Below are 71,090 nucleotides of genomic sequence, written 5' to 3'. Positions count from 1 at the left end.
GCAAAGGCGGGAAATGGGGATGAAGGTGGGAGGGAATCAAAAATGGTGATCTCTCTAACAGGAGTATTGCCATCTTGTGATTTATAGGAAGGAGGATTAGAACTAGGGAATGAAGGAATGTGGTTGAGGGAATATCTCAAGGCAGCATGGCCACTGCCACCCTGAGGAAAGGACAGAAAAGGAGGGGAGATGGCAGACAGCAGATGGCTTGTCTGTGCCTAAAGGCGGGCTCCATCTCCCATCCTGTTCTCAGGGAACCTGGGTTTGGGAACGTGGAGGGCGGGTTGAATAAACTAGGGCAAAGGGTTGGAACCATGAATTCGTTAAATGATCCTATAAATTGAATGAAACAACAGATAAAATTTCTCAACTTTTAAAACCCCTTGTATTTGTAAAATATAAAGCTTATCCCCAACAGCATCCCAAAACGATAACTGATAGATAGAATCAACAGAGATATCAGGAAGCTCGTCAAATAACCATGAACAATACCTTTTAAACTCCCTTCAGAAAATTAACTCCCCTCTAAATTTAAAACTCTTCAAAACTTAACAAAAACATCCTTTTCAGCTTGGGAATGAGTATTTCCCATAGCTGCCCCCAGTGAAAGAGGGAATGCCCACCCACAGGAATAGAAAATTAGAAGCCCAAACCCCTGGGAGCTCTCTGGACTCAGTCACTCACTCTCAGTCTCACAGGCACAATCTCCAGCCAAAGTGGGGCTTATGGGGCTGTCAGAGATTCAGGTCCCATAGATGTTGAGGGGCTTGTCAACTTCTTCTTTAGCGAGATTAGATAAAACTGGAGTCTCACTTCAGTGTTGTGGCTGACCGAAGGGGTACAGCTTCCAGTGACGTCTGGCTGGCAGGATCACTGCTGGAGACGCTCACAGGGACCTTATGGAATCTGGTTCCTCTTCGCGCGCCATGTGTAGCATCATGGCACTACTGAGGCCCTTGGAGCGTCCAGCACTCATAAGCCCAAAACCTCACTGCTACCTTAAAAAGCTGACAGAATGAGCAGGATGGGTCTTCATATGATCTCCAGCAAACTGGGTTTATTGGTACAGGAACAGGCTACACAGCTGAACAGGGTCCAGGGATGAAGACTGGGTGTAGGCTGAGGGATCAGGGTCTTATATGGGGTAGTGAGGGTGGAGCTGAGGGTCAGGGTCCAATTGATATGGGGGAAAATGGTGCAGAGGAGGGGGTCAGATCTCAGGTCAGACAATAGGAAACAAGGGTTGAGGAATACAGCAAACTAGGGCAAATGGAGGGACAGAGAGAGAACATTCTAGGGCCAAACAAATGTGGGCAATAGGAGTTGAACTAGGGTAATTAGGCCAATGGGCCAATGGGGTAACCTAAAGTAACATAAATCAGCATGTGTCTGCAAAGATCAATATGAGAAGAAAGCATCTCACCCTAACCTGAAAGCCTATTCCTCTTATCTAGAACCAGTCCTCCATGACTGGGGGATTGAGATTCTGATGCTAGGCCTCTGGGCCTCCACCCATCCTCACAGCTGGCCCAGGGCAGCTCTGGAGGGGTCTTGGTGGCAGCTTGGGCTTGGCACACACTTGAGGAGGGTGTCTGTTTTCAACAGGGAGCTTAGGAGTTTTAGAGCGCTAAAAGAAAAGAAAAAAACCCCTCTTTGCCTGAGAGCAGCCAGTTCTCCAAGCTAAGCTGATGTCAGGTGACTGAGAAGAGACAGGATGGGGTTTGGAAATGTGGAGCAAGACTCTCCACACTGTGTCAGATCTCAAGACACAGCTTCTCAGAGCAGGCCAGAGCTCCTTAGGAAAGTCCCTGGGTCAATATCAGTCACAGAAGGCTGCTAACATTTCTTCTCTAAATAGAACCATACACCCTTAAAACAGGAATGTGGATTTATTAGAAGCTCTTTGAAATATTTCTCCATAACAATAAAAAAAAACTTCCTAGTGAACTGCACTACAGTAGAGAGAACTCAAGGCAAAACCATGGTTTGTCAGGACTTGCTTGATTCTAATGAGCCCCATGGTGCATTTGGAGCTGAGCCCTTGAATCTCAGGGCCTGAGAGGAGATTGCACAAATCTTTCCAGGAGTCAAAGACAGAAGAAAATCCCAGAGTGTCTCAAAGCATGAATGAGTCCCACTGAGGTCCCTCCCCAAACATGGTCCTCATGACTCCTTGGAGGAGAGAATTGGAGGCCAGATGGCACAAAAACCTCTCAGAAGCCTCAGTGAGGAAAGGAAATTCCAAAGCACCTTAAAAACCGTTATTACCTCAAAGTATTAATGAGTTCCACTGAGTGTCAATACAACGCTCTCAAGGGACTCCTTAAAGCAGATAACTGAGGCCATGATTGCACAAATCTCTCACGGAGTCTCTATCAAAAGGGAGACACCAAGTACCTTAAAATAACTGAAGTACCTTGAAGCATTAATGAGCCCCACTGAGGGTTGTTACAGACAAATCCTCTCCATGGACTAATTACAGCTGATAATTGGAGGCCATGATTGCACAAAGCTCTCAGACACTGCAAGGTCAAAGCAAAACCCAAAGTCCTTTGTAAAACCTGCAGTCCCTGCAGGGAGCATTCAGGAGCCCCCAGCGCCATTGCTGAGCAAGGCTCCCCAGGGACTCCTTCCAGCAGATCCTTGAGGCCGCTGGGATGTGAGCTAGGGGGGGATGCTGAGGGCAGGACAAGGGGCTGACAGTGCCCAGCCTGGATGGGGCTGTGCCAGGAGGCCCCAGTGCCTCAGGACAAGGTGTCTCCTCACAGCCCTTGGTGGCACAGACCCTGCTGTGCCCCTGGGCAGCAAGACTTGGCTTCTCTTTGTCCCCAGCTGTCATCAGTGCCTCCAGTTCTCTGCTCTGCCTGGGGCCTGGGGACACTTTCTCAGTTGTGTCCCTCAGTGGGACCCATTAAAAGTCAAAGAGATTTTGGAGTTGGATTCTGACTCGAAGTTCTTGAGAGGTTTCTTCAGCTCCCTCTCAGGGACTGATGTTCAGGGCATCAGCACAAAGCTCCAGAGGCTCATTATAGTCTTTGTGCTGTGTCTGTGCTGCTGAGCTGGCCTGGGCTCCTGGCTCAGAGGCAGCTCCTGGCAAGGGCAGCACTGCAGAGAGACAGCTCTGCCCAGGAGCAGCACCTGTGCACAGCCCAGCAGGGCTGGGGCACTGCCTGCAGCCACCCCAGGCACAGCACAGAGGCACAGAGAGCTTCAATCAGGCAGGGCTGGGAAGGGGCTGAGAAGTGCCTTGGGCAGAATCACTGCCAGCCTTGGCACAGGAACCTCTGGCTGCAGGAAAATGCAGCTGCAACTCCTGCAGTTATCTCCTAAAGCTGCAACATCCCAATGTCTGCTTACTCTGTGAGTAGAACTCTGGGTATTTCTGGTGCAGGGGAGGTGAAATGCTTATGAAGCTCTGATGTACTGAGGGGTTCTGATCAGTCACAGAATATTCCAAGACATAGATTTTTATAAAAATGAGGCAATTTCCTAAGACTTTGTGCTCAGATTCCTACTACTGGAGAGTGTCAGGGAGGGCGGATAAATATTAAAGGATGAATATTAATTATTAGTTATGAATTTTGGTAAGTGGGGCCTGAGACAACCAAACTGTTCCTTTTAGTGACCAGTAGGTTCACAGGAGATCCCTAATGTGCCTTCAGCCACTCTGTCCATGGTCAGCAGCAGCAGCAGCACCTTTGCTGGAGCCATTAGGCTCAGTCTGAGCTGTCCTTTCTCCAAGCTGCAAACAGAACCTGCCCCCAGCCAGTGCCCTGCAAACAGGCAGGGTTCTGTCAGGCCAGGGAGAGTGCAGAGATTTGGGGTCTGTGAGTGCTTGCAGGGACAGATCAGGCAGAGGGAAACCCCTGCAGGAGGAAAATCTCCAGCAAGCAGAGAGAAGATCAGGCAATGAGAGAAAACAAAACCCAGCAATGCTGTGGCAGGGAGAGTTTAGAGATGTCCACAGGAGCCCCTCCAGTGCAGCCCCTCCCTCTGAACAAGCCCCCTCCCTCCTGTGCCCCAGCCAAGCCTCTGCCCTCAGGGCTGGGGCTCCAAGGCGTGCAGCCCCTCCTGTGCAGGCAGAGCTGCAGCAGAGCCGTGGGGCAGCTCTGCAGCCCCGGGCCCAGTTCCCTCTGCAGAGCACAGGGCTGGGAGAAGCTGTCTGGCCCTGGGGGCTCTGGAGGGGGCACCGCTGGCTCAGGGTGACGCTGACGCCAGTGCCCGGCTCTGGACAATGCTGTCAGTGCAGCCAGGGAAGGAGCTGCATCTTCCTTCATCCAATGCCATCATAAGGACACTTGGAAGTCCCTCTGAGATTTCAGTCCAAGCCGGGAGCTTCAACCCAGCTTGCAAACCTGTCCTAGATCATCTCTGAGTGATAAGATCCATGGGGAAAGGCAGAGGTGTTGTGACAGTGAAAATGCTGCTGGGTTGTTGGAATGAGTGACGTTAGTCCTTGGCTACAAATGTGGAGCTGGGCTGTGGTGGATCCATCTGCTCTCAGCAGTGCCTGGTCATATTTTAGGGGAAATGTGGGAAGGTGATCACCCTCCACCTGAGAAGGGTTCAAGTCCAGAGAAACACTGAACAGGTCAGAACAACAGATCATCTCCCCTCACTCTCCACTCATCACTTGGCCTCAGAGAACTTGCTTAGTTCTCCCTGGGGGCACAGAAATGCTGAGAGTTTCTGATATCCAAGAATACCAGCAGAGATATGGGGGAGCTGATAAAAAATTTCTGCAACTCTTGCACACAAAAGGGTGTCTCTGTGTGTTCCAGGGCAGGGTGTGTGGGAAATGGCTTTGATTTTGGTTACAGGTATCTCCTCTAATCCTTCACTGTCCTTTTCTCCATGAACAGGTACCCAAGTGCAGCCACAGCAGATGTCCAACAGCAGCTCCATCAACCACTTCCTCCTGCTGCCATTGGCAGGCACGGGGTAGCTGCAGCTCCTGCACTTCTGCCTCTTGCTGGGCATCTCCCTGGCTGCCCTCCTGGGCAACGGCCTCATCATCAGCGCCGTAGCCTGCGGCCACCACCTGCACATGCCCATGTTCTTCTTCCTGCTCAACCTTGAAGCCCCAAAACGGATAGCCTTCAAGAAATAATGAGTTAAAACATGGAATGAGAAACATTCGAAGAGAACATAGCACTTAGGAAACATATAGAGCAATAAATCAGTTAAAGCATGGAACACAATGACAGGAAAGAGAGATAGGGATAGGGGAATTGATGGGCTAAGCATGTTCAGAGCCAACAAAGTCAAACTAACCCTGAGAGCCTTGCCAAGCCATGGGACCAAGCCAAGTACACCGGGAATTGGCCATATTAGGGTAGGAGTTCAAAAGTTTAAGGAGGAAGACTCATCAGGTGACCCCTGCCCACGATGAAGGCAACCAGAACGACCACCAAAATGATCCTCAAAAGAGATGTCTCCGCCCACGCTCCGCCCACACCACGCCTCTTATGAATATGTATGCAAAAACATGATTATGCATGTGATATGATGTAACTTCATAATCAAAACTGTATAAAAGGCTTGCTTCGGTTACGAGATACTCAGAAATCCCTTTTGTGATTTCTCCGACATGTCGCAATAAAATACCTCCTGTCTATGCTGACTTAAATTGAGTCTCTTAGGCAGTTATTCTCGCCTTTTGGGGCAAAATTCGGCATCAACCTGGCCCTTACTGACCTGGGCTTCATCTGCACCACTGTCCCCAAAGCCATGCGAAATTCCCTCTGGGACACCAGCACCATCTCCTACAAAGGATGTGCAGTCCAACTAATTTGTTTTATCTTTTTCATTTCAGCAGAGTTTTCCCTCCTGACCATCATGTGCTGTGACCACTACGTGTCCATCTGCAAACCCCTGCACTACGGGACCCTCCTGGGCAGCAGAGCTTGTGCCCACATGGCAGCAGCTGCCTGGGCCAGTGCCTTTCTCCATGCTCTCATGCACACAGCCAATACATTTTCCCTGCCCCTGGGGCAGGCCAATGCCCTGGGCCAGTTCTTCTGTGAAATCCCTCAGATCCTCAAGGTCTACTGCTCACACTAAAACCACAGGGAACTTGGGCTCATTGAAGTTTGTGCCTGTTTAGGACTTGGCTGGTTTGTGTTCATTGTTTTCTCCTATGTGCAGATCTTTAGGGCCGTGCTGAGGATCCCCTCTGAGCAGGGACAGCACAAAGCCTTTTCCACCTGCCTCCCTCCCCTGGCTGTGCTCTCCCTGTTCCTCAGCACTGTCATGTTTGCTCACCTGAAGGCCCCCTCGATCTCCTCCCCATCCCTGGATCTGACCCTGTCAGTTTTGTACTCAGTGGGGCCTCCAGCCCTAAACCCCCTCATCTACAGCCTGAGGAATCAGGAGCTCAAGGCTGCAGTGTGGACGCTGATGATTGGATGGTTTCTGGAACATTAAACTGCTAGCCAGTTTCTGCAAATCACTTGTAATAACCTTTGATACTTTTTGATAGTTTCATTTTGGAGGTTCTTTTTCTTTGTTTTAGTTTTTTCATATTGTCCACAAAGAAAAGCCACTCCTTGTGCCATTTCTCATTTTGTTTCTCTCCACCTTCCCTGTGGCCAGCGACTGTGTCAATCAGAGGCTGCGCTCTCGGTGGCATGAAAGGAACTAAATGATCTCCCAGCAAAGTATTCACTGAAGATCCCCCTTTTGTTGCCTTCTCTGGAGCTGCAGCAGCAATGTCTGTGTGCAGAGCTGGGGGCAGATCAGTGCTGGCCCAGCAGCTGTGCCCAGCAGCAGCAGCAGCACTTGGTGTTGCCAGTGCTGCTGCTGTGGCCCTGCCCTGCTGCCCTGGTGGCCCTGGTGTTGCTGCAGGGCCTGAGTGCTCTCGGGGCCGGGCGCAGCCCTGGGGTGGCAGTGCCGGGGCTGCAGCAGGGACAGGCCATGGGCACTGCTGGGGCAGCGCTGATGCCTCTGGCCAGGCCCTGGGGGCTCCAGGCTCCTTGCCCAGGCTCTCTCAAAACACACCCAGGCCAATGCTCAGCACAGAAAAACCCCGTGAGCAGCCCCAGTCTGGCTCTGGGCAGGCTGGGGGCAAACAGCATGGCTGGGGCTCTGCAAGGGCCCTGGGGCAGATGGGAAGGAGCAGCAGAGCAGGGGCTGATCCATCCCCAGTGCACTGGACAGTCCAGGGCAGCGTCCCAGAGCATCCTGATGGAGCTGCCAACAACATCCCCCCTCTGCAGCCCTGGCCTCTCCCCCAACTCACACAGGTGCCCCATCCTTGCAGGCACAGACACAGCAGCAGTGGCTCAGGAGCCCCTATTTGCATTGTACAGAGCAGGGGGAGCACCCCCATGCTGTTGGTGTGGGGACATGAACCTGAGGGAGCACAAATGCCATCAGCCCCTGGGGCCAGCAAGGGCTGGGGGACACCAGGGAAACCACTCAGCTTTGTCCTGGCCTCTGCAGTCAGCCAGAAAGTTTGTTCCCATCAGCTGGGACTTTCCCGTCCCACTGCAGATGCTGTTACTCAGAGCCAGGACTGCCTGGCAGCCAGCCCCAAACTGCCTATAGCATTTCCTTTGTTTCACCTTTGCTTTCTTTACTCTTCCCTGGTACAAATTTCTTCCTATTGCCCACCCCTGTTCCTTCCCCTGCAAACAGCCCATCCCTGTTTGCCCTTTCCTCTCTGGCCACACTCCCCATTGCAGTTCCTGACTTGGCCCCATGGGAATGTCCCTTGGGCAGCAGGATCATCCTACAAGTGCTGCAGGAATTGTCTGCAGGCTCCTGTAGTGCCTGGTGCTGCTCCCTTGCCAGAGGCACCCCAGGCCAGGGGGGCACATCTGGGCTGCTGTGTCTGGCTTTGGGGCTCCCTGTTCTGGGCAGTGAGGAGGAGCTGCAGAGGCTCTGCAGGACTGACAGGATGGGCTTTGGGGCTGGCAGGACTAGCTGAGGGACCTGAGCTGCTGGAGCTTCTGAAGAGGAGTCCCAGGGCTCATCCTGCAACTGCTCCAAGGGTGCTTTCAGAGAATCACAGAATCAGCAAGGTTGGAAAAGACCTTGGAGATCATCAAGTCCAACCTGTGCCCTGACACTGCCTTGTCTCCCCTGAGCCTCCTCATCTCCAGGATAAACCCCAGCTCTCTCAGCCACTCTTCACAGGACTTGTGTTCCAGACCCCTCCCCAGCCTTGTTGCCCTTCTCTGGACATGCTCCAGCCCTTCCATGTCCTTCCTAAATTGGGGGACCCAGAACTACAAACAGCACTCGAGGTGCTGCCCAAGCAGTGCCAAGCACAGGGGAAGAATGCCTGCCCTACTCCTGCTGGCCACACCATTCCTGATCCATAGGGGTGCCAAGGGTTGGATGAGGGAAATGCTGGGGATGGGGACAAAGGGATATTGTTTGTCAGCCTTGATTTTCATATCTGTTCAGGCTGAATTTGAAGGTGCTGGTGGTCAGTATCAATTAGACATGGCTGATGCAATCTATAAACAGGAAACGAAAGCAGGCAAAACAATTCTGTCTTTTTTGAGTTTTTGAGGGTTCCCAGGATGAGGTGGGAGATGAGAATCTGACTCCATGTTCTCAGAAGGCTGATACATTATATTATATTATATTATATTATATTATATTATATTATATTATATTACATTACATATACTGAAAGTATACTAAAGAATAAGAAAGGATACAGACAGAAGGCTTAACAAGAATGATAATGAAAACTCATGACTGATTCCTCAGAGTCCGACAGAGCTGATGATGATTGTTCATTAAGTAAAAACAATTCACCGGAAACCAATCAAATATGCACCTGTTGTTAAACAATCTCCAGACCACATTCCAAAGCAGCAAACACAGGAGAAGCAATCAGATAATTATTTGTTTTCATTCTTTTCTGATGCTTCTCAGCTTCCCAGGGGAAGAAATCCTGACAAAGGGATTTTTCAGAAAATATGATAGTGGAATGTCTACATTGTTCTCAAAATTTGAATACATTTCTGAAATACTCCTGATTAACCACAGAAGAATTGAAAATTTAAGATATTCCCAGGGCCTTTTGAACAAATGCTTATGAGCCTTTTTCAGTGAATTCCTGAACTGTAGAGCTCAAGAAAGAAGAGGCCTCTGGAGTAATAAAATTCATCAGCAACATCCAAGAGGCTGACGATCCATCCCCATGACAGCAGCAATGAACAGAAATGGGCACAGCTTTGTGGCTGCCCCAGCTTTGGCATGGGCCCTGGGCATGGAGCAGGAGCAGCTCTTGAGGGCCCCAAGGCCAGGGCTCTTGTGCTGCCCTGGGCAGATGGGATGGCAGCAGGGGCTGCAGAGCTCTTAGCACCTCAGCCCGAGGGGAGCAGGGCAGCCAGGGAGCCTCCTTTGGCCTTGGCCAAGCGCCTTCCCCCATGGTGGGGCTGCGTCCTGTGGCAGCTGCAGCTGCTGCTGCGGCCTTGCCAGGCGCTGGGTGGGGCAATGCCCAGAGCAGCCTGGCCTGAGCAGAGCTGTGGGGGCAGATCCGGCCGGGCTGGGCTGAGGAGAGGCCCTTGGTGCTGCCCAGAGCTCAGGGCAGCTGGCAGAACTTGCAGGGAGCTGGGCTGTGCTCCGAGAACCTGGCCCAGAAACCATCAGTATCCATCTCAGCCTGGCTGAGCGTGCAGGGGCCAAGAAGAGCAGCCAGGGTGTGCACATTCTCTGTGTGGGAGCTGAGCTTGTGAGCCCTTGAGCCTTCCCAAGTGCTGAGGCTGCACCTCCAGCTTGAGAGGAGATGGGACAGATGGGAGCAGACACAAATAATTCCTGCTGGATTTTTTATTGTGTTTGCTTATACAGGTGACCTGGATCCATTAACAGAGGAGGAATTTTGTGCCAGATAACACTGGTAGAATGGTAAGAGTAATATTTTTTTAGCTGAAAATAATATTTCATGTATAATACACAATGAGAAAAAAACCCCACATATGATTAGAAGAGCATCTGAGTTTTTCAGAGGAACAGAGACTCACTGATGTTCCAACATTCAAACCTGTTCAAATACTTTCCTCAGGGCTTCCATGAGATGAGAGGTGACCACCAGAGGCCAAGGCCAGCCAGAGTTCTCTGTCCTGGCAGGTTTTGTCTGGGACAACCCTTGCATATAGGGAATTTTTCAGAGGGAGTGTCAATGTTAGCTGTGGGCACCTGGAATGACGAACGGTTCTTTTTCATAGGAAGGAAAGCATGGAGCCCCAGTTCTCCAGGGGCTGATAAGAGGCAACCCTCAACATTCCAAGATCAGCTGGACCTGTCACCTGGCTGGCCAAGCCAGCAAGATCTGTTCCATGTTCTCTTCGGTTTCACAGTGATCTGCAGTGTCCCAATGTTCTCCTTGCTTCTCAAGTGTCACAATGGCCCTGTGCTTCCATGGGGCCCCGCAGTGTCACAATGGTCTCCATGATTCCATGGGGCCTTGCAATGCCACAATGATCTCCATGGATCCACGGTGCCTCTCAGGATCACAGCAGCCCTTTGGTTCCACGAGGCCCTGAAATGCAGCAATGGCCTCTTGGTTCCACAAAGCCCTGCTGCTTCACACTGGCCCTGTGGGACCATACGGCCCAACAGAGCCACAAAGATGTTGTTGGTTCCATGAGGCCCCACAGTGTCACCAATATCTCCACAGAAAGGAAAGCACAGAGCCCCTGTGTTTGAGGGGCTGATGAACTGCAGTCACCAGAGGCCACAGCCAGGCCTGTCTGTCTGTCCTGGCAAGTTTTTCCTGGAGCAATCCTTGGATATTTGAAGCTTTGAATGTTGAATCCCAATTTCAGCCCTTTTTGCCTGGAGGAGAAGGCCAGTTCTTTTCCATAGGAAGGAAAGCATGGAGCCCCTGTGTTTGGAAGGCAGATGAGAGCTGGCCCTAAGGAGGCCAAGGCCAGACAGACCGGTCTGTAATGGCACCTTTTGTGTAGGAGCAATCTTTGGATATAGGACTTTTGGAGGTGGAATCCCAATTTTGGCCATGGGCACCTGAAGAAGGATGGTTCTTTTCCATGGGAAGGAAAGGGCCACAGTGTTTCAGGGCAGAACAGAGGTGACCACCAGAGGCCAAGGCCAGCTAGAGCAGTCTGTTCTGGCAGCTTTTGTCTGAGTGAAACCCTTGCATATAGGGAATTTTGGAGGAAAAGTACTCATTTTGGCCAGGGGTGCCTGTGCAGGAGGGAGGGCTCTTTTCCATATGAAGGAAAGCACTGAGCCTTACACTGTTAGAAGGCAAGTGAAAGACAGCTCTCAGGAAGTAAAGGTCAGACAGACTTTTTGGTAATGGCAGCTTTATCTGGGAGCAATCCCTGGATATTGAGAATTTTGAAGGGGAAATCCCATTTTAGCCATGGATGTTGAATGAGAAGGATAGTTCTTTTCTATCTGAAGGAAAGTCCAGAGCCCCAGTGTCTCAGGGGTACAGGAGAAGAGAGCCTCAACATACCAAGGGCAGTTGGACCAGTCAGGCCAAGCCAACCAGAGCTCTTACCTGTTCCCTTGGATCCATGGGGCCCTGCAGTGTCACAATGGTCCCTTGCTTCCATGAGGCCTTGCAGTGTCACTGGGGTCTCCTTGATTCCATGGTGTCACAATGGACCCTTGGTTCCATGGGGACTCACAGTGTCAGAAGGGTGTCCTTGGTTCCATGAGGCCCTGCAAAGCCCCTTGATTCAGTGAGGCCTCCAAGTGTCATCATGGCCCCCAGGATTCCATGAGGCCCCACAATGTCACAATGGACCTTTGGTCCCATGGGGTCCCACACTGTTCCATGAATCCTTAGTTCCATGGGGCCCTGTAGTGTCACAATGGACTCCTTGGTTCCATAGTGCCACACAGTGTGACAACTTCCCCTTGGCCTGCCAGCACTCCATAGTGTCACAATGGTTCCTTGCTTCCATGAGGTCTTGTAGTGTCACAATGGCCCCTTGGTTCAATGATGCCTTCGGTGTCACAATGGTCTCCATGATTCCCTAAGGCACTGCAGTGTCACCACAGGCCATTGGTTTCACTGAGCCCCACAGTGTCACTGTGGTCCCCTTGGCTCCACAAGGCTCTGGAGTGTTCTGCGATCACACAGTCGCGAGCTTCTTGCAGCTCCTGTCGTGTTGATGCTGCAATGAGCAAATCATCCATGTAATGAATGATCTTCGCCTTCGGAAATTTCTTCCGTGCTGGTGCCAAAGCTCGTGCCACGTACCATTGACAGATCGTCGGAGAATTTTTGAGGCCTTGTGGAAGGACGACCCAATGGTACCGCTGCAGAGGCGTTTCCCTGTTGATACTCGGAACAGAAAAGGCAAATCTCGGAGCATCATCTGGATGGAGTGGGATACTGAAAAAACAATCCTTGAGGTCAATGACCACAAGCTGCCAATCTCTGGGAATCATCGAGACAGATGGAAGTCCCAACTGAAGTGGCCCCATGTCTTCTATGACTTCGTTGATCTTCCTGAGATCGTGTAACAACCTCCATTTGCCCGATAGCTTTTTCTTGATGACAAACACCGGAGAATTCCAAGGGCTGTCTGTTGGCTTGATGTGTCCCTTCTGCAATTGTTCTTGGACCAGGTCTTTCAAAGCACTCAACTTTTTCCGCTCAAGGGGCCACTGATCCACCCAAACTGGATCATCTGTTTTCCATGTCAGCTACAGTGTGGCGAGTGCTGCAGTGACCCCTATTAAAAATCCACTTCGATCTTCGTGCCCCATTGTGCCAAAAGGTCCCAACCCCAGACTGTGATTGGCTTTTGGACGACAAAAGGATGAATGATCGCCGTCTTATCTCCTGGTCCCGTGACAACGACGGAATTCTCACTTTGCAGACACAGAGATGCTCCCCCGATGCCTGAGAGAGAGCCCAATGGCGCGACCAAGCTCCAATTGCGTGGCCAAAAGATGTACGATATTACCGTTACATCCGCCCCTGTGTCGAGCATACCTCTGATCGATATTGTCCTGTCCCCACATGTCAATTGGCACGTGAGCGTGGGTCGGTCTCGACCTATGTGCTTCACCCATGTTGTATGTACTTCATCATGCTCTTTCATAGGGAGATCTTCTTTGTCGAAGATTGACATGACCTCTCCAACTGCGTGTGGCGGCAATGCGAAGGCTCTCACAACCACAGTATTTTCCGGCACAGTCAATGGTGGACGAAGCACTCTCGCCAAAACTGTTAACTCTGTATTTTTGTCCGCTGAGACAACTGTTGGATAAACAATGAGTCCAAGAATACTGCACTTGTCTTGTCCAATTATCAAGAAATCTTGTTTCTTGTATGAATCCCCGCGGATTCCTGTTGGTATCTCCGCATGACTTTCATCTAGAAAGCATACTAGTTTTGAAGCTGCCAATGCACACTGTGCCCCTGGTGGGAGGAGGTCCGGGTCACTGTGGAATCGACTGAGGGTTTTGCTGAGGGTATCTGCTTGTCGCTCACTGATGACTGCCCTGTCTGTTCTTGTGACACCGCCAGTACTTGTGTCTGAGCGTGCTGGCGATTTCCCGCGCTGCATTTCTTGTTTCCTGGATGCGGTAACGGATTTCCTTCCACATCTGTCTGGGAATAACATTCTTTCACAGAGTGTCTTCCTCTTCTGCACCGTGCACAAATTGGCCTTTCTGCTTTCTGGGCTGGCGTTGGTATATGTGTCCGTGGGCAATTCCTTTTCATGTGCCCAGACTCCCCGCATCTGTAGCACTGTCCTCCTTGGGGTTTGTTCTTTTTCTGCATTGTCGCAAGAACCTTGTTGACGTTTTTGTCCTGTTGATGGAGTAATTTCTCGAACATCTTCTCCAATGTCTTGTCCTCTGATTGCCCTTCTGAGCGTTCCTTTAGCTGTTTTTCCCATTCCTCTCTTAATTCATTCTTCACAATCGCTGCGACGTGCTGAGGTGTCCCCACCTTGCTGCATGCCTCCACCATCTCTGCCAAGGATGGCCGTCCTGGCATGGTGCTAATCACCCGTTGACAATCCTGGTTGGCATTGCCAAAAGCTAAGCTCTCCAAGAGAGGCCTCTTCGCTTCTTCTGTCGTCACCTGTCGATCCACGGCTTGCGTGAGTCGGTCGATGAACGACATGAATGGCTCTGTGGGACCTTGCCTGATGCAAGAGAACGGAACATCCGGAGCTCCTGTCGGTGTAATTTGTATGATTGCCAATCGCGCCGCTTCTTTGATGTCGTTTAACACTCTTCGTGGAAGCCGCGCTGCTTGTTCCCCTGGGTTGTCATCTGGAGGATCCCCTGCTAATTGCCCTTCTGTGAGGTTCGCATTTGGCCCACCTTGATATCTATTCCGCAACTCAGCAAGATATTTTCTCCACCTTTTTTCCCAGATAAGATTCTGTGTGTCAGTGAGGATCATTGCCACAATACTTCGAATATCATATGGTGTGAGATCATACATAGTAAATGTCCCTCTTAGTAGCTGTTTGAAGTATTGTGAGTTCAGCCCAAAAGTTTGAGCCGCCTTCCCTAAGTCCTTGAGTGTCTCATGACCCATCCTTTCCCACCTTGGATTCTGTCCCTGGGCATCATATGTCACTGGCATTGTCAAATCTCCTGATCCCGGGAATAAATGCTTTTCCTTTGCCAACGCTTTTTTGATTCACTTCCAATCCATCGTCTTCACCGGCTCTTGAAATTCCTCTTCTTGAGACTCCATTGGGATTTGCATGAATAATGGTGTTGTGGATGTCATCGGTGATTCATGGTGTCTCATTTTTCGCCTTGAGGTTTTTGGCCTTGCTCCTAAATCCGAAAAGGAAACTTGAGGATCCTGTTGATATTTCTTTTTTGCTGTATCAAATGAATGCAAGAAGCTTTTTGCTGCTTCTGCTGCTGACAGCATCCATGTTGGGACACCTTCCGATGCTGTGATCCTTATGACATCTTCTCCTTGTAGCTGTTCTTCATCTGAGCTTTCATCATCTTCATGAAATCCCGAAGTCGACGGATAATCCCTTTGTTGTGTTAACATTGTCTTCTTTAAAATGCTTTTCTTTTTGTATAATGTTGGAAAAAATTGCTGCATTGTTGAAGTCTCGCCACGAGATGGCGCTGTGGCTCCGCCAAACCGATCCGGCATGTTGTGCACTTCTGTCCTCCTGCCACTAGGTGGCGCTGTCACCGGCCTCCCTGGCTCAGATGACGGAGTGAGCTCGACTGCCCCATTTCCTCTTCCGGTTGACTGCTGTGTCGGCGATCTCATTTGAGACCGTGTTTGCTTGGCTTTTAATTCAGCTAAAAATGGGGCTTGAACACCAAAGCGTTTCCCCTGAAGGGAAGAGACTGGGACTCCGAGGGTTTCAACCAGAGGCACCGAGTCCGGAGAGGGTGTGGGGCCCCTAACACGGTCCCTCCTCGCCGAGACGTCACAGGGGATCGGGCCCGCCGCCGCCCGCGCTCCACTCTCTGCGCATGCGTGCTCTCCGAGCCGCTCCCTGTCTCTCCCAAGCTGACGTCACCCTCTCCTCCTCGTTCCACCCCCAAGGCCTCCTCCCCTCCGTCTGTCCCTGACTCTGTCTCCTCCTCCTCTGACGCTGTGTTGACTCCTCCCTCCGGTGTGTCCAGCCCGCCTCCCGCCGGCATTCCGGCCCACCCCGCGATTCTGGCCGACCTCCGCACCGGGTCTGACGTCACAACCACGCGCCTCCTGCGTCTCGCTACGGTGGCCCGCTGGAGCTGTGCGGCTTCCCCCAATTTGCCGCCCGTGTTTACCGCCTCCGCGCTGGTATGTGACTCCCCCCTTCGGGTTCTTGCGAGTTTTGCCTGCCGCACGCATCTCCTCATTTTCATCCGCGCTGCCCGTTTGCACCGCCGCTCCCATGCTGCCACCTTGCTCTTCGTGAGAAAGCGCTCCCCCCAATCACTTGTCTTCCTCCTGCTCCCCCCCTTCCGTTCCTGACTCCTCTATACTCTCTGGGGTTTCAGGACGCTTTTGGGGTTTCTTGCGTTCTTTGACCGGGGGGTTTAATATTATTTCCTGCTCTCTTTTTTCAAGAGCCCTTTCCCCCTGGCTTTTTGAAGCCAGAGCTAATTTTTTCCCGGAGCTTTGCTCCACCCCCTCCTCTGAGGGTGCCACAGTTTTTCGCTGCTTTTCCAGTCTTTTTGACTGCACTGAAATACCTTATAGCATAATTCTTGCCGGCGAGAGCAGCTTTAACGCTGTCTCATCTTTTTTCATTGCTAAGAAATATAAATGCCTATTAATTTCTTGCCAAAACCTCACTTCGAATAGCAGGCATGTTTCTGCAAGGGGGTAGTTGAGCCTTGCCCACAACAATAACTGTTTTAATTCTTTCTTTGGGATCCCTTCTGTATATAATTCAGCCACGCCTTGTAAGGCGGACAAGATTTCCCGTTGTTCCTGGGAGAGTGTGGCCCCCATATTCTTATTTTTGGCCTTCTTACCGAATCTGTCGTCAGAGTGGTCTGAAGGCTCCCGATCTCCGTCCAGCAGGTCACGAGAGATGGATCCAGAGGCGCCTTTCTGGTCCCAGTCCAGGCCGCTCTGCTACGAACTGTCTTCGGCAGAAGCTGAGAGATGGAATTCTCAGTGACTGCTGATTTTTGCAGATTCTCCTGGCCGTTTTTTTTTTTCTTCTTTCTTTCTTCAGGCTTCTCTCCTCAGGAGTTATCAGTGCTGTCCTCTTGGCTCTTCAGCTCTTCAGCTCTTCAGGGCTTTTTCCCCCCCCGAAAGGTTTGGTGAGAGGTAGCCCACGCAGCGGACGCCACTTGCTGGATTTTCGGCTGTTTAGATGGTCTGGGAAGGCCCAAGGTGGCCTTGGGCAGCCCGCGCTCCAAAGGACGAGAAGGGACTTCAGATCTTTTCTCAGTCTCGGTGTTTATTAAATGCTTATCTAAAAGATTTTCTCTTGGCCTGACAGAGTTCTGCTCAGCAGTCAGCCATGGGCACACGCTCACTGAGAGTCCCCGGGGCGGCCACTTATCTTTATACTCGGAGTTAAGTATACAATATTTATCATTTTTTTCCAATACCCTTTACCCTTATTAACCAGTGCACTTTTGGTAAGGACCAATCCCAAAGTGCCAACATCACCACAGAAGATGGAGGCCAAGAAGAAGAAGAAGAAGGAGAAGGGCACGCCCCAATTCCTCCATCTTACTTCTTTAGACCCCCCTGTACAGAAATCTTAAACCCTGTATCTCAGCCCTGAGAGGCTGAGATCCCACAGAGTGTCACAATGGCCCTTTGGTTTCACAAGGCCTCAAAGCGTAAAAATGGCCTCCATGATTTCATGAGGCCTTGCTGTGTCACAATGGACCTTTGGTTCCATGATGCCCTGGTGTGTCACAACGACCTCCTTGGTTCTGTTGGAACCTTCATCCCATGGAAACCCATGGTGTTCACTGGAGTCCCCTTGATTCCATGAGGCCCTGCCATGCTATAATGGCCCCTTGGTTCCAGTGGGTCCCAAAGTGTCAGAACAGTCTCCATTGTTCCATGAGGCCCCATAATGTCACTATCATCCCCTTGATTCCACAGGGCCCCACAGTGGAGCAATGGACTCTTGGTTCCATGAAGCTCCTGAGTCATAATGGTCTCCTTGGATCCGCAGTGTCACAGTGGCCCCTTGGCTCCGTGTGGCCACGCTGTGTCGCAATGGCTCATGGTTCCATGAGGCCACACAGTTTAACAACAGACCCTTAGTTCCACAGGGCCTTGCTGTGTCACAATGGACTTCTGGTTCCATGAGCTCTCACACTGCCAGCAGCACTCTCCTTGGTTCTGCAGTGTCAGCACGGCCGCTTTGTTCCAGGAGGTTCCATAGTAGAATACGGTCACCTTGGTTCCGTGAGGTTCTGCAGTGTCACAATGGACACATGGTTCCACCAGGCCTTGCTGTGTCAGAATGGGCCCCTTTTTTCCAAGAGGTTTCTCAGAGTCACAATGGTCTCCTTGGAGCCGCAGTATCACATTGGTTCAATGTGGCTCCAATGTGCCAGAATGGATTTTGGTTCCATGGAGTTCTGCTGTGTCACCATGGACCCTTTGTTCCATGAGTTTGCACTGTGTCACAGCTGAGTCCTTGGTTCTGTGAGGCCTCGCCAACACCAAATCTCAAAAACATCAGAATAAGACTCATTAACACTAATTTGCATGTTGCCTCCGCTTGAGGCGTGATGACCTGATTCAGGAATGGCACGGTGACAATCCCCCTGCTGCTCAGGCCACACAGACACCAATGTGATAGATGGCAAATGGCGTTTATTAATGGTTACGCGGGGTTATATAATGGCGGTTAACGGTCAACAAAACGGGGGGCTAAGTAACTTTAACAGTAAAGGGGAGGGGTTCTGTCTACCCATAACATTGCGAGATCTTCTGATCGGTCCCTAATCTCCCAGATTTGCCTCCCCCCCTTTATGATTAATTAAAACCACAGAAAGTGTAAAGGTTATAAAAATACAAAGGCTATCACACTGATACATGGCAAAACTGACAACTGGTAAAAAACAATACAACATGTCTGCAACTAACGCGCTTCAAAGCAACTGTTGGTGGTCAACAAATAAAATGTTAACTTTTTCTTACTGGTTTTTAACAAACAATACTAACTTGTTTAAAATGCAAGGTCTAAAAATCAATGTGAGGAGTATCATAGCAACTGGGCCTAATAAGGAGGAAACAACGGTGGTCAGCTATGAGGACTAGTCAAACTATGACTCAAACTGTCTTTGCTGGGCTTTTCTCTCAGTCTTTCTCTGTGCTAGCCTTTCTTTCAGTTTGCCTATGGAGTCTCTTACGACTTCGGTATGGTCTGCGTAAAAACATTGTTCTTTCAAGGCAGCACACAGGCTTCTCTGTTGCATGAACAGGAGGTTCAATTCTTGTCTCTTCTGCAGGATGGTCACAAGCTTTTTGCAGCTCTTGTTGTGTTGGTACTTTTGTAGAGGCTTTTCTTTGTTGATGTTTGGGACGTAGAATGCAACAGGAGGAGCATCATCTGGATGGAGGAGGAAGCTGAAGAAACTGTTTTTGAGATCAATGATCACAAGTGGCTAATCATTGAGAGTGAAGGAAGTCTTTGCTGAAGCAGTTCTATGTCCTCAATGACTTCATTGATCTTCTTGAGGTTGTGCAGCAGTCTCTATGAGCCTGAAGTTTTCTCCTGAATGACGAACACTGGAGAATTCTATGGACGTGGTCTCTAGAGGGAAAGTCTTGCTGATCAAACACTAGCATGACTTGTTCTGCTGCATGTGGTGGCAAAGCGATAGCTTTGGCTACTGGGATGTTCTCTGGAACAGTCAGTAGTGGTTGAAGAGCTTTGGCTAAGTCTGTCAGCTCTTCATTCTGATTTGCTGAAACAATCGAAGGATAAATGACAAGTCTAAGGATGCTGCTTCTGTCTTTACTAATTATTAAAAAGTCTTGTCTTTTGGGCAAAGTTCTAGTGACACTAGTAGGTATCACTACGTGGCTCTCATCTGTGAAGAAATGTAAAGTCTACAATCTTCTGTGGGTGAAGCACAAGGGCTGGAATCTCTGCGCAGTCATGCAGTCAACATCTGTGCTTCTTCTTTTTTTTTTTCTTTTTTTTTTTTTGCTTGTGGAATGGTCAGCATTTTCTTGCCCATGCTTCCTGTGAGCATTCTCATGCACTTGATCAAGTTTCGCATTATTTACTGAGGTCTACCTGGACTTTTGCACCTGCTAAAACACAAAAAAATCCATGTCCCCGCAGGGACTGGAGAATTATCTGAAAATCTTGGAGGTGATGAATGGGTCCTGATGTGAAAATAAAACATTGATCTGTTCTGTTTCAGTCCCTATGCAATATTGCATAGGGAAATGTAAGATAACAGCAATTAGAAATCAATCAGATAATACACATAACTAATAACACATCTGAAATAATACAATTATCAGTCACTACAACACTGAACTGTCATCCCAGAGTCTGCAACATCTGATGAACCTTGAAAAAACAGAGAACTGGAGAACTCATGTCCGGATTCATGTTTCTCCAAACTCCCTTTGAAATCAGGCTCAGCTATCATACATGGTCAAATTGCCAAGCCAAAAGGACTTGAATACTTTTTGTTGCAGAAAACATCTGGGCTGATTCTCAATCATTCCATTACAAGTAGAGCTAGAACTTGGCCAGAGTTCAAACTCTAATTGATGGACATTACTTAATATATTTTAAAACAAGACTCTTAAAAACAGCAGTTATGAATTGGAAACCTTACGATTAAAGATCAATCAAACCATTAAAGAATTGAATCCCTCCGAAACTTCTGTCAGGACAGAAATTCTTCAAACACAGCAAACCTCTTGAATTCTCGGCTGAGGTACTGTATAATAACTGAAGAAATAATAACTGAAGAAAACCACAAAACTGGCAACCTGGATTTAAAAGAAACCTAAAAAAATATGAGTAGTTAAGAAACAAAAAGACAAGATTCTGAGGAGACACATGTCTTGTAGATGATCACACAAAGAGATAGTGAAACACATGAAAGCTGGCTGTTGGGGTTGGCTGCGTGCCCGCTGCCGCGGGACCGGAGCAGGGCCGGTACCTCGGGCACCCTCTGCACCTCGACCATGCCTCGCCTCTGCCTGTGCCGTCACGGGAGTGCAGGCGCTTCCGCCCTGACCACGACTCCCCTGTGCTCCTCTCGGCGCAGGCGCGGTCTCGGGAACGTCCTCTCTGCCTGTGACCCACACCTGCGCTGTCCCAATCCCGATCTGGCTCCGTTCCCACTTGTCGGTGTCCGTGCCGTGTCTGAGAACTGGGGAAAAACCCTCCCCTCTTTCCTGCCAGCATGTGCGGTGTCCTGCAAACCTTCTCTGTTCCTGCCGACCACGTCCGCGTCCCTCCACCCCGGGTATTGAAGTGAAGGGGAGAACGACCATCCTGGTAATGCATCGAACTCCAACTGTATTGATCAATCAATCACCTTAAATAACAGTGCTAACGAACGCCATGAATATTCTGTAATCCAATGTCATGATAGGCTAACAGAGAAACTTCTAACCACTCCCTTTGTTTTAGAATACCTACAATTGTTTATTAAAAACAGAAACCAAAACAGAAACCAGAAACTAAAACAGAAACCAGTGTTCCCAAAACTTTTACATCTGCTCTCAGGATGGCAGGCCTTCCCAGAGACAGTGTTCTACTTGTTATGGGCAGACAATCTGAGAACTCCATTGTTTATAAAGAGAGTCTAATTGTTTATAGAAATCAGAAGGCTGAGAACTGTTAGAAACTGCTTTTACTTTTCCCCTATACTTTTCTCTCAATTTTATGTCTCATGGCCTTTTCTTTAAGTCATTCTCCGACATTTCCCCCGTTTTTTCTTTTTAAGAAAGGAGGTTAGTTTGCAGGTTTTTTCTATTATCTTACTGACTATTTTTTGAATGCAACAAGGTAAGATAATGGTGAAGTTTTTCCTCACAGAAACTCTTGTGGAGGAGACATTACCTCCACAACAGGTGGTAATTGGACTAAGAAAAGAAAGCTGTTAACTGTTTTCATTCATGCAACCTGGAGAGAAGGTGAAAAAGTCTGAAAATGATTCTTTCTGTCCTTGAATTTATCACATCCACCTTTTTTCATGAGCTTCCCAGAAATGTTCAAAGTCAGTTTTCAGTTTGTAATCCTTTAGTCATTTGGCTCAAATGGCATCAACTGGGCAATTCTCAGTCCTTTGTTAATTTGGAGTGGTGAAAAGTAGTATGCATTTAAAGCACTTAAAATATTTGACTTAACAGACTTATTTGTAAGTCATGTAAAATCACTTAAATCTAATGCAAACTTAACAAAATCTAACTTAACTTACTTAATAATACTTAACAAAATTTAATTTTCTTTAAATCTCACACAACTCAAACCTATATATAATTTAAACTTAGCAGACCTCGAACCCAACCGAAAACAAGCTCAACAATTTTAACCTTAACATTTAATGGCACTTAATGGATAACTTAACTTAAACTACTTAATAACAGATAAAACCTACTATAGAAATAAAATATAGCATTTACTATAACTTACTTACAGGCCTGATTCTAAAATATTAAGCTAAAATAACTTTCTTCACGTGTTTGCTATAGCATTTTTATACCAAAAACACACTCACAACATCTCACTCATACAATCAATCCAACACATCTCAACATTTTTAAACTTTTCAAAACACAGCTTTAAAGTCTAATGTTCCACCGGCCCAGCCATCCGGGTTTCTGATGTTCAAAGTCTCTGGTAATACAGATGTTTCCAAGACAGCATAACCAATGCCGAGCCAAATCGGCCGAAATATGACTCCTGCATTCATTTACGCTGATCTGCTTTACAGTCTGTGCTGGGGAGAACAAAAGATCTCTCTAACTTAGGTGAAAAACATCCTGACAGCAACAGTCCTTGGTGTCGCTTGTTTAGTTTCACTAATCTTTTAATTGCAATAGGAATCTTTTCTTTTGTTGACAAGAGTCACAGTTATTACGGCTGTTAGATCTTAAACTGTAGCTCCTGCCAGCTACGGGGCGGAGGGAGAAGCGCTACCGCTCAAAAAAGCACTCTGAAGTCGGAATCCGCTAAGGAGTGTGCAGGACGAAAACTATCAATGCACAGCATGATTGCTCCTCCATCACCTGCTCTCTGATGTCCAGTCACTGTTCCCAAGCAGCAACTGGCCGCCCGTGGACATCTGGCCCCCAGTTCACACATGAGGGCGATGCGGCTCCGGTCGCTCCCCCCGCGGCGCTCTTTGTTCACTTCCGGCGCGGCGCGGCTTGGTTTCTGCGGCGGCGGCTCCGCTCTCGGGGTGGCGCGGCCGCTCCCGCGCGGCGGCTCCTGCGGCGGCGGCTTTTGATCTTCCCGCCGCTGCCTCCGGTGCGCCCGTGCCGAGTTCGGAGTAGCACAGCACTGCAATTCTACCATAAATCACTGAATTCACACATTTCCGTTAATCCGTAAACCATATGGAAAATCCCTTTACCGTAACTATAAGTCCAAAGTCCTGTTGAATCCTTCTGCTAATTCATCTCTGCTTTGCGCTGCGGGTCACTCCCTTCGCGGCGGTTTAGCTTCGCCCGCGGTGGCTCCCTGTGGTGTCGGGTTAGGGGCAGGAAAGAGCACCGATGATGCAGCGATGACTTCTGTTGGTGCTTGGCATTCCCGGCGCAAGCGGCCCTTGCCTTCGCATGGACAGCATTTCGTGCGGCCCTCTTTATTAGATGCTGCAAACGCAGCTGACGCTTGAAGAGGTGCAAAAGCGGCTAACACTTGACTCTGAGAGGACTTTGCCTGTTCTTGCAAACCTATTCCTATCTGTTTGAGTACATCCGCCACAAAAGCCTGCTGCCTGGTAGGAATAAGAGCCATCCTCTCTAATGCTTCCTCTACAGTCCAATCCGCACCTAAAGCATTAAGTAGGTTTCTAGTAGCAGAATTACAATTTTGAAGGACACACTGCCTGAGTAGGACCCTGCGCAAATATTCTGGCACGCCAGCTCTCTTAATTGCAGCCGCAGCTTTATCAACAAAAGCGCCAAATGTCTCATCTTTGCCTTGCTTAATTCCCATATACACTGGTATCCCTCCTGGTTCCTTTACCATATCTATCGCGAGTCTGACTAACTGCATTGCCTCCCGGCACTTTTCCGGACCTATTAAAACTTGTGCATCAGTACGAAGAAAAGGTCCCAGCCCCATAAGCTCATTAATAGTGATACCATGCAAGGGATCCCCCGGCTGTCTTTGAACTACCACACACTCACTAACAAGTATCCGCCAATGATCATTAAACAGCAATTGTTGATGGTGGGTAAAGATTAATTTAACTATGCCAAGACAATCATTAACGAGGAGGATACTGGTGTTAAAAATACAATCAAGCATTTGCTTAGCTGGTTCGCTTTTAAAGCCAAACTGACTAACAGCAGCTTGCAATTGAGATAACAGCTTCCAGTCAAGAGTGCTAATTGTGGCTTGAAAACCTCCTCCAGGCTGGGGGTTAAAGACAACCAGACAAACCAGTTCTCGAGCCGAACTTATCAGCTCTTGATCTCCCCTGTCAATTGCATCTTTGGCCAGGGCAGCCCACGCGTCCCGTCTTTCCCTTGCAATCGCCGCCGCCAAGCCAATTTCCGACCCAGGGACCGGCTGATTGCTTGTCGGGAACGGAGTACACGTATTGGGCCCCAGCTGCTGAGACGCAGCAGGTACGGGAGAGTCAGAGGTGCTCTGTGTAGCCTGCGGCAAAGCAGACAACAAGGCACCCCGCGGAGCTTGGCTGGTTAGGGGGGGCTGCGAAGCGGGTACTAAAGCAGTCTGCGTAGCCTGGTTTGTAGGCTGGCTCGTAGCCGGGCTTGTAGCCTGGCCCGTTAAGGGGGGCTGCTCGGCAGGCAGTGAGGCGGTCTGCGACTGGCTCATAGTGTGACTCATAGCCTGGCTTTCCGAGGGAGGCGGCGAAGCAGGTAATAAAACTGTCCGCGTCGTGGGGCCAAGAGGAATTCCCGCGTTCTTATCAAATTCCCTATCTTGATCGCATTCTTTGTTACGATCGTAAGCGGCAGTAGCCTGGTGAGCAGCCCTTTTTTCAGCTTGAATTTGCAAAAGCTCGGTGTTAACGACCCGCCATAATTTACCCCACTTCTTAGCAGTTTTATCATCATCTAACGTAGCCTGCCACAATAAATCACCAAATCTACGCCACTCCAACAATTCGTGAACTGTGTGAGGATTTATAAAGATCCCCCTTTCTAGGCCATAAACTAAAAGACGCGGTAATTCTTTCTGTAAATCTATTCCCTTAATTTGCCTTTTTTGCAAAAGGGTAATAAAAAGTTCATATGCGGCTTGCCTTTCCATACCTATGTGCGCATGTTGCAGCTCTTCAAATCAAGGTCGCGGCCGCATGTCTCGGACGAGCCTATCTGTATAGTCACTCGCAGAGCGGCGCGGGCCGGCGGGTTACCCTCCGCTTTGTCTTCCGCGCTTCTACGCCGTTCCGGCTGCAGTTTCGATCTTACGGAACCCGAACCTGGCTTCACTTCGCGTGGCGTTCGCTTCCCTGTGGTGTTCACTATCACGGTCGGAGGTCACCATATATTGAAGTGAAGGGAGACACGACCATCCGATTGATGCATCGAACTCCAACTGTATTGATCAATCAATCACCTTAAATAACAGTGCTAACGAACGCCATGAATATTCTGTAATCCAATGTCATGATAGGCTAACAGAGAAACTTCTAACCACTCCCTTTGTTTTAGAATGCCTACAATTGTTTATTAAAAACAGAAACCAAAACAGAAACCAGAAACTAAAACAGAAACCAGTGTTCCCAAAACTTTTACATCTGCTCTCAGGATGGCAGGCCTTCCCAGAGACGGTGTTCTACTTGTTATGGGAAGACAATCTGAGAACTCCATTGTTTATAAAGAGAGTCTAATTGTTTATAGAAATCAGAAGGCTGAGAACTGTTAGAAACTGCTTTTACTTTTCCCCTATACTTTTCTCTCAATTTTATGTCTCATGGCCTTTTCTTTAAGTCATTCTCCGACACCTGGGGTTCGCCACCCTGCGGCGCAGAAGGCGGAGGCTCCACCCAGGCTCTCAGACTCTGAGTTAATGACGGTGCCTCGCGCCTCCGAGTTAACAGTGGTGCCTTGCACTTCCTCTAACAGCCTGTCCCAAAATGACTGCGCCTGCTCTTTTCCGTCAGCCGGCGCGCCTGGGCTTGGGAGCCACGAAGAGCATCCCCGCGGCTGCGAATCCCTGCACTCAGCAAAATCGCAATCACCCACAGTCTGCGTAGCCGCCCCAGCACCCAGCCAGGGCACCACCAGCAAACAGTCCTGCGCGGTTTTCCACGTTTCTTGCTCCTGCCGTGTTTTCCGTAGAGCCCACACGACTCTCCCCCATAATTTGAGATTCCGCCCCGAGCCTGAGGATATGGCCTCCTCGGCTAGGGCCTTGCTACACCTATACCACATTTCTGTGTGGAGAATATCCACCGGCTGCAAATAACCCCAATCCGCAGTAGCCTCGATACTACGAGGGCAAAATCCCCTGGCTTGCAGTCAATATCCCACTGCCTGTGAACCTGAAAAATGACCTTTGCGAGGGTCTCCATTCCTCTCGCTGGTCCGGGAGTATCCTCCCCACTGAGCTGGGCCAGCTGCTGCGGCCGTTGTTCACCCGACCAGTCGATCCCCATCTCCCGGGAAAAGTCCCAGGTTTTGGCACCGCTTTGTTGCCTCCACTTGAGGTGTGACGACCTGATTCAGGAATGGCACAGCAACAATCCCCCTGCCGCTCGGGCCACGTACTCGCAGACACCAATGTGGTGGATGGCAAATGGCATTTATTAACGGTTACACGGGGTTATAAATAATGGGGGTTAACGGCCAACAAAACGGGGGGCTAAGTAACTTTAACAGTAAAGGGGAGGGGTTCTGTCTACCCATAACATTGCGAGATCTTCCGATCGGTCCCTAATCTCCCACATTTGCAGTTTAAGAGGGCATCATTTATTCAGGCCTGAGGTCTAGCAAGGGATAACTCCTAACATTATGTGAACATGTAATTCTACCAATGTCAACAAATGTGTATTACAATTTATCCAATATCGTAAAACCCACTCCAAGTTCCCAGATTTAGTCCTTTTTTCTATCACTGCATTCTTGAGCCAGATGTCTTCTTGTCTTCCAACCATTCCTGCTGGGAAGGCAGCCCCTGCATGCCTTGTTCCTGTACTAAAAGCTCACAGGCACAGCAAAAATTAATTAACCCTTTTGATAATGAGCCAAAGGCTTTGTGTGGGCAGGCAGAGGGAGGCAGGAGGAAGGGCTGTCAGCAAAGGAAGGGCCCAGCCAGGTGGGGCAGCTAGGAGATGCCGACAGCCTGCAGGGACAGAGGCACAGGGCAGGGACTCCATGGGACAGCCTGGGCTGCACAGGGCATAGGGATGGGCAGCAGCTGCAAGACAGCCCTGCCAGAGCCAACTTGGGCAGCACTTTGGCCATGGCTGCTGGCCCTGGGGCCAGAAGGGGACAAGTGACCCTTGCAGGCCTGGGGCCTCGTTGCCTCCTTGTCCCTGCTCAGCAGCCTGGCAGGGGCCGCCCCATGCTCCTGCCCCAGGCATTGAACATCCCCACATGCCAGTGCCCATCCTGGGAAGAGCCCTGAGCAAGGAGGGAGGGACAGGATCTGCCTGGCCAGGGGCTGGGGCTCAGGCCTTGGCCCTTTGCATTCCTCAAACACATCCAGATTTGCTCAGCACCAGAGACACCTTTCCCTTGCTTGTCCCCACCAGATATCACTGCCTCCAATGTTCTGCTCTGCCTGGAGAACTTTCTCAGTTGTGTCCCTCAGTGGGACGCATTAAAACTTGTAGAAACTTTGGAGTTTAAATTTAATTTTTAGTTCCTGAGAAGTTCTTTGAACACTCTCTAGGACTGAGTCTTATGTAAACAGCAGCATAGCCCTGAGAGGGTCATTAAAGTCCTTGTGCTGTGTCTGTGCTGCTGAGCTGGGCTGGGCTTCTGCCACAGGAGCTCTTGGAAACCAAGAAGAACACAAAAAGTCATTTCTCCTGATAAGCAGCTTTTGTCTCAGTCCAGCAGGGCTGAGGGCACTGCTTGCAGGTACCTGAGAGCAGTGAAGCAGAGAGAGACTTAAAGGAACTGGAAGGACAATATTGAGCTCATTCATGGAGAAATCTTCCCAGTTTTTGACACAGTCAGTTTCTGGCTGCAGGGATCTCCTAAAGCTGGAGATGGCAGGACTGATGTGACTGTAAGGATGGCTCTGCTGCCGCCCTTTCTGCTTTGGGGGAGGATGTGCTGCAGAGCGGGGTTGCCCTGGGCACCGTCAGAGGGACAGGGCAGGATGGCTCCTGCTGCCAGGGACGGCTGCAGGGGGTGAAGCTGGGGCTGCAGCCAGGGCTGCCCAGGGCTGTCCTGCAGAGCAGCTCCTGCAGCCCTCAGGGCTCTTGGCCAGCCCAGGGCATGTGCCACCTGCCAGGGGCAGCTCTCAGCCTGCCTGGCAGCTCCCCATGGACGCTGCAGGTGAGCTGTGGGTGCACGGAGTGACTACTGACAGGGCAGGTCCTGCTGCTGTGGAGAGGGTGCTGTGCGGGCCAGGGCTGCTCAGAGCTGCAGCTCATGCCCAGCTCATTCCTGAGGGGACTTTTCATTGGGTCATTCAGGGCAGGGGTTTCCTGCTTGGGTCTCTGCTTTCCTGAATCTGTGCTCCCACTTTTCCCTGGCTCAGCTTGGTGGCAATGGAAACTCAGCTGTGCAGGGCAGAGCAGGGGCTGAGGCTCTTCAGCCATCACACTGAGTTTTCCTGGGAACCTCAGCAAGAGCCCACACCTGCCCAGCTCCAGATCCATGCAGCATCACCTTTCCCTGGTGCCCAGGCTGGGGGAGCTGTTCTTTAATCCCTGCAAGGCCGAGCAGCTGCAGGGCAGCGGTGGCCCAGGGGCTGGGCTGGGCTCTGGCAGCTCTGGCAGGGAAGGAGCCCCGGCCCACAGGAGCAGCTCGGGCTGGGACAGCTCCAGCAGACGAGCCGTGGGCAGGGAAGGAGGGAGGCAGTGCCGAGGGCAGCCCTGCTGCAGGGCAGATGTGGCACCTGCTGCGCCTGCCCTGAAGGGCAGACACTGCCCTGAGCAGCACAGCTCTTGTGTCCCCTCGCAGCCAGCACAGCCCTCAGCCCGGGGGCTCAGGGCCCTCAGTCCCTCCTGGGCTGGCAGAGGAGCCCCAGAGATGAAGGGCATCTCTGTGGCCATGTGCCCATTCCCTGCTGACCAGGGCCTGAGGGCCACTGTCCTGCCCTGCTGCTGCCTGGCAGGGGCTGGGCAGGGCTGGCCAGGGGAAGGCTTTTCCTCAGGCCCGGCTCTCTCTCTCTCCTTGCCTTGCCCAGGTGCTGCTGGCATTGCTGAGAGGCTCTCTGCAGTTGTAGCTCCAGCTGCAGGGCCAGGCCCAGCCCTTGGGCTCCTCCTGTGCAGGCTGAGCACAGCAATGGGGTGTCCCAGCTCCCTGTGCCCGGGGAGCTCTGGGCAGGGCAGCCTGGGGCCCTGGCAATGAGCCCACTCTCCTCAAGCAGTGCCATGGACAGGACCCTTGGTGTGTCCTCAGGATGCCATCCAAGCTGTCAGCTGCCTCCAGGGGACACTGGCGGACAGGAGTGTCCTTGGCCAGAGTGGGGCTGGGACTCTGAGAAAGGCTAAACCAGTTTGCTCTGCTGTGGGTCCTTCTGCTCTCAGTTGTGTCAGGCTGATTTCCAGGGGAACACAGGGACTGCCCTGGATCACAGAAAAGGGCAGCTGGGGACAGACGGAGTGACAGAGCAGCTCCCCTAGCCCTTCGCTGAGTTCCAGCCACTGCTCTTGCCTTGCACAGCTGTCTCTGCTCTCCCTGGGCACAGCAGGAAACCCTCTCAAACTGCCTTTGGCCATCATCCTCCCTTAGTCCTGGGACAGGAGATGCTGCTGAGCTCCTCAGCCTCAGAAGCTGCTTGAGCTGATGGAATCCTACCCCAGGACTTGCCCCGTCCCCATTCCATGACCCCACTGCTGCAGAGCAGAGCTGACCCCTTGGTGTCCATGGGCAGAGCCCCTGCTCATCACAGCAATGGGGCCAGATCCCAGCAAAATTCCAGGCACGGGGCTGAAGGAAGAGCTCTGAGAAAAGGAAAACTGGGGGGCACAGAGCAACAGGGGCAGGGCTGGGAGAAAGGGCTTGGACGGAGCTCAGCAAAGTCTGCCCTGACTTGTCACTGTCTCCCCTTTGAACAGCTCCCCATGACCCACTGTCTCTCAGCCGGTATCGGCATTAATTGTTGCAATAAAGGTGGTGTATTGGGATGGCCCCAGATTTGCCAGGCTCCACAACATTTGCCCTGTGCACCTGACCTTGTTGGGGTCATTATCATGCTGTCCATCCCTCCCAAAGAGTACCTCCAATACCGTCACTTCTCTCAGCTGTTGGATCCCATCCTCAAGAGTCTTCCAGTGCATTTTATGGTGCTGCTCCTGCATTCTCTCCCTGTGAACAAACCTCTCTCTGACACTTATTAAAAGCCGCTCCCAGAGGGAAAAGGACCCTGGCTCCCTTACAAAAATCTGATTGATACCTGAGTGCTGGGTCAAGCGTCCCAAATTCCTTGCCTCACCACCATCCAACTGGACACCTGTACCCATAAGATCCCAGACCCAGAGTAACCAGGTTGTATAAGCCTCACGTCCCTGTCGTACAATGTCTTTGTGCAGATTACAGAGACTTCTGTACATCAGGGACTCAGTGATGATCTCAACCATTGGCTCCCCTGTGAGTTGTGAGGGCCCTCCATTCTTATCCTTGTCTGGGTGCTCTGATTTCATCTTAGACCTCCTCGTTTCCACAGGGGCAACTGCTTCTGGCTGTGACTGCCTTTGCAGTTCAGCTGGAACCAGGACAGTTGTAACATCTGTGGGTTCCGCTGCTGCACCATCAGACTCTCCCTCTTTGAGGCAGGAGGAGGTTTTCTCACCAGCTGGGGAAGTGTATTCCTTCAGCATCCAGCCCATCTCACACATCTCCTTCACCAGACCCCCCACCCAATCTGCGTGGTTCATTTCTGAGGTGGGCTGTGGGGCATGGTCAGGCTCTGGGGTGTTGAGGATTTTTTGCAGGTTGAGGAGCTCTTGCTAGACAATGGCCATATTCAGCCGATGCACAATCCAGCCTGCTTGTACTAGTGGACAATGAACACATTCACAAATAATGGATAATGGACATATTAAGAAATGGGGTCAGTATATCCTTGAGAAAGATACAAGAAGAAGAGTCATCAGGAATCAGCAAATTTGTCAGCAAGCTTGGGAGAGTGAGAAAAAAGAGAAAGCAATGGGTGGGCCAGACAACCACAGCAAGATGCACAAAAAATTAGATGATCTAATCAGCATTTTAATTCAGATGTGTAAACAGCTAGGATTAACCAATCATGTATTAGCTAGAGATGTGTGGGCAGTAGAAAATTATTATAAATCTAGTCTTTTTAGGGATAATAAATTTGGCTTCACTGGATCATACTGGTCATGGTGTGATGTCCCTGAACCTCCACACCCCACAACTGGGCTCCTGGAAGTCTTCATCTATGTCACATTCCGTGGGTTTTTATTTACTCCTTATTTGTCCATCCTGTAGAAAAGGATTGGTGTCAGTGGGAAACTGACATTGCTTGTTTGAAGGGGAGCCCACCCATCCTGCCTGAGGATGATGAACTCCTCTGTTTTAAAGCCTCTTTTTGAGGGTCTCTTCTTGGGTCTTCTACAGGTTGGTTTTTTGTTTCCTCTCCCCCAGGCTGTCCTGGCCTGTGCTGGGAAAAGCCCAGTGCAGGGACATCTGTGCACCCTGGGATCCCAGGGTCCCGGGCATCTGCATGGGGATTGGCAACATAACAAAGGACTGTCTGGAGGCCTTTGGAAATGGGAATTTATGGACAGGTGGGACTGCTCAATCTGACTGCACCACGCCCTTACCTCTGGATCTCCTTCCTGCTTGGCAGGGTTCAGTTTCCAGGTAGTGTGGGCAAGGAGTGGCACTCACCTGCACAGAAAGGCTTCTGCCTTTTGTCCCTGTAGCTAAACCCAGGGTGAGAGTCCTCCTTTAGTGCTCAAAGAAAGGAAAGGAAATCCCAGAAGGGATGTGCTCTGTCTTTGAAACCATTACCAATTGTGAGGAACATCCCTCACTAGAGTAGGATGTGTCCCTGATCAAAGAAGGTCACCCTTCTGACCAAACTGATCCCAGCCCAAAAGCCAGGCCTTATGCTGGGCTCTGGAAGGGGTTCTGCAGGCAATGTGCTCAGGGGAGAGACCTCCATTGGCCTCACTTCTCTCAGGGACAACACATCCCATCCCATCCCATCCCATCCCAAGGGTTCCCAAGGATGGCCACAGACAAGAGGAATGGGATCCAGCACACTTAACGACTGCGTCGAATATCAGGTTTAGGACTTTCCCAACCAGACAGTCATGAACCACATATCCTGAATTTGAAGTACATTTGAAAATAAAATAAAAAATAAAACCAGGATATTTAACAAGGACCTTTCCCCAAGGAACTCCAGGGCTGCACTGAGCAGGTTCTGGGGCAGAACACATTCCACAGCTGGCCCAGGAGCCCCACAGCAGTGCTGGGGGGTCCCTGACCCTCAGGCCCACTGAGGCTCTCCTGGGCCAGGGAGCTGCCTCAGCTGCCACAGCACTCAGGCACCACACAGGTGCCTCAGTCCCACCAGAGCACAGCCACCCACGAGAGGGTGAGACTCTTCTGCCACACACCAGGAGTGGAGAGGAACCTCCCAGGCCCCTTCACTGTCCCTTGGCACATTCATTTCAGCCTGACCCTCAAAGCCCTGCTCAGCAACATCCCCCACTAGAGTAGGATGTGTCCCTGGTCAAAGGAGGTCACCCCTCTGACCAAACTGATCCCAGCCCAAAGGACAGGCCTTCTGCTGTGCTCTGGAAGGGGTTCTGCAGGCAACGTGCTCAGGGGCGAGATCTCCATTGGCCTCACTTCTCTAAGGGATAACACATCCCATCCTATCCCAAGGGTTCCCAGGATTACTACTGCAACAACACATCGTCAGAAGGGTAAAACTAACCTGTCTCATGACGGTCTAAACCAAGCTCAGATTCCCTATTAGTGGGTGAACAATCCAACGCTTGGTGAATTCTGCTTCACAATGATAGGAAGAGCCGACATCGAAGGATCAAAAAGCGATGTCGCTATGAACGCTTGGCCGCCACAAGCCAGTTATCCCTGTGGTAACTTTTCTGACACCTACTGCTTAAAACCCAAAAAGCCAGAAGGATCGTGAGGCCCCGCTTTCACGGTCTGTATTCATACTGAAAATCAAGACCAAGCGAGCTTTTGCCCTTCTGCTCCACCGGAGGTTTCCGTCCTCCCTGAGCTTGCCTTAGGACACCTGCGTTATGCTTTGACAGGTGTACCAACCCAGTCAAACTCCCCACCTGCCACTGTCCCTTGAGCAGGTCGCGGCCGCCACGTGCCGGCCGCTTGGCGCCAGAAGCGAGAGCCCCCCTCGGGGCTCGCCCACCCTGCCTCACCAGGTAAGTGATCAGAGTAGTGAAAACGATCAGAGTAGTGTTATTTCACTGACGGCCGGGACACCGGCGGGCGGGTCGCCCCGCACCGCCGAGCGCACGCCTGGCTTCCCACTTATTCTACACCTCTCATGTCTCTTCACAGCGCCAGACTAGAGTCAAACTCAACAGGGTCTTCTTTCCCCGCTGATTCCGCCGAGCCCGTTCCCTTGGCTGTGGTTTCACTGGATAGTAGGCACGGACAGTGGGAATCTTGTTCATCCATTCATGCATGTCGCTAATTACATGACGAGGCATTTGGCTATTTAATAAACACATACAAATTGTATATGTTCCTTTTCCGGGTTAAGTAAGGTGGCCCGTCCACCTGAATGACCAAATTGGAATTTATAGCCCAAAATGGGCCAGACGCGGTTATGACGGATGAACCCCTCCCACCCAAAAACCGATTCCACTGTCCAGCGAACCTGTCGAGAGGAGAGGCCTAGTTTATTTACCAAGTATTTACACAGATACAATTGATCTAGCTTTGCTAACGAATATATATACAATGTCAACGGAGGTGAAGAGTACTTTGGATGCTAGGGCCCACATGGTTCTCTCTAGCCTCGTTTTAGAGAGACCAAGGGCGGTCAGCAACTCAGTATTATTGCCAAACCATTTGGTACGGGCTCCCATGGGGAAACCAACATATTCAATGTCATCAGCATTGGTCAGTTGTTGAATTTGTGTATGAAGGCGCTGATATTTTTGGCCTTCTCCAAGGCGGCCTCACTCAATGAGACACCAGAGTACTCATACCTCACAGTCACATTGACCACAACCGCCTTAGAACCTTTGACAAAGATTAAAACCAATTTAAATAGTTCATTTACATAATCCCTCAGGTGTGGCTCCTCAAAAACTGTCCAACACTCCCTCTTAGCCTCCTCGCTAAGGGTCTCACAGATGGCGTTGTGTCTCTTAATCCTGGCATCTTGAGTGATGGCACAGTTTCTGACAATGTGGGCTGCGGTCTCAAATCTAGCTCCACAATATCTACATGATTGAACAACATTCTCTTGCTTACCCCTAGCCAGGAATTCTCTTGTTGGGTAGACATGCGCTCTGAGTTGTAGGGCCGTAATTAGTTTACAGTGAGGTATGCCCTTAAACTGCCTTATCCAGGCATTACTGATCTCATCATTCTCGAAATGCTCAATCCCATGGCCCTGGGCAACCAGATGGGTCCATTTATGAAATTCTCGTTTCCTCCAGTTACAAGGTCTTGGGTAACGAATCTTAGGGATGGGTGCTTCCCATTCCAGCCAGGCTCCATCATCGCCCCCCAACTCTACCAATGGTAAAGGCTCCCAAATTGATGGGATGGACTCTTGTGTCCCCCCTGCTTTCAACCACAATTTTTCAAATAACCGTTCCAGATATACTTCCTTTAGATACTTCACAAGAGTCTCATCCGAATCTATGGAGTCTTCGCGCCTGAATACTTGGAATGAGCAACGCCAACTTGATGAGGTCTAAACCGCCATCTTTAAAACTCGAATACAAGATCGCATCACATGTACTTGGGGGAAGATGAAGCCATTCCTTAACCGTGTTACGAATTAATTGGTCAAGGGATTCAAGTAGGCCCACCTTGACTTCAGTATGGTCAGCCAGATATATCAGTCTCGGGATGGTATAGGTCCTGAGTATATTGACTTTCTGAAGAGGTTTTAAGGGCGAACGACCAATCCGATGAAGCCCATCCATGAGCTTCTCTGATAGTCTAGGATCTGCAAAGCCAGTCCAGGGGTCAACCCATGTGCTGAAGTACCTTTCTGAGCTCCCTGGGTCGATCATGTTAAGGGGGGATCCATTAATCACCCACGTGGGACAATCATTGATAGTATACGAGTCCCTTGTAGGCTTGATGTAAAAGCCATGACATTTTCCCCCCTGCGTACTGAGGCCAGTAAGATTGCAAAAGGCCTCCAAAATTTTGATGTTATGACACATGCCTTCCCAAGAGTCACTCAGCAGCACCAAGTCATCGGCAAATGCCATGGCCGTAAATTTCCAGCCCCCATGATGGAAAACCTCACCTTCATTCTCGAGTTTATATAGAAGGTGGTGCATCACTAAAATTGAGCAGCAAAGGTGACATGGGGTCGCCTTGCTTGACACCTGAACGAATGTATATGGGGTCTGTCCTTTCTCTTCCCATGGAAATGCACGTCTTAACATCCCGATACATTTCCCTCACCAACTCTATCATGTGTGGATCCACCCCTCTCTGGACCAGACCCTCAAATACATGTTGATGACAGACGGTGTCAAATGCCTTAGCAATGTTCACGAACAGAACCCCCAGATGTTTATGCTCTCACTTAGCTGTTCCACCACAAGCTGTAACAACTTGAGGTTTTCGGCACAACCTGATGCGCAAATGAAACCCTGTTGCCGGGGGTTGATGAGACATGCTTTGGACAGCCTCGCAGTAGCGATCCTGGAAAACAGCCTAATCACCATTGAACCAATAGTAATAGGCCTCCAGTTATTGATATCACCAAGCTTCTCTGCATCTGAAGACTTGGGTATCAAGACTGTCCTGCAGTCCCGCAGTCCCGCAGCGCATCTGGAACAGTACCGGTGATAAGCCAGAGGTTGAAGATCTCAGTCAACCGGGAAAACTTTGGGCCTTTTGCAAAAATCTGACCAAAGTGATCCCATCTGGCCCAGGAGCAGAGGTTTTACACATCTCTCTCATGTTCTTATCAATCTCTTTTCCAGTAATTAGGGCCTCGAATGTGGTGTTAGCCGCCTCCTTATATGGAGGGAAATTCAGTAGGCCACCAAATATACCAGATGTATCCCACCTTCTTTTAAATTGATCGTGGAGAACACTTGATGGTAATTGGCACTGAGAGGCTTCCGTGCTGTCCAGGATGACGCATGAGGCGCCTTCTACGTAACTCGTACAGCAGTTGGAACCTCAAGAATTATCCCCTCTTAATAGCTCTTTTGCGTATCCAATTTGATGGAGTTTTGGATGCTTTTTGGCCATGGGAGGCCTGCGTCTTTTGACCCTTGATAGATTTAGTTTGGCTAGGCACACCCAGAATACCAAGAAACTCCTTATAAACATCCTTCACCACCCGACCTGGATCTTGCCCATCAAGAACTTTCTTGAAGGCTTCCCGATACATGGTCAATTTGCCAAACGATAATCCCGCTTTGATGACTTTCTGGAATTGGAGCTTTAACTGTCCCTCCTTGGGCAACTTAGCAGACCTGGCAGGATGTTCAATTCCAGTGGCACCTACTAGTCCTTCATGACCTTTCACGGAGAGACGCCTTTTATCACTAATCTGCTTTGCCATTTTAGTTGGAATATGCTCCGCTATAAGCTGGTTGATATTTCTCTTACTGGCAAACTCGTCCACCAATTGTACCAGAAGAGCCTCTTCCTCCTCAGTCCATACCTGTTTGTGGGCCCCTCAGGCCGATGACTCTTTGGGATGAGAAGCAACAATCCGCTCCACATTTCGCACAAGAGGATGTCTTATCCTCTTGTGCTGACCCAGGCCAATCTTAGTAGCGAACCCATGTTGGCACACCTCACAGACCCATTCCCCAGTGGGAGCCACACACACCACCCCCTTGCAGCGCGGGATGTGACAGGAGATACTGTGGTATTTTAGATTTTGTTTACCACATTTTGAACACCTGAAAATGATCTTTCTCTGCCCGTGTGTCCTTTTGAGATGGTCAATCAGCCCAAACATCCTAGTAAACCGGGTCCCACAACGAGGACAAGATGGTTGTTTGTCAGGCATGGACACGACAGGTGTTCTTGGCGTTGTACCATCACCTTCAGACCCGTGAGGAGCCTCGGGTGTTTTGGGCTCTTTGGTACCTCCCACCGCACTCTCAGCCTCATCCTGGGCTATCCCCATAGGGGAGATCTTATAGGGCTCAGGGAGTTGCCCCAAACCCTACCAAACATCCACATGACGTACACCATTTTCTTTAACAATTTTGGAGTTAAAAAACACCAAACTTGCAAGATCGAATCCCTCTTCCCTGGGCACAGAGGGCATAGATGGTAATTTGGCATCAATGACCCTTAGATGTAATGGGTCAGTCTGAGTGGTAGTCGAGATATAATGCAAAGCCATTTTGTCAGTCCGGTAAGCAATAAAGTGACAAGTCCAAGTGAGGGTAGAAGCATATAGTAGCCGACCCTCTCTCAAACTACCAACTGTGTCAACAACAGCCCATGGACAAGGCTCTGTGCAACAGCGAACTAACTGTGCCAACCTTTTTGTTTCAGCGATTCGTGAAACTATTGTTGGGTGGTGAGTCCAACGATAGGGAGGGCTGATATGCGCCCTCTCCCACACTGGGGCAGAAGTTGACTCAGTTACCACAAGGGTATCCGGCAGGGCCACGAGGAGGTGCAACTTCCGCGGCTATGCCCAGTTAGTAAATATAGTTACTCCCGCTGTTTACCCGCGCTTCATTGAATTTCTTCACTTTGACATTCAGAGCACTGGGCAGAAATCACATTGCGTCAACACCCGCCTCAGGCCTTCACAATGCTTTGTTTTAATTAAGCAGTCGGATTCCCCTGGTCCGCACCAGTTCAAAGCCAGCTGCTAGGCACCGACTGAGGCGGGGCGCTGGCCCGGGGACCGTCCCCCACACAAACTGCTGAGCCAACGCCGGCTGCGGCTGCACGCGTGCTGGCCACACACCGCGGGAACCCCACCTGCGGGAACCACTGGGGCGGCAGTGAGCAATGATGACGGCCGCCGCTGGGGCGCTGGCCGCGGCAAGGCGGAGGGCGGGCGGAGCGGGGGGAAGGTGGCGCCTGCCACAGCCGGGGCAATCCACAGGAAGGGCCCGGCGTGTGTCCAGAGTCGCCACTGTGCACGTGCACGCCCCAGCGCCCGGGCGGGCCACGTGGAGCGCGCTCACCCATGTGCGGCACCTCATCCAGCTGTGGCACGTGCCCAGCCCCACTTCGCGCCCCAGCCCAACCAACCCAGCCCTTAGAGCCAATCCTTATCCCAAAGTTACGGATCCGGCTTGCCGACTTCCCTTACCTACATTGTTCCAACATGCCAGAGGCTGTTCACCTTGGAGACCTGCTGCGGATATGGGTACGGCCCGGCGTGAGACTTACACCCTCTCCCCCGGATTTTCACGGGCCAGCGAGAGCTCACCGGACGCCGCTGGAACCGCGACGCTTTCCAAGGTGAGGGCCCCTCTCTCGGGACAAATCCATTCCAAGGCGCCCGGCCCTTCACAAAGAAAAGAGAACTCTCCTCGAGGCTCCCACCAGCTTCTCTGGGATCGGTTGCGTCACCGCACTGAGTGCCTTGCGGCGCCCGTCTCCGCCACTCTGGATTCGGGGATCTGAACCCGACTCCCTTTCGATTGGCTGAGGGCAACAAAGGCCATCGCCCGCCCTTTCGGAATGGCGCTCACCTATCGCTTAGGACCGACTGACCCATGTTCAACTGCTGTTCACATGGAACCCTGCTCCACTTCGGCCTTTAAAGCTCTCATTTGAATATTTGCTACTACCACTAAGATCTGCACCTGCAGCAGCTCCACCTGGGCCCACGCCCCTGGCTTCGAGGTGCACCGCAGTGGCCCTCCTACTCATCACGGCCTAGCCCCCGCAGGCCTCGCATTGCCAGCGACGGCTGAGTATGGGCCCAATGCTCCAGCGCCATCCATTTTCAGGGCTAGTTCATTCAGCAGGTGAGTTGTTACACGCTCCTTAGCGGATTCCGACTTCCATGGCCACCGTTCTGCTGTCTAGATCAACCAACACCTTTTCTGGGCTCTGATGAGCGTCGGCATCGGGCGCCTTAACCCAGTGTTTGGTTCATCCCGCAGCACCAGTTCTGCTTACCAGAAGGGGCCCACTGAGCACTCACATTCCACGGCGCGGCTCCACGCCAGCGAGCCGGCCCCCTTACCCATTGAAGGTTTGAGAATAGGTTGAGATCGTTTTGGCCCCAAGACCTCTAATCATTTGCTTTACTGGGTAAAACTGCCCATTGCCGAGTGCCAGCTATCGTGAGGGAAACTTCGGAGGGAACCAGCTACTAGATGGCTTGATTAGTCTTTTGCCCCTAGACCCGGGTCGGACGACCGATTTGCATGTCAGGACTGCTACGGACCTCAACCAGAGTTTCCTCTGGCTTTGCCCTGCCCAGGCATAGTTCACCATCTTTCGGATCCTAGCATGGACGCTCACGCTCCACCTCCCCGGCCCCGCGAGGAGGCGGCGGGCAAGACGGTCCGGTGGTGCGCCCGGGGCTGCCAGGGGCAACACGTGCCCCGGGATCCCACCTCAGCCGGCGCGCGCCGGCCCTCACCTTCATTGCGCTGCGGTCTTTCGACAACGGTCCCTGACTCGTGCACGTGCTAGACTCCTTGGTCCGTGTTTCAAGATGGGTCGAGTGGGTAGCCAAAATCGCTGTGGATCCCGGGCACCCCAGCGCGGCCCGTGAGCCTAGCCTGGTGGTGCCGCGCGGTCAAAGCGCACTGAGGACAGTCCAGGCCAGTTGACAGCAGCGCCAGAGACTGGCAGGCCCAGCCCCCACACCCCTGCGCGAAACGCCGTGCTGCGAGGATGCCACCCCCCGCCCCCCCCCCGTGAGAGGCGGGGAAACGATGCCCCCCACCACGGCGCTGCTGATGTGGGGGGAGGAGGGCGCAGCGGCAGTCCTTTTCCTCGGCCCTGGGATTCGGCGAGACCTGCTGCCCGAGGGCTGTAACACCCACCGCTGCTCACGCGGCACTGGACCACCTGCCCGTCGGACCACCTGCCCGTCGGAGGCCTTCCCAGTCGACCTGGAGCCGGTCGTGGCGCACCATCACAGAGGAAATGTGCCCGGACAGGGCCAGCTGCCGGCTGGGCGGCAGTCCCCGCACCGGCCTGCACCCCCCAGCCTGCCTCCGTGGATGGGGTTCGCCCAGGGGACAGAAGGGAGGCAGAGGCGAGGTTCCGCTGAACCTGTGCCGACCACAACTCACCAGGTTGAATCCTCTGGGCGGACTGCATGGGCCCCACCCGTTTACCTCTTAATGGCTTCACGTCCTCTTGAACTCTCTCTTCAAAGTTCTTTTCAACTTTCCCTTACGGTACTTGTTGGCTATTGGTCTCATGCCAGTATTTAGCCTTAGATGGAGTTTACCACCCGCTTTGGGCTGCACTCCAAAGCAACCCAACTCCGAGAAGGCCCGGGCCCAGCGTGCCAGGGGCCGCTACCGGCCTCACACCGTCCACGGACTGCGGCCTCGATCACAAGGACTTGGGTCCCCCGAGAGCGCCGCCAGGGATTGGGACTTCCGTATGTCACATGTCCCGCACCCCACTGCGGGGCAGGGATTCGGCGCTGGGCTTTTCCCGCTTCACTCACCATTACTGAGGGAATCCTCGTTAGTTTCTTTTCCTTGGCTGACTAATATGCTTAAATTCAGCGAGTTGCCACGTCTGATCTGAGGTCGCAAGGCCAAAGCTTGGCCGCACCTCCTGGCCCATGCAGCTCCTAAAGAAGCAGCATGCCAACAGGCCAACTGCCAGCCAGCTTCTCCCACCTATTACCCTCACCTTCCTCCCCACTGGCACCCACGCGCCAGGGGAAAATAAAGCCAGAGGGAGAGAAGCGGAGACAGAGTGCCCCATCCCGGAGATGAGAACCGAAAAGGGAGTGTGGCAGAGACAGCCCTGATGGGGGACCAGGCGGCACGTGATGGCCTTGGTGGAGAGAGAGAGAAAAGCCATGGTGCTATTTGCGCCCTGAGACCACGACAGAAGAGGAGGAGGGCAGGCGAAAGGAGGAGGGGGTCGGAACATCTGTCCCCAGCGCTCTCGCCTCACGCGCACATGCAGTGGCACAGTACCCCCGCAGTATCCACCTGCAGACAGCCGCCCACGTGGGGCGGAGGCTGGGGGCGAGGCTTGCGCCTTATCTCCCTCTTGCCCTCTCCCTTCTCTTGGCCCACGGCGGTGCTTTCAATGCTGTCTCTTACTCTCCTCAGCTGCCACCACCACCGTACCGCGGTACGGGCCCTGCAAGGACAAACTCTGCCCCAGTGGCTCACTCCCGGAGTGGGGAACTACGGAGCAGTCCCTGAGCCTGCATATAGGGGGATGAAAGCCCTGCACGGCAACAATGACGATGACGGCCATGACGATGATGATGCCTGCTGGGTCACAGGGAAAAAATTGAGGCCGCCGAGGGAAACGCATCCCTTGCCAAACCCCTGACCGCCTTTCCCTCCGGGCACCGGTGAGCCACCATCACCACCGCTGCTGACCACAGTCAACTGGCCTGTGAGGCAACCCCAGCTGAACCACCGTGGTGGTCGCTGGACGGCGACTGATCGTCAAGCAACACTCAGACGGGCGTAGCCCTGGGAGGAACATGGGGCCGCAAGTGTGTTTAAAGTGTGGATGACCAATGTGTCCTGCAATTCACATTAATTCTTGCAGCTAGCTGCATTCTTCATTAATGCACGAGCCGAGTGATCCACCACTAAGAGTTGTCTGGCTTTCGGCACCAATCCCACACCTGTGGAGGGGCTGGGACCGCTCACATGGGGCGCCCCTTTCTCTTGTGCTGAGGACGTGCGGGCGCGTGCCTGGCTTTGACCGTCCTTACTTGATAGTCAGGAGTGCAGATATAGGAGATCCAGCCACACTGAACTGGAATTCTTCCTCAAACCTCCCCACTATGGTGGCACTGAAGGAGATCTGAGCAGTCTGGGTCCCACCTGGTGCAATGATGCCCTCCTCAGGCGCAAACTTGAAGCAGAAGCCCACGTTTGCAGTTGAAGGGCTATAGGTGAAGGGAGCATCAATAGCTCCTAGGTTTATCAGTTCCACCTGCAGCAGCAAGAAAGCAAAATGGAAATATATGTGGAATCTTCCCTTCTTGTGAGTTATTGTCTAATGACACAATTAATGCCCAGAAATAGCAGACGATGCTATGAATGGCAAAAAAATACAACAGGACAAGTTCTGCCCTTGGGTTTTCATGCAAAGCAGTGGCAACTCCACAGAACTGGAGTCCACAACCCTGGGGTTATCCCATGGACACAGAGCAGTGCACCTCTGCTCAGCACCACCAAGTTCGTTCAGACCTGGCCCTGAGAGCAACGTGGGCTGATTGCAGCTGCGTAGGGAATCACCCCAGAGCTGCTGCTGCCCCACTGAGCACAGCTCCAACAGCACCATCTACTCATTCACCTTTTCCCATGTCATGAAAACAATACATTGATTATGAGGCATCAGCATCAAAATGTATAGACAGCATCATCTTTTGGTAAGAAAACTCAGCATGTCTTTGCATCCCACAGCCAAGCTTTTGGAAGTGTCTGGCATGATGTAGTGCCTCATTTTCTACCTCTTTCAGCTGCTCCCTCTTTGGTTTTTTTTGCAAACTTGACACTATTGAGGAGGAGGCAAATAGGTAGAAAAATGCTTTGCTTTATTCTCAGGAACACTTTTCTCTTTCTAGAGCCAGAGATGCACCAAGGCTGAAGTGTGGTGAGGGACTGGTCAGCAAGGGAAAGAACTCCCAAGCCCTGTGCAAGGGCCAGCACTGAGCCAGGAGGCTGGATGGCTTTCCTGTGACTTGCAGCAATAAGCAGGAGACACTTGACTGGAAGCTGTCTGCAGTGGACTGAAGCTCAAAGGCAGCCAGTTTCTTCCAGCTGCTTCTGAACAGCCCAGTCCAAAGGTGCCTTGTGTCTGGCACTGCCACAAAAGCCTCTGAACATCCCTTTTTGACCCAGGCTTCGTTTCATGTGTCAAGGGGTTGTTTTGCAGCAAGCCTCCCAGCTGATTCCCAAGGAAGGAACTGGGGCTTCATGAACAACAGACACACCTTTCAGACCCTCCCAGATTTCACCAGTAGATCAAATATTCCCTGCTCACAACTGCCCAGGTTGGCAGCAATTCCACACTTCCACCAGGCTTGCTCCTGCCTCAGGAGCCATCAGGATCCACCCCAAGCCCTGCTGCTCACCTCATAGATGTGGGGGCGTTGATAGAAATGTTCCCAAGGTTCAGAGTAGGAGAGCTGAATTCTTCCAAGGGTCCTTGGCCTTCTCCTGAGAGGTGCAGGGGCAGCCTGCTCTCACAGCCTGGGGAGAGATGTCCATTGCAGTACAATCATTCCCTCTGTTATACTCTATTTTCCAGGCTGCCTCAGTGCTAGTCCCTGACTCTGAGCTGGATGCAACCAGCTCCTGATGCTGCAGGAGAGGATATGGACCCTCCTCTTCCCTCAGCCTTGGGGTTGACTTCTAATTACTAACCCATTCCTTGGGCTGCTTTCCAATTTCAGCCACCAGTCTGCTGAGTTTAAAACATCTCTGCTGCCTTGTAGTGACAGGCCAAGGAGTTACAGGTCTAAATTGAAAGAAAGGAAATTTAGCTTAGATATTAGGAAATTTTTTACTCTGAGGGTGGTGAGACACTGGAGCAGGTTCCCCAGGGCTGTTGTGGAGGTTCCAGCCCTGAAAGTGTTCCAAGCAAGGCTGGATGGGGCATGGAGCTACCTGTTCTAGGGGGAGGTGTTCCTGCCCAGAGGCTTTTAAGGTCCATTCCATCCTTAACATACTCTGGTTCTATGCTGTCCTTCCCATGCACTTAGTGGAGCTTTGAAATCATTCAGTGAAGGCACAAAGCTCCTTCTGAGTTTGGCAATTCCCAAACTACCTGGCCCAGGAGCACAGGACTTTGTTGCCAAAGTCCCCAACTCCTGACACTCAGCACTGTGTTCTATTTCCACAGACAGAGCTGCAAGGGCTCAATTCCCACAAAGAGAGAGAGGCAGGTGCTGGCCAAGGCTGCTCCTTCTACCAACACCCTGGGCTCAGGGGGGCTCAGTCACCTCTGCTCTGCTGCTGTCTGGGCACTGGGAGGTGATCCAGGCTCAGGGAACACATTTCTAACTCAGTGCCTGCTGCCTGATGATGGATCCATGTCAAATGGATGCATCATCCTGGAGGCCAGGGGCCTGCAGGGGCTGAGTGCTCGTTCACTAAAGCTGTTCTGCTCTGCAGCTCTCTGGCCTTTGAGGGATTGCTGGCAAAGCCATGGCATGAAAACCTCTCCCTGCACTGCCTGGGCTGTTCTGGGATCAGTCAGGCACACACAGCATTCTGAGCCCTGGCCTGGCACAGGAGACTCCCTGGGACCTGCAGGGCCAGGGGGGAAGTGCCAGCACTGCCCTGCTGACCAGGGACTCTTCCCAGCACTTCCATGGGAGCCCAGTGGGCTCAGGCTTGCACCATGGCTTCACTGAGGGGGAGAGAAGCAGGGCAAAGGAGCTGTACCTGAGATGCTGCAGTAAGCCACACTGCCATTCTCCAGTGCTTCCAGGGGTTTGAAGGTCATCTTGATTTTGGCCAAACAATTCAGCCCGATTTCTCCCTCCTACAGCAGAAAGAGACAGCAAAACACTTCTCTTCAAACTTCACATTTCTTGTTTTCAACCACACCTGTAAGCCTCTGTTTAGAGCATTAGTAATGAGTGAAAAACACAAGAAGCCCAAGGAAACACTCAAAACCCAGCTCAACACAGCACTAGAAGCTCTCAATGCTCAGCTGTTCAGCTCCCACTCTCCACAATACTCCTGCTACTCTGACAAAGGCTCTTGGTCACATCATGCTGCTGTCAGCTACAGTGGGATGCAACTGCCACTGTGCACTGGTGGCTCTTCACAAGAAGAGAACATGACCCCTGTCCTGGGTTGACTATATGCTGCTTTTATCCCAAATCGTCTTATTCTGTTTATGCTGAATAATAAGTGTTGCACCTTTAAGACTTGTTGCAGAGAGTGAAGGGGGGAGAGAAAAAGCAGCAGTTTGTTTTCAGACACTGCACTCACTCCTCCACACTCCTGCTCCTGGACTGCATTGTCTGCGGCTGGACAGACAGCGGGACAGAGCTCTCCTCTGCTTTTAGTTAATTTAGCTTGCTGAGGCAAAGAAGTTCCCTGGACTGTGGAGTTTTTTTCCCTTTTCTTTGGACCTGTTCAAAACTGCTCTGGACTGAACACCAGAAGAGCATTGGCAGCTCCAGCTGCGGCCACCGGGCCGGGCCTGGCCTGCGACATTTCCAGGACCAGAGGGACTGATCAGAGACTGAGTGAGCTGAGCTGCAACCCAGGGAGGGACTTTCTGAGTTTGTCATCTCTTTTGGAGCAGCAAGGGGTTTTATTGATTAATACTGTTTAGGGTTTATTGTTTAATAAACAGGTTTTTTCCCCTTCAAGGAGGTCTTTTCTCCAGGACCAGCTGGGGGAGGGGCCGATTGAATCTGCTTTCCTAGAGGAGCCCCTTTGGGGGTTCTCTCCCAAATTTGCCTGGAACCAGAACCTTGGAAATAAAAATATTAGTTTAACCTGCTTTAAAAGAAGGCAGAGGCTGGCATTATTCTAGGGTTTACTCCAAGATGAGAAGGGATGTTGCACTGTGCAGACACCAGGCCTTCATTGCCTCTCACAATGCCAGTACTCAGAATCAGGGCTCTGGTTGATATGAGGACGTGGTGGTTTGCTTGCAGAAACAGAAAAGGAAAAGGTTTTCTGTCCCTGTGTGCAGGACAACTCCAAAGGCCCATTTCAACCTTCCACCCTTGTGTCCAGGCTCACAGAGGACACTGGAAGGGACACTCAGAAATAGTGCAAGGCGTGGTTACAGGAGGGGATTGGCATTTCTATGATTAGCCTTAGGCTGAATTTGGCCTCACTTTCCCAGCAAAACATTGCAAGCTTCAGGTCAGTGTGTGAGCTGGCAGTGCTCCAACAGCCTCTGCTGAACCTCACGTGTGGGGGGAGCCCCTACCTACAAGAACTGCTCCCTGTGGACACTGCAAGGACACGCACAGAGTGCCCTTGAGCTCAGGCCCTGGCAGCACAGCTTGGCCTTGTCAGGCTCCCAGCCCTGCCTTGAGCCTCCAGGGCAGAAATGCTTTTAGCATTTGGCATTTTTAGGCGAGCTCTGCAGGTGCACCAGAAACTCAATGTCTTCCCTCCCAGCACATCGAGCCAGCTGAGGATCTGCCCAGTGACCACAGCTGGGGGTAGAGTGGATGGGAGGAGGAAGAGGGGGAGGAGGATGAGGAGGAAGAAGAGGAGGAAAATGAGGTCTCAGCTATCACTTACCATTGGCTCAATGAAAAAAATGTCATCAGAGAACAGCATGGGGTCTTGGTGCAACTTTGCCTTCTCCCCCAGGAGCCTCAGGAGGGCAGTGTGATCTTCACCAGAGCCCTTCTCCTTCCCTGTTTCTTTCCCCTCCATTAATTTTTCCAGCCACAGCTCTCTCCGTGTCCACAGGAATTGATGCTGCCTGCAGCCACAGGAGAGACAAAGCCAGCAGACTGTTTAATAAGCCACAGATTGGCAGAGAGAAGTGTGAGTGCAGGAGAGCAAAGCACTTGGGGAGGAGCAGCAGTGTGAGAGATGAGTAATGTGATGATTTATCAAAAAGCAGGATGCCCCAACACAGAGAACGATTGGCAGCTGACTCCGTTGATTCACAAGGCTGAACAGTTGCTTTATTAAACTATATTATATTACATTGTACTACACTATATTAAAGATGCATACTACAAAGAATACTAAAGAATACTAAAGAATACTAAAGAAAACTTGTGACTGTCTCCAGACAGCCAAGACAAAGCTTTTTCCAATTGGCCAAGGAAACAAAACAATCCTCAGCAGAATCCAACTGACAAATCATTTCAGGTAAAGAATCTTCCTAACACATTCCACATGATAGAGATAAGAATTGTTTTCTTTCTTTTCTCTGTGATTCTCCAGGAAAAAAAAAAACCTTGAGAGAGAGAATTATGTGTTTCTGTTCAGAGAATGTGAATGCCACAATGATTGACTCTCACAATTAACAGACAAATACCATGTACAGAGGTTAAGAAAAATTTTTTTTACCCCCACAGTTGGTATCAAGGGACAGCCAGGGTTGGGATATTTGGGAGGGTCAGCTTGTCACTACGGTGACATCTGACCTCCAATCAAGATTTGAGGAAGTAAACTCCACCACTGGACAGTGAAGAAGGGGTCAATGGACAGAATTTTGGGAGGGGCTAAAGGGTTAAAAGGCAAAACCTCCATTGTGTGGGTGAGCACATAGTGTGGAAAATCCTTTGCTCCTGGCGCCATAACATTTTCTCTATTCAGTCTTCTGTTGTATTTTGATAAGGTTTAATAAACCTTTCTAAACTTATGAAAAGGGAGTGGCTATTTCTCCCAAGCAGCAGCTCCCCAGCAAGGACTGACCCCAAGCCATGGGGGTCCCAGATGGATCAGAGGATAACTTGTTCACTGGTCCAGCAGGGAGTTTTACTCCACACCTGCAAGCTCAGGAGAGGTTTCCAAAGCCAGCATCCCTCCAGAGAACCTCCTGGCTCAAAGCCTCTGCCAAAAAACCGAGGGAGAATCCACCAGCCACTTCAAGTGGCTTTTCCTACCACTGAGCTGCTGGGGAGGCAGATAAAGGTCATGGAGCAGGACTTCCCTGGGAAGGGGAGACAAAGCTGCGTTGCAGCTACGTGCTACCACCACTGTGAAAAATGTGCATTATATGATTGGCTTTTTGCATATATGAAAATAAAACATTGGTCTGTTCTGTTTCAGTCTCTATGCAATACTGCATAGGGAAATGTAAGATAACAGCAATTAGAAATCAATCAGATAATACACATAACCAATAACACATCTGCAGTCATACAGTTATCAATCACTGCAACACTGAACTGTCATCCCAGAGTCTGCGATACCTGATGAACCTTAAAACAACAGAGAACTGGAGAACTCATGTCTGGATTCATGTTTCTCAAACTCCCTTTGAAATCAGGCTCAGCTATCATACATGGTCAAATTGCCAAGCCAAAAGGACTTGAATACTTTTTGATGCAGAAAACATCTGGGTTGATTGTCAAACATTCCATTCAAGAAGAGCTAGACCTTGGCCAGAGTTCAAACTCTAATTGATGGACATCACTTAATATATTTTAAAACAAGACTCTTAAAAACAGCAATTATGAATAGGAAACCTTAGGATTAAAGATCAATCAAACCATTAAAGAATTGAATCCCTCCGCAACTTCCGTCAGGAGAGAAATTCTTCAAACACAGCAAACCTCTTGAATTCTCGGCTGAGGTACTGTATAATAACTGAAGAAATAATAACTGAAGAAAACCACAAAACTGGCAATCTGGATTTAAAAGAAACCTAAAAAACATGAGTAGTTAAAAAACAAAAAGACAAGATTCTGAAGAGATACGTGTCTTGCAGATGATCACTCAAAGAGACAGTGAAACACATGAAAGCTGGCTGTAAATATTACAACAATACCTTGATCATAATTCTTATCATAAATTCTGAGAATTCTCATTATATAATCAACTTATCAACAAGAAGTGTTTGAAGGAGTTATGACAACTTTTCTAAAGTATTCATATAGCATTAATAACAATCCTTATTTATCAGTATCACCTATAAAATCCAAAAATAACAAAGGTTACAAACTCAATACCAACAAAATTCTGAATCATTGGAGAATCAGCTGGTGACCCCACAGATAGGATCTGATTGATATTTCTCAAATACTCTGTCTTCAGAGACATTTCAGGTAATTGAATCACTACTAATACTTCTATCTTTCTATGGTGGTTTACCTCCCTGAGAGGCATTTTTCACAACAGAAGATTTCCATCTACCTCATATTTGGAATACCACTGATTTGCACTGGTTTCCCCTTTTTTCTGTATCTTGGGAAAAAGCCTGTGTGCTTTCTCACTTTACACTGATTTTGGACAGCTTTTTTACATGTCCATCTTTTGCATCTGAAGCCTGATCATCTGGTAAATGCTGTTTCCGTCACTCCTGTGGGACCGGGCTGTTGAGGAGTTCGGTGCGCCTCACACAACATGCGCTGCAGCCGCGAAAAATCTCCCGCTTGAGATTCTGATGGAGGCTGAAACTGTGCGCTGGCTGCCGGGGCTGGCTGCGTGACCGCGGCACGCAGACCGCGCCCGGTCTCTGCCGCTGCCCTCACGGGAGTGCGGATGCCCCCGCCCCGACCGCGCCTCCCCGGCGCTTCTCTCGGCGCAGGCGCGGTCTGGGGAACGCCCTCTGTGCCCGTGACCGACACCGGCGCTGCCCCGCTCCCGTTCTGGCTCCGGTCCCCGCTCGGCCGTGTCCGTGCCGCGTCTGCGCACTGGGGAAAAACCCGCCCCGCTCCGGCTGCCGGGTTTGTGCGTCATCACCGGGCGCCTGCCGCGCTCCGTGGCGGTCGCAGGGACGCTGCAGCCGTCCCGTCCCGTCCGCCTCAGTCCCGCCCGGCGCGGCTGCCGCGGCCCGTGCGCGTTCCCTGGGTACCGCCGCCCGCCGCCATCGCAGTCGCGCGGGTTCTGCCCTTCGCGCGCGGCTTTGGCACCACCTGCGTGAAACCGCCGCCGCCGCCATCGCGCATGCGCCCGCCGCTGCCGCCAGCCCCGCGCCTCCCGCTCCCGCGCTCCGCCCGGCCCGGCCCCGCTCGGCGCTGTCCCCGCAGCCGCCGGCCGTGCCCTGCACGCTGCCGACCGCCCGCTGCTGCGATCGCGGGCACCGCCGTGCGAGCTATCGCCTCCGCCGCTGCTGTGCCTGCGACTGCCCCGCTGCCCCCGTGGGCCCCCGCCGGCCTCCGCGGCCCCCACGGCCGCCTCTGCGGCCCCCCCAGGCTGCTCCCGGCCGGCGCCGCCGTGGCACGGGTTCGCCAGTCGCCGAGAAGCGGCTCTGCCCCGGGTTCCCCGACCCCCTCCGCCCTCCTCTACCTGAGAGTTCTGGGGTTTCTGGGCGTTCTGGGGACCCATGGGACCCTGGGCACTCTGGAGATGATGCCAATTCCTCCCACACCTGTTTGCTAGGGATTACCTTTGCCCCTCCCTGGTCGGTAAGGGCAACTGCCGCCTGCTGATGGCAGGATGACTTCCCCCATCCTCGAGAGAATACTGCTGCCTGTTGATAGCTGACAGCCCCCGCGGAATTCTACGAAATTGCCTCTAACATTACCTTTGCTGGGGATAAAAGCTTCAAGGCCGTTTTATCTTTTTTCAGAGATTTTCACAGGGTATGTGGCTACCACGCCCTGTAGGGCTAACAAGATGCTGGGTTGTTCCTGGGAGCATGTCCCCTCCATGTTCTCGATTTTGACTTTTCTTACCAAAAGCTGAATCATCTGCAAGGTCAGTCCGGAGCTTGCCCTGGTCACCATCCAGCAGCTCGCAGGTGAGGGTTTCCAGGCATGCTTCTGGTCCTCCTCTTTCCGGGTCGAGCTTGAAACGAATCTTCTCAGCAGAGGTCGAGATGCTCTTTCTGGATTTTTCCCTTGAGAGTGCCTGTTTCCTTTCCTTCTCGGGCTGGGTTTCAGCGGCTGATGGCTGTGGCGTGGCTGCTTGCCAAGAGCCCACCTGGGTGCCCTCTTGGAGCCCACCAGGGATGCCAGTGTCTCAACGTCTCTTGCTGCTCAGAGTGACCCCAAGAAAAGTTCAAAATCTCTTTTCCCAGCCTGACGCTTGAAGAAGGAGTCAGGGCTCTTCATTTCTCAGTCTCAAGGTTGTTTATTTTATCTTATCTATAAAAAATTTTCTCCTGCCCTGCCGAGGTCAGCTCAGCAGGACAGTCTGAGGCACTCTGCCTGCCCCCGGGGCGGTGTTATGTCTTTATACTAAAAACTACGTGTACAATGTTTACAATTACTTTCCAATACCTATCACCTATGTTAGACAGTGAGCTTCTACTCTAAACCAATCAGTAAGTGCCAACATCACAGCAGAAGATGGAGGCCAAGAAGAAGAAGGAGAAAGGCTGGACACACCCAGTTCCCTCCATCTTGCCTCCAGAACCCCCATACCAAAAACCCCAAAAATCTACTTTTCCATCGTGTGATAACTTCACTAATATTCTACCTAAACTGTTGTGGCCTGCTGATCTTCATATAAGGTCTGTAATTTGCTCCACGGGTCATAATCAAATCCACTGGTGTTTTGGGCTCCGTGCCAGGGCTTCTGAGCCCCCTGGCAGGGGTCCTGGCCATCCTGGACAGCCAGAGGGATGTTCTGGGTTCCCACAGGTCTCTTCTTAGGTCTTCTACAGGTTGGTTTTTTGTTTCCTCTCCTTCTGCTTGTGCTGGGAAAAAGCCCCTGCTGGGACATCTCTGCACCCTGGCATCCTGGGCATCTGCATGGGGATGGGCAATGTAACAAAGGACTGGCTGCAGGCCTTTGGAAATGGGAATTTATGGACAGGTGGGACTGCTCAATCTGACTGCACTGAGCCCTCATACAGGACAGAGCTCTGGATCTCCTTCCTGCTTGGCAGGGTTCAGTTTCCAGGTAGTGTGGGCAAGGAGTGGCACTCACCTGCACAGAAAGGCTTCTGCCTTTTGTCCCTGTAGCTAAACCCAGGGTGAGATTCCTCTTTTAGTGCTCAAAGAAAGGAAAGGAAATCCCAGAAGGGATGTGCTCTGTCTTTGAAACCATTACCAACTGTGAGGAACACCCCTGCTAGAGTAGAACATGTCCCTGGTCAAAAGAGGTCACCCCTCTGACCAAACTGATCCCAGCCCAAAAGCCAGGCCTTCTGCTGGGCTCTGGAAGGGGTTCTGCAGGCAATGTGCTCAGGAGAGACATCTCCACTGGCCTCACTTCTCCCAGGGATAACACATCCCATCCCATCCCATCCCAAGGGTTCCCAGGATGGCCACAGACAAAAGCAATGGGATCCAGCACACTTACTTAGCTCTTTGAATAGCGCTTCTACACCTTTCTGAGCCAGACAGACAGCAGCCACAGACACTGGACATCAGGTGCACATAAAAATAAAATCAAAGACAGGGTATTTAACAAGGACCTTTCCCCAAGGAACTCCAGGGCTGCACTGAGCAGGTTCTGGGGCAGAACACATTCCACAGCTGGCCCAGGAGCCCCATGCAGTGCTAGGGGGTCCCTGACCCTCGGGCCCACTGAGGCTCTCCTGGGTCAGGGAGCTGCCTCAGCTGCCACAGCACTCAGGCACCACACAGGTGTCTCAGTCCCACCAGAGCACAGCCACCCACGAGAGGGTGAGACTCTTCTGCCACACACCAGGAGTGGAGAGGAACCTCCCAGGCCCCTTCACTGTCCCTTGGCACATTCATTTCAGCCTGACCCTCAAAGCCCTGCTCAGCAACATCCCCCGCTAAAGTAGGATGTGTCCCTGGTCAAAGGAGATCACCCCTCTGACCAAACTGATCCCAGCCCAAAGGTCAGACCTTCTGCTGTGCTCTGGAAGGGGTTCTGCAGGCAACGTGCTCAGGGGAGAGATCTCCATTGGCCTCACTTCTCCCAGGGATAACACATCCCATCGCATCCCAAGGGTTCCCAAGGATGGCCACAGACACAAGCAATGGGATCCAGCACACTTACTTCGTTCTTTGAATAGCGCTTCTACACCTTTCTGAGCCAGACAGCCAGCAGCCACAGACACTGGACATCAGGTGCACATAAAAATAAAATCAAAGACAGGGTATTTAACAAAGACCTTTCCCCAACGCCAGGGCTGCACTGAGCAGGTTCTGGGGCAGAACACATTCCACAGCTGGCCCAGGAGCCCCATGCAGTGCTAGGGGGTCCCTGACCCTCGGGCCCACTGAGGCTCTCCTGGGTCAGGGAGCTGCCTCAGCTGCCACAGCACTCAGGCACCACACAGGTGTCTCAGTCCCACCAGAGCACAGCCACCCACGAGAGGGTGAGACTCTTCTGCCACACACCAGGAGTGGAGAGGAACCTCCCAGGCCCCTTCACTGTCCCTTGGCACATTCATTTCAGCCTGACCCTCAAAGCCCTGCTCAGCAACATCCCCCGCTAAAGTAGGATGTGTCCCTGGTCAAAGGAGGTCACCCCTCTGACCAAACTGATCCCAGCCCAAAGGCCAGACCTTCTGCTGTGCTCTGGAAGGGGTTCTGCAGGCAGCGTGCTCAGGGGAGAGATCTCCACTGGCCTCACTTCTCTCAGGGATAACACATCCCATCCAAGGTTCCCAAGGATAGGCACAGGCAAGAGCAATGGGAGCCATGAGTCCACACTTACTTATGAACTCAAATTGACCTTCTTGGTCATGCTGCCATGAACTCCCTCTTTTGGGGTCATTAGGTTCACCTGAAAAGAAAAAGAAAAATGAACAAGAGGAAGCTTCACTATGGTATTTCCCCTTAGGTTTTAAAAATGCATTTAAGAGCTTTTTTGTGACACATAGATCCCTCATACTACTCAAACCGCTGTTCTACTCAGGGTTTTTTAATTTACTGATTTTGCCTTGCATCACTGTCTAAACAGAACACAGCTCTTTCCAAGATATTCAGTCCTTGCTTGTGGTCTCCCGTATCATTTTCTCTAGGTTCACTCTGCAATGCAAGGGAAAAGAGGGGCAAAATCTCTGTGGTGAGCAACATCTCAGCACTAGAGAAGATAAGGCAGTTGATAAGATGTTCTGTTGCACTCCCAGCTGGTCCCTAACCCATCTTGTCTGCCCTGGAGCTCTGAGAATTCTCACAGACACACACTTCATCTTCCTTGGTAAAAATTAAGACCTTCTGCTTTTGCAGAGTGCAGAACCTGGTGTTCAACCCCAGTCATATTTTCCTCAGAGGCAAGGGACCATTTTCCATTCCTTCAGACTCAAATCCTGGAGGTTATCTTGACCAGCTATGAAGAAATCTATGGTGAAAAGACAAGTGACCTTGGCTGGAGTCGACGCAGGAGGTGTCCCGACCAGAGAACAATTACCACTCATTCCATGATGCAGAAGGCATGAAAGACACTTTATTATTCGTGTACAGTATTAAGAAATATACAGTTCATATAGGAACAGTAGTGGATGTAAGACCTGATTGGTCTTAAGGTGAAAACCTCTCACACTATTGATGCACTATGAATAGTACACTCTAACAAACCATTTTTATAAACAATGGTTATAGAAAGAGAGATATTAATTGTTTTTTTTTTTTCCCTAGGATTGTTAGGTTCAGTTTGTGAGAAATTGTCTCTGTTCATTCTTTGACTGAACTGAGAATATTTACAGGCTGGCTGCCAAATGTCCATCAAACTTCTCTCACTCCCCCTCCTCAACTGGATAGGAGGAAAAAATACAACTGAAGAGCTCACATAAAGCCTGGGACATCCCTCTCCAGCTGCCACCATGGGCAAACCAGACTTGACTTGGGGACAGACGATTGCTTTGCTTTTTCAGCAATTCCCAATAGAGCAGCAAGCTGGGTAACAAAGACAAAACTGAAATCACCTCACTCCCACTCTCCCTTCTCCTGGCTGTGAACACACCTGGTGCAGGTGGCTGGGGCAGCTGCAGTGCCTGATGCAAGCTGAGCTCCAGGTGGGAGCCTGAGACAAGAGCTCATGAACTGCCAACAGAGCCCAACAAAGGGCACCAAGAGTGGTGGCACCGCTGGGGAAGGGACACCGAGAGACCCAGCAGGAGCTGAGGGCCCGGGAGGAAGAGCCAGACTTGAGCCTTGGGCATGCAGACTGAGGGGATAAAACTGAGGGGCTCCCTTGCTGGGGGAACAGCTCAGGGTGTTTCTGTGTCACTGCACTGGGAATAAATGGCTTTATGGAATCAGACAGGTGAGACTGCTATGAGGAACCTGGGCTGGAACCAGGGAGGACACAGGGGCTGGGTGTGGGGAGTCCAGCAGGGCCCATTGGGGCACTGCAGCCACTGCTGTGGAGTGGCTCCTCCCAACACTGAACACCTCTGGTGGCTGGAGTGTGATGGCCAGAGAGCCTTGGGAAGGGTCAGACTGGGAAGTTTCCCACATATCCTCTTCTGCACAGCTGGCTGCAGAAAGCAGGGCCCTGCTGACCCTTCCAACAAAGCCACCTGTCTCTTCTGAGCACATCCATCAGAGCAGCAGGGACGAGGTGAAGGCAGAAACAGGGACTGCTCAGGAGTGAGGAAAGGTCTGCTCAGGGCACAGCTCACTGCTGTGCTCTGCTCTCCCTCTTTCTTGCACTCCATTTCCTTAGGCTTTCTGCTCCTTGGGACCTTCTGTTTTCTTTGGCCACGTTCCAGAGAAGGAGGACCTGGACTGAATTAAGGGACCCCGTGCCAAAAGCTGCTGCATGTAAGAAAGCTTTCCTGGTGCCTAAGGAGAGGATAGACCCAGGTGAGGAAAAGAGGGGAGGAATAGAAATAGAGAAATGCCGGCAGGGACCCAAGAGAAGTCACAGCCCTAGGGCCCATGGCTGTCCCACAGGTCTAACTGAAGGCATCAGACAGGAAATGCCAGGGGTGATTTCCCAGGAATGAACCCTGCTCCATCTCCTCCCACTACATTTTGCTGTTTTGCTCTGGTCTGAAAGGAGGGAAAGCATATAAATGGGAAAAAATGCTCAGAGTTTGAGGGGTTTTCTCCTAAAGCAGAGCAATAGCGAGATGGCTTCTCAAACAGTAACAATGAGTAGATGATGTGCACGTGGAGCTGTCCTGGATGTGCTTCTGCCATTGATCACTGATGAGCACAGACATTAGCTCAGATCACCGCTCATGGAAAGATGATTGTGCTTCCAGGGATGGGTCACCCCACTTCTCACAGTCAGAGACACATTGTCCTCTCTGTCTCTCATATTTGGAAGGAGCCCTGACAACTGCTTTAGACAGGAGAATTATTTTTGGCAGGGCCAGAGCTGCAATCCTGAGGCAAAGTGGAAGCTTTGAGGTGGAAAAAGAAAATGAAGGAGGAAAGACAGAAGAGGAGAGGATAAAGCAAAAGAAAATGAGGCGCTGCAGGGAGAGAGGAGAAAGGTAAACATACAAAACCAACAACAACAAAAAAACCAAGCCAAAAGAAAACAAAAAAAAACCTCACAAAAAACTCTCTCTTCTGCATTGTCAGTGCAGTCTCTTGCCCAGAGACCAACAGAGTCTGGTCTGCCAACAGAGGCCAAATAAATTAGACATTTTGAGTTATGCATTGAGTCTAATACAACATTAATACCAGCACGTGAGTTAAATCCAGGAGCATTGTATGAGTGGTGGTGAAATCTCATTATGCTTTGTCTGGGGTGCTAAGGTGAGCTATTGTTTTAATATTTATATTTTATATTTTTAAGTTCTACTCACTCCATGAAATAACTATTTATTATATATTCAGACTAAAAATATTTCCTGATCCCCCAAGATCAAAGAAACAAACATTTGGCCATAATGTATTCATGGCATCCAGGCTGGGCCTAATCAACATGGTACTTACTTTTTACTTTTCTCCCATTTAATGTGTAGCAAGAGTCATGGCAACAATTTTTGCTATTGGTCAAAAATAACATTAAATAAATAAATAAGGCCTGAATTGACGATTTTTTCTCTATGTAGGAACGAATTAGGAACTGGATTAGTGTCTGTAGACTGTGGGTGGGAAGGGACAATCGGCTTTGAATAGGAATTCTATGAAATATTTACTTTGTGGTCTCCCTCCAACCCTTCCTGACTGGTTCCCCACCCTCTGCTGCACTGCTAGGCCTTGATGAGACAAAGACACTGAAAGCCCTGGGGCCCTGGAGGGCAGCAGGGCTCCCTCAGGCCTCAGCAAAACCCAGTGAAGGCCGCAGGATGGTCCAGGGAGCTTTTCCCACTCAATCCCCTCTGGCAGAACTGATCTCAGCACTTGAGGGCCCTCAGCAGTGCCCAGCCCAGGGACGGTCAATGCTCGAGAGGCCTTGTGAGGAGGGGGTGTCACTGCTGTGCATGGCCAACAGTGATTGCACTGGCCTTGCCCACAGGGGCAGCTGCAGACTGTGCAGATTGCTCTGCTGCAGACATTTCTGTTTGGGCAGGGTCACGCTTCTGTTGTTGCAGACACTGATATTCTTTAGGAAATTCCACCAGGACTGGAGAACAGCTGGAGGAGGATTGCCACCCCAGGGACCTCCAGGGCAGTGGTTCCTGAGTGCCACAGCCCCCTGTGGCTGGGCAGGTGTGGTGTCAATATGCTGGGCAGGGATCAGCCCTTCCCCGGCGGGGCTCCTGCTCACACAGCCGCGGGTGGTGCTGCCTTGCTTGGCTGCTGGCCCGTGTGCTCCACCTCCCAAGCGCTGCCTTTTTGTTGTAGTGTGTTTTTAAGTTTCTTGGTTTTGCTCCCCCATTTTATGTATTATTCCCCCCCTGCTCTTTGTAAGATGGTTCTTCCCCCTCCAGTTTTCCCGCCACAGAGCCTTTGGCAGTTAGGTTACCATGGTTACCCCTGCCCCTCTTAGTTGTCAATCTCCTAAGTTACATAACTGCTCCTCCCTTATCCCACCATATAAGTAAAGTTTTCCTCCTCCCTGGGCCCAGTCAATCACCCCCCACTCCTCCCTGCTTGCGAGAACTTTCTTCTCTCTGGGGGTTGTGGTTGGCTGGTGTCCCGGGGCCCCTCCTTTACTTTGTATTTATTGGATATGTTCATCTGTCAGTTGTGTTATGTGCCTCCCAATATGTTCTCCCATTTGTTAGCTGGGCTTCCCTCCCTTCTCCACCCCTTCCCTGTAAAACTCTGTCTCCCTCCATGTTTGAGGCCATTTGCTGTGGGTTTTTCCAGCTGTTGGTTTGCCCTTTGCTGCATGTGGGCTCTTCAATAAACCGACATTTTACCCCCAGCAAGTGGTCGCCTCCTCTCTCGTCTCGTCCTGCACGAATCCAAGTCCGCGATCCAACCCAGCCCGAGGCCAGGACGCCAAGGGGGGTTGGCCTCAGATGCGCAGGGGCGTCGGCTGCTTCACCCCTTCAGCTAGCCGGACTTAGGGCCGTGTACGCCCTCGCGCAGTTTTCACCTGGAGCTCAGGTGAAGGGAACTCAGGAAGCTCTGCGAGTCCAGAAAAGCAACTTGGGGAGCTTCAGGGCTCAGGAACACCAATTTAATGAACTTCTGGTCTCAGAAATTCAGTCTCCGGACACTTGGGGCTCAAAAGCAGCAATTGAGGATACTTTGAGGCTCAGTAATACCATTTCAGGGCACTTTTGGCCTCAAAAATTGGTATTTGGGGATGTTCACAGCTGAGAATACAGGAGTCTCAGGAGCATTGGGGCTCACCCACCTGGGGACGTTTTTGGGACCTGAAACAGCATTTGGGTTCAGAAATACTGATTTAGGGAGCACTGGGGCTCTTAAACACCAATTTAGGGACACACAGGCCTATGAAACCCTGGTTTGGGGAGTTCAAGGCTGAGAAAAAATCATGTTGGGAGCTTTGGGAGTCAGGGAGAGTGATTTGGGGATATTTTCAGAGCAAAAAGAACAATTTAGAGAGCTTTTGGGCTCCAAAAAACCAATTTAAGCCGATTTTGGGCTCTGTAGCCCCTATTTAGGGAGCTTTGGAGCTCCAAAACAGTGATGTAGGGAACTTTTGGGCTGAGAAACATCAATTTCGGGAGCAGAAGGAGCAAGCCCTGAGGAAACCCGGGAGCAAGGGGCAGGCGCTTACCTGGGGCAGGTCTGGGAAGGAGCCGCTCTGCACTGGGGCGCAAGCACTGCTTAAAAACTGGGATAGATACAGCTCACTAGCTCACTGTTCCCGACCCCTTCCCGCCCCCACGGGCTCTTCCCTCTCTCCCTGCAGCTCCTTTCCTGGTTTTACACCAATTTCCCCTAAATGAGGTTTCCCCGCTCTGGTCAGGGAGCGGTTCCTTGGCTGGGGGTGGGAAATGGGCACAGCCAGCGCTCCCCGCCCATCGCTCCCGGAGCCTCCCAGGCTGGGATGAACCCCACGGGCTGATGGCACACCGGGCACAGGGCGTGAGTGAGGGGCATCAGGGCTCTGGAACACTGATCTGGGAACTTCATGGCTTAGAAACCCCTGTGTCAGCAGCTTCGGAGCCAGAACGGTGAGCTCAGGAGCTTTGGGGCCGAGAATGAGCAATTCTGGGGGCTTTGGGGCTTCAGAACACTGATTTGGGGAGGCTTCTGGCTCGGGAAAAAAAAATATTTAGGGAGCTCCGAGTCTCAACGAAAGCAATTTAGGGCTATTTTTAGCTCCGAAGCAGCAATTTAGAGAGATTTTGGGCTGAGAAACATCAATTAAGGATATTTTGGTGTCTGAAATACCAGTTTAGGGAGCTAAGAAACACTCATTTAGGGAGGATTTGGGCTCAGAAATATCAAATAAAGAGTTTTTGACCTCCCAAATAAAAAACCTTTTTGGCGAGGATTTTGCCCCTGAGGGCTGGAATATAAGTGTGGGGAGTCCTGGCAGACTGACTATACCCCAAACCCACGACGGCAAGTGCTGTGTGCCTGTGGTGGCGAGAAAAACCCCTGGATGACTGCAGACAGACCTTGTGTCCCATGTCACTGCCTGGGACACTGTCCTGAGCTTGGAGCTTGGAAATGGGTGCTATTGGCACAGGTGCCTCATGAAAGAATTTAATCAGAGTGTGGTACTCATTGCCAAAGCAACCTTACAGACACCTGGAGAAGAAGCAGGCACCGAGTGGATTTAGGATATCCCCTGTGATGGACCAGCCTCTGGAATGATGGAAAGGGCTGGTGAAGATGACAGCGAGCAATGGGTCCTTTCGGGACTACAGCTCCCATCATGCACCGCGGCATCCACTGAGCGCCATTGCAGCTGAGACTTCATCTCCCGTGATGCTCTGCGCACTGTAGAGCGTCTTTATAGCCGGACCACCATCTCCAATATGCCCTGCGACCCCAGAGCCCCGACATAACCTGTTCCGGCCGTACAAGTCCCGTCATGTTCTGTGCCCCAAAGGGACCTATAACGACTCTGTAGGTGCCCCCCAAGGGCTTCCCGGAACCATAGGTTCCTCGCAGGTGCCCTCTGAGGACCCGAAGTGGCCGCCTGCACCCACAACTGGCTCCCCGGACCCCCAAGTGCTGCTGTGGAGCTACTTCTGGGACTACGGCTCCCATCATGCTCTGCGGCGCTCATGGCATTTGAATGCAGCCGGGACTTGATTTCCCGTCACCCCCGTGCTCTGCAGGGCGCCATTAGCGCTCTGCCTTCACCCCCGCGCCCAGAAAGCCCCGTTAGAGCCCCCCAAGGGCCCGCCCAGACCCCAAAGGGCCCCAAATTCCCCTCCCTGATCTCCAAGGGCCCCCCTGCATCCCCAAGGGGTCCCCTGGACCCCGAATTGTCCCTCAGAATCCCTGAGTGCCTCCCCCCCACCCCGTTTCCCACCCGGCTCCCCCAAGTGTCCTCCCGACGCTGAAGTTCTCTCTGAATTCCCTCCCCAGACCCAAAACTGCCCCAAATGTGCCCCAAAATTATTTCCATGTAAGCCCAAGTGCCCCCTTGAACCATGTGTGAGAAAAACATGATTAAAAAGATTACAAAACTACTAAACATAGGGCAAAGTAGCAGAAAGAGGGTAAAAATTAATAACTAATAGACGTGAATTAGTGAATGAAGGGAATTGTGATACTTAGAACCAGTTACCATTAATTTTATTGGTTGCTAAACACGCATAGATTTTTGATATAAATATAAAATTTGGTAATAAAAATGAAACAACTATTATTACAAATAAGAAATAAATACAATAAATACATTTAATTGAAAAAAATATTAAAAATAAATAATAAATTGCACTAATTTTTTTTTATATTTTTGGATGTTAATTGCAGGTGGATGATGTCAGGCATGGTGAGGCTGGGGATGAGGAGCAGGTTGTCCAAACAGAGTCAGCTTGCAAGGGTGTCATTCTTCTCTGTGCCCAGACCTCTTAAGGAGACATTCAGCATCAAGATCACTTGGGGAATACGTCTATCAGCTCTTCAATGAACTGAAAAATAAAAAACAATACTAATGATTAAAAAACTATAAATCATGAGGTGCACTTTGAAATCTTCCTCCTGAACAGAACTCCAAACTGACTCCAATCACTGCGCAAGCCCTGGAGACTCAAAGACAATGGAAGGGAGACAAAGAGCCCCTGAGGGCATTCTGTATTTTCATGATCCCCATGGTGGGTTTGGAGCTGGATCCAGGAGCCTCAGGCACGGAGAGAAGGATGAAGAAGCTGCTCAAGGAGTCAGCAGCAAAACTCCAAGTGCCTTGGAGCATGGCTGGGCCCCAGTGAGGGCAGGGAGTGCCAAAGGCTGCCCAGGGACTGCTGAGAGCAGATCCTCAAGGCCAGGATTGCAGGGAGCCCAAGGCTCTGAGCAGGGAACTGCAGTGCTGAGCAAGGCCTGGCTTGGCTGCAGGAAGCAGAGAGGCCAAGCCCTGAGCCCAGCCTGGGACAGCAGAGCCTGTCCCTCACGGGTGGCTCGGGGCTCTTTGTGGGCCAGGGGGATCTGAGGGGCAGCAAGGACAAATGGCATAAACCTGTGTGACACTCCAGATTCTCAGGGAACCGAGGAGCCAGTGGGACACTGTGGGAAGTTGTGGAACCAAGAGGATCACGGTGGCACTGTTGGGGCCCATGGAACCAAGGGGCCAGTGTGACACTGTGGGGCCTCATGGAAACAAGAGGCCATTGTGAGCCTGCAGGGCTGCAACACCCCAGAACACTGAAAAGCTGGGGGTAACCAAAGGTTCCTTGACTCGAGTTTGGTGCACAGGAGAAACACCAACCAGATATTATCAACATGGCCAGATGCAAAGAATATTCTTGATAGGAAGGGACCCAGAAGGATCCTCAAGTCCAGCTCATAAGTGAATGGCCCACACAGGATTGAACCCACAGCCTCACTGACACCAGCACCATGCTCTGATCAATGGAGCTAAGAGGTCAAAAGGACCCAAAATTTTACTGGCAAAATATAGACAATCAAGGAACTTCTGCAAAGGGTTTAATACAACATCCACTTCAATATGAAACCCTTATCATAGCATTAAATTCAATAACTTAGCAAATTGAATCTAAAAACCTTTATCCCTTAAGATGTTAAATTAACCCAAAAAGGTTCCAGGTAAGAAGGATTAGAAAAAGAAATAGCAAACAACAGAAAGACAGAAGATCCACAGAAGGACAAGGACATGCAGATAGGTACCAACTGCTCAGGTTCCAGCATCACTAACACAGAAACCCCAGAAACAGCCAGGATCCACACCCTGGGCTGTCCTCGTCCTCCGGCTTTTAAGGCCCTGGGCCCTCATGGGCCCACCCCTGGCGTGTGACTGCCAGTTGCTTGTCCAATCAGAGCCAGAGTAGCACCAGCTGCTAGTGTGTGATTGATTAACAGCTGGGCTAATCAGAGCTGGGTTAACATCACCCCCTGCTGTGTGATTGACAGCTCTGCCAGGCCAGGGCTGGGGGCAGGGCTCTGTCTCACCACAAACCAAGGCCTGACCTGGCCCTGACCCCACACAGGCATTCCGAGCATCCCAAGGTGTCTTGGCACGTCGATCTCATCCAGCCTCTGACAGCTACCATGGTGACACTACGGAACCTCATGAAACCATGGGTCAGTTGTGACAATGTGGGTCCAAGATCACCACGGTGAGACTATGGAACCTCACGGAATCAAGGAGACCATTGTGCAACTCAGAGGCCCTATAGAAGCAAGGGTCAATGATCAAACTGTGGGGCCCATAGGAACAAGGAGCCATTGTGACACAGCAGGACCGCATGGAGCCATGTGGGCCTCGTGAAACCAAGAAACCATTGTGACATTGCAAGACCTCATGGAATCAAGGGGATCATTGTGACAGTATGGGACTCCATGAAATCAGGGGAACATGGAACAGGTCTGCCTGGTTTGGCCTCCTGTGGGCTGTCTGACAGGTCCCACTGAGTTAGCCATGCCAAGGGCCACTTCCCATCTGACCATGACGCACTGGGGCTCTGTGCTTTTATTCCTATGCAAAAGAACTGTCTTTCTTGTCTAGCCTCCCATGGCTGAAATTAGGATTCCACCTCTAAAATTCCCTATATCCAAGGGTTGCTCCCAGATAAAATCTGCTAATACAGTCAAGTCTGGCTAGCCTTGGCCTCTGATGACTGCCTCTCATCTGCCCCTGCACCACTGGGGCTCACTTGTTTCCTTCCTATGGAGACCATTGTGACACTGCAGGGCGTTGTGGAGCCAATGGGCCATGGTGACACTGTAGGCCCTTGTGGAGCCTGTTACACTGTAGGAACTTGTGGAACCAAGGAGATCATTGTGACACTGTGAGTACCATGGATCCATGGGGCCATTGTGACACTGTGGGGTCTTGAGGAACCATGGAGACCATTGTGACTTTTTTGAGCCTTGTGACATGCAGAGGCCATTGTGACACTGCAGAGTACCATGGATCCAAGGGACCATTGTGACACTGTGGGGCCTCGTGGAAACAAGGACATCATTGTGGTTCTGTTGGGCTGCATGGTCCCAAGGGGCCAGTGTGAAGCAGCAGGGCTTTGTGGAACCAAGAGGCCATTGCCGCATTTCAGGGCCTCGTGGAGCCAAAGGGCCGTTGTGATCCTGAGAGGCACCATGGATCCATGGAGATCATTGTGACATTGCAAGGCCCCATGGAATCATGGAGACCATTTGTCATGATCCGTCCTAGTGAATGGATGATGTGATGGTTCGTAGGGGTGATCTCAGGGTGCAAAAAAACCCAACACGGCACAGGGGATTTGCAGTTACAATCAACAAGTGCAATTTTCTTGAAATAACCACAAGAGAAATGCATTGGTGAGGGGAACCGGGGGAACAAAGGAGAAAATAAGGAAAAGAGGGAGGAAGAGGAGGGGTGGGTTATAGCTACCAAACGTGGTGCTGCGTTATCCTTCGGGATCCAGCCAATGGAGTCTGCCAGGCCACGTCCGGGGAGATCTCGGAGGCACAGTTCTTCTGGACCTCAAGTTATACTATTTTTCGTTGGGGGAAGGGGGAATGAATTTCACAACCGAAACAAAGATCTTCGGGGGAAAGAATAGTATTTGTTCAGGGGTGCACAAAGTCGAGCCAGGCAGCAAGTGAGAACTATTGTTTTCATGGCCCACTGCCTGTACCTGTGCTTGCTCTGGGCAGCTTTCCTCCCTGCCCTCTGCACAGCTCCCCCGAGTTGGGAGGGTTTCAGTCCCAGTCTCTGAAAGAAGGTGAGAGGGAGCCTTCTCACACAGGGGTTTCATGTCTTGGGTCCTTGATGAAGAGGCCTACATCTCTACTTGTCTATCATGATGGTTGAGGATGGGCGAGAGGGGTCTTCTCTTGGAGGAGGGACCACGCTAAAGCACAAACCAGCCAGGTCAGGAGGCGGAGAGAAATTCCAGGACCATTGTTCAGGAAAAAGGGCAGAGTGCTCCTTTCAGTTCAGTGTTGCGTATAGCAAAAAACTTCTCTGGAAACAGAGCTAAGAGGCACATGATTTCCCCCCCCACTACTGGTTCAGCAGTTTTTAGTTTTTTGATGGTCTCTCTTCATAGCAATCGTGAGGCAAAAATGAAGGATATTTCGGACAGACTCTCACATGGCCTCAGGCCCAGGGCTAGCAGCCATGGCCAAAGTGCTGCCCAAGTTGGCTCTGGCAGGGCTGTCTTGCCGCTGCTGCCCATCCCTGTGCCCTGTGCAGCCCAGGCTGTCCAACGGTGCAGGGAACCGTCCAACGGTGTCCCTGCCCTGCGCCTCTGTCCCTGCAGGCTGTCAGCATCCCCCAGCTGCCCCACCTGGCTGGGCCCTTCCTTTGCTGACAGCTCTGCCTCCTGCTTGCCTCTGCCTGCCCACACAGAGCCTTGGGCTGCTCCAGGCTACTGCTGGGGATGTGTTGCACCACAGCCCTGCCCTGGCAGGGAAATTCCTTTCTGCTAGTGTCCACTCTGCACCTCCCCAGCTGCTCTTGGTGCTGTTATGTCTTCTTCAGGCTCATTCCCACTATGAAGAAAAGCTCCTGCCCCTCTGAAACCACCCTTCCATCCCTCCCAGGCTACTCCTGTTCTGTCCTCAGTCTCCACACCACTGAGCCCAGAGCCTGCAGACTCCCCCTGCTGGTTTTGTGATGAGGCCTCCAAAACCCCATCCTGGGAGATTTTTGGAAAAAAAATAAGGTCTGTGAAAATGGAAAAATTGTGGTCAAAGTTATTTTCTCCCAAATCTTGCCATGACAGAAAAAGAGTCAATATCTTTAAACTGAATGAGGGTGGATTTACATTTGTTAGAAGGAAGAAATATTCTACAATTATGAAAGTGGCATGAAACTGCAGCTGTTTTTCTAGAGAATTGGATGGCCTATCCCAGGAATTGTCCAAGAGCGGGAGCTTTGTGCAGCCTGACCCAGTGAAACCCTCTCATTCCCAAGGACAGAATTCCTGTAGTGTGGGTTCTCTGATGTGCTGGGTGCCCTCACAACGCTTCTGACCAGAATGTCTGCTGAGGGCAGCCAGGCTGCTGCAGGAGCAGTGACCTTACAGCCATCACCATGGCAGCCCTGTGCCCTGGGCCTGGCTCTCCCCTTTCCTCTGCCCCTGCCTTGGCTCTGCTGGCATGAAGAGTTTTGTCATTAATATCTTGTCCCCGAGGTGCTGGGGCCAATGGCTTCCCATTCAGGCTCCTGGAGCAGAAGTGGCTTTTCAGAGCCCAGCCAGGAATGAGCCCTGAGGCAGCAGCTCTGTAGTGGTGGCCACCAGGCCAGGCTGCCAAGGGAGGCTTCTGGCCATGGCCTGCAAGCAGCTGCTGCTGCCAAGGTGCCTTTGGTGCCTCAGGCTCTCCCTGGCACAGCTCCCAGCATGGCACTCTGCCCTTGTGTGTGTATATGTTTGCCCGAGCCCTTCCCTGTGCTGGGGCTGGCCTGGGGCTTTTCCTGCAGCGGGACCTGCCCTGCTCATGGCGCAGGAAAGGCAGCTCCTGCTGGAGCAGGAGGCTCTGCCTGCAGTGTGCTCCAACAACTCCAGCAAGGCCCTGTTGACTTCAAACTTGCTGCCTAGAGCAGAATATTCTAATTGTTAGATCTCCTATACTGTGGAGGAAATAACTCTGATCAAGATCTTTGTGTCTAATCATGATCAGAATCAATCAGAGCTGTATTTCTAGAAATCTCTCAGGTATTCCATCATTAATCCTGTGGGACAAGTTCAATTCCCCCTGTCCAATCTTTTGCACCTTTGTCAATGTCTGGGGCTGGGATTGAATCCAGCCACTCCCAGTCTCCTCTCTGAGAAGAAATTTTAGAAGTCTAGGGGTCCTGGAGTGTTTTATGGGTTCTATGGTGGCTGCTGTGTGCCATTTCTCCATCCCATAACTCAGCAGGAGTTTCTCCAAGGAAGAAACAAAGCTTTTGCCTGAAGCTCCCACTCTGCCCATGACAGGAACCCCTGTGAGTGTCTGGGACATCCTGACTCTTTGGCAGCCTGGGGACTCCTGGGATGTCACCATGGAGCCCCCGTGAGTGCCTGTGACAGATCGGTGCCTTTGCAGCCCAAGGTGCCCTGGGATGTCACCATGGAATGGCTGTGACTGCCTCTGAGCACTGGGCTCTTTACCATCCCCAGAAAGCCCTGGGAGGTCTCCATGGAGCCCCTGTCTCTGCATGGGACATTCGAGGTCTTGAACATCCTGGAGACTCTTGGAAAGTTCCCATGTGTTGCTATAGGACATGAAAAAACACAAGCATATATCGCTGTTCTCATGGTGAAAAAAAAAGGAAAGTTAATTTTCTTACTCCAACCTTTATATTTTCCCAAGAGTGACAGTGGATTGGAGGGTGACAGTGCCACCTCTCCAATGACAGTGGACAAACCAAGAGTCCATCAACTTTCTCCGCCTCCATAAAGGAATGCAAAACAATGAGTTATTTACAGCAAGTGTGTGAGAAAGTTCGCTACAAGAATGTCAATATCTTAGAAAATCTTAAAAAATCAGGACGCCTCCCATGGAACCCCTCTGAGTGCCTGTGGCAACTCAGTTCCTTAGCAGGCACCCATCACCAGAACCCATTGCTCTGGACAGTTTCCATGGCAACCCTCCCCAGCCCCCTGTTGCTATGGTCAGTTTCCATGGTAACCATCACTAACCCCCTGTTGCTCTGGACAGTTTCCATGGCAACCATCACCAGCCCCCTGTTGCTATGGTCAGTCCCCTGACAGCTCCACGGAGACCCCATGCCAAGGGCGGTTTCCATGGACACCAGCTCAGGCCTTCAGGCAGAGCCCATTGCCATGGCAACCATTGGCAGTCCTATGCTCAGGCTCATGGGATCCCAGAACCACAGAATTGGCTGAGCTGGGAGGGACCCACCAGGATCCTCCAGTCCAACTGCTGGCCCTGCACAGGACACCCCAACAATGCCCGCCTGGGCCTGGCAGCACTGTCCAAACGCTGCTGGAGCTGGGACCCTTCCCTGGGGAGCCTGGGCAGGGCCCCAGCAGCCTCTGGGCAAAAACCTTTTCCTGACATCCAACCTGAGCCTGCCCCGACTCAGCTGCAGCCGTTCCCTCCACTCCTGTCCCTGGGCACCAGAGGGAAGAGGTTCCCACAGCCCCAGCCAGGGACCCGCTCCCAAGGCTCTTGCCATGGCCACCAGGGCTGGGACCAGCTGGGATGCTCGGTTTCCAGGGGCCGGGGTTCAGAAATGGGATTCCCCAATTTTCTGCTCCTGCTAAAACCATGCTGCCGCTCACTGCCCTCCCGCCTCCCATGGAAAGCACAAAAGGCAAAAATCCCACCATGGGATGAGAAATATTTATTGGGAACAGCACCCAGATAACGAAACAAACAGGAACAGCAACAACACTGATAACAGAAAGGTTCAGAAAAATTAATTACAGGGAAAACTACAACACCACTGACTGTCTCTTTCCAGCCACATGTTCACTCCTGCCTGGAAAGGACACCCTTCTCCTCAGGGGAGGGAGAGAGAGAGAGTCCCTTTCCTTCCCCTAGCAACAACCTGATATGGGAGTGAATATAATGACACAACCATGGCCAGACCCTCATGTTCTTGGACCCACATCATGTCATTGGCAGGGCCAGGAAGAGGGACAGGTGTCTTCCAAGCGTTAATGACAGGGAACATGGATCACCAGGGCTCTTCCCAAAGGGGATCCTCCAATGGGGGATGAAGCTGGAGCAGTGCAAGAAGCATTTACTGCACTGGGGGCATTTGCAGGGCTTCCCTTACCGGTGCCTCTGTTGGTGTTTGGTCAAATGAGAGCTCTGGGTGAAGCTCTTCCCACACTTGGGACACTCGTAGGGCCTCACCCTGGTGTGGATGCACCAGTGGGTAACAAGGCTGATGTTTTCTCTAAAGCCCTTCCCGCACTCAGGGCAGTGGAAGGGCCTCTCCTCCGTGTGAATCCGCTGGTGCCTGACGAGAGTGGAAGTGGTGTGAAACATTTTTGGACACTCAAGGCACTTGTAGGGCTGTTCCCTCGTGTGGATGCGTTGGTGGGTGACAAGCTCAGAGCTGTACCTGAAGATCTTCCCACAGTCCAAGCACTTGTAGGGCTTCTCCCCATTGTGAAGCTGCTCATGCACCACCGCTCCAAGCCCTGGCTGAAGCTCTGTCCACCTTCCTGGCCCAGGGTGGGTCTTTCCTCCCAGGCTGAGTTTGGTGCCCCTCTCCTGAGCGACCTCTGGGACTTCTCCTCTCCATTGGATTCCTGCGCAGTAGAGCTGCTCAAAGTGGCCTCTTCCATGAGGTTCTGCTGTGGGGATTTGTCCTCCCTGGTCTCCATCCTCAGCTTCTTGCCTGCGGGAGGAAGGACAAAGAGAGGATGAGATTTGCCTCTGTGCCACACGGAAGGGGAAGGAGATTCCCCCAGTGCTTCCCCAGCAGGATGGCATTGGCAGTGGGATTTTCCTGCAGCTGGGGGCCATGCTGGGGTGGGAGATGGAGCAGGAGAGAGGAGGAAAGGGGCACTGACTTCCTCTTCACCTGCCTGGGTGTCCTGGGGCATTGTCTCAGTTTGAATAGACAGGTGTCTGCTGAGGAAGGCAAGAGCCTCCCTTGAAATGGAAAAATGTAAACACCCTCCTTCCGAACTCTTATAATTTTGAAATTATGGGGCTGTAAGGCAACGATATGGGAATGGGAATAACAGTTATATAGCAGGAAAATAAAAATATAAACGCAATAGTACAAAGAAAAAACACTGACAGATTCAGAATATGACCTGACACCCTGAAGGTCACAGTGGTGGTGGCAGTCCCAATAAACGGTGGCTACAGTCTGCCTGCAGTGACAGGTGTGGCTCTGTTGAAGCAGGGATCCTGTAGGAGGGTGGAGTTTTCCTCTGAAGATCCAGTGGTGGTGGTGTTGGGCCTGGTCTTCCTCCGGGAATCCAGTGGAAAAGGCTGACTCTGGTCTTCCAGCCCTCTGATTATATCCAGGTAGGAATGCTTGGCTCCTCCCTCCTGGTGGAGCTTCTCACAATGGGATGATGGAATTTTATCAGTCATGCAGTGGCACTCAATGGCCCATTAACAGAAGATATCTCCTGGGAGGGACGATGGGTTGTGGAAGAGATAAAGAAAACTGCCCAATTAACAGAAGGTAACTGCCACATCAGATAGGAATAGAATACACGCCCCATGTCCAACCTAAGACAGCTGGGAAATGCTTTGCAGTTTTCTGTGTCTGTGTGTCTGTGTTCATGTGCATTTTACACTCAAAGTCCCCCAAATTTCCAAGCGTTTTTCCTAGAGGTATTGGCTTGTCCCTGTGTCCATCTGCACCTCCCTGTGTCACTCTGTCACTGTCACGTCCACACATCTCTGAGCCCACTGGCACCTCCCAGGTTTGCACTAAATCCCTCTCTCCTGCCCTCCAGCACCAGCAATGACCATGGCAGGGAGCTCAGAGCAGGAGCAGCCAGGCCAGGGCTAATGCCAGGATCAGGAGCATCTGGCAGAGGCAGGAGGAATCCCCCATTCCAGGCGGTGCAAGGGGGGCACCCGTGTCCCCTCTCAGCCCTAGGGCTACAGACCAGGGAGGAGATGCCTCAACTGCCTCAGCTGAATTGCTTCCCTCAGCCCTTGGCTTGGGAAGTCTCTGGCTGGAGCACAATCTCTAGAGGAGAGTTCCCACAAGGAAGAGCAAAGAAAGGAATTGTTTCTTCTTTTTCTCTCATCACTGCCCTGTGTGCTGATTTTCTTGGCATCTCCTAGCAAAAAAGCATCTGGAATGAGGTGTTTGCATGGTCAGTTCCTAAATGGGGCCAAAGGAAGGTTTTCTGCCAGGGAAAAAATGACAAATGTGGGATTTGTTCAGACAGTTGAAAACATGACAGTTTCTAAGCACTGGAAATCCAGAGACTATAAAAACAGAGTTTGCAGTTTTAATTGTCTCTCCCTCCTCCCACTGATTTTTCACATCTCAACTCCAAAGGAACAGATTATGGAATTAAGACTCCAACATCGGGTGTTGGAGGCCTAATCCCAGAGACAGGAAGAAAGAGTTAAATTGGGAAAAGATCTCCAGTTGTTTTCCTATCATAATGACCACAAATAGCTCTGTAGGTTATGTGCAATATCCAGGTGAAGAGGCAAGTTCCTGGTTTTTAATACCAAATTGCAGTACTTTGGAACATCTTTCTGGATGAGAACAAACCACAGGCCAATAACTGACCCACTTTTTTTTTTTTTAATGATTTCCCAAATCAGAAATCATTCAACTTCTACCAAGTTGTCTTTCTCTGCAGGTGTCCCAGATTGCAAGGCAAGATGGATTCTATTTGCCATCTCTATGGCAGTTTTCCTTATCTCTTCCACAACCACTCCTCCCTCCTGGGGGGACATCTGCTTATAACAGGCTATTGAATGTCACTGCATGCCTGATAAGAACCACAGCATCCCATTGGGAGATGCTCCGCCCAGAGGGAACAGCTAAGCATTCTAGCCAGATAGAACCTGGAGATTCTGGAATAGCAGCACAGCTTCTCCCCTGGATTTCCCAGAGGAACAGCAGCTGCATCTTCTTCCACTGGATCCTCAGAGAAAGACTACATCCTTTTCTACAGAAGCCCTGCTCCAACAGAGCCACACCTGCCACTC

At 51.2% G+C, this 71,090-nt stretch overlaps 1 protein-coding gene and 2 pseudogenes across 1 annotated transcript; all 3 read right to left on the bottom strand.

Moving 5' to 3' along the window:
- Nucleotides 1-32,609: 32,609 nt before the first annotated feature.
- Nucleotides 32,610-40,611, bottom strand: LOC128949297 (28S ribosomal RNA; annotated as a pseudogene).
- Nucleotides 40,612-41,498: 887 nt separating this feature from the next.
- Nucleotides 41,499-41,651, bottom strand: LOC128949301 (5.8S ribosomal RNA; annotated as a pseudogene).
- Nucleotides 41,652-41,704: 53 nt separating this feature from the next.
- LOC128949287 (hydrocephalus-inducing protein homolog) lies at nt 41,705-44,523 on the bottom strand. Its single transcript, XM_054294143.1, has 2 exons — nt 44,452-44,523; nt 41,705-41,992 (listed from the first exon to the last, which is right to left on the bottom strand). Exons 1-2 carry the CDS (start codon nt 44,479-44,481, stop codon nt 41,765-41,767), a joined length of 258 nt encoding a protein of 85 aa, XP_054150118.1. The 5' UTR covers nt 44,482-44,523; the 3' UTR covers nt 41,705-41,764.
- Between the last annotated feature and the right edge of the window lie 26,567 nt (nt 44,524-71,090).

This window comes from Melozone crissalis, unplaced genomic scaffold (assembly GCF_028551555.1).
Source record: "Melozone crissalis strain CALT ecotype California unplaced genomic scaffold, PUWL_Pcris_2 ptg000218l_1, whole genome shotgun sequence".
NCBI classification, from domain to species: domain Eukaryota; kingdom Metazoa; phylum Chordata; class Aves; order Passeriformes; family Passerellidae; genus Melozone; species Melozone crissalis.
The sequence above is the reverse complement of the archived record's forward strand: the minus strand, read 5'-3'. Positions and strand labels throughout refer to the sequence as shown.

Coding starts and splice junctions, on each gene's coding strand:
- LOC128949287 (XM_054294143.1), bottom strand. CDS start 44,481: ATGGCAGTGTGGCTTACTGCAGCATCTCAG. Junction 41,993..44,451: donor GGCTTACTGCAGCATCTCAG/GTACAGCTCCTT, acceptor TTGCTGCTGCAG/GTGGAACTGATAAACCTAGG.